The sequence below is a fragment of the Glycine soja genome, chromosome 18, assembly GCF_004193775.1.
Source record: "Glycine soja cultivar W05 chromosome 18, ASM419377v2, whole genome shotgun sequence".
Classification (NCBI taxonomy): domain Eukaryota; kingdom Viridiplantae; phylum Streptophyta; class Magnoliopsida; order Fabales; family Fabaceae; genus Glycine; species Glycine soja.
Window position 1 is genome coordinate 27,070,809 of NC_041019.1, and position 72,089 is coordinate 27,142,897.

Here is a 72,089-nt window from a genome sequence, read left to right on the forward strand (position 1 = left end):
ATGCAAGAATCATACAAGAGATATAAAGCCATACATAACCATTCATAAATGACTAATCACATATCACATCAAAAATCATGTATAATCATTTTTAAAATATATATTATCAAAATAATCAACATAACTTTTAAGCGCAATCAATCATCAAATATTTCAAATTAATTAAATTTAATTAATAATCAACTAACTATGCACAATACCAAAAAAATTTCAAATTTCAATTTCAAATTTCAAATTTCAAATTTTAAATTTTAAATTTCAAATTTCAACTTCCAGTAACTTCCTTTTTCAACTTCCAACTTCCAACTTCCAATAACTTCCACTTTCATTTTCAACTTTCAACTTCCAATAACTTCCAAATTTTAATTTTGAAACTTCCAATAACTTCCAAATTTTTAATTTTCAAACTTCCAACTACTTGGACACAAATTACCAAAGACAAAAACAATCATGTATATTGAAATTATTTAAACTAAATATAGTTAATTAATCATAATAAATTTTAACATAATCAAATAATTTTGAACTTATCTTCAATTTATAGAACTAAGTCTATTCTATTGTAATCGATTACACATAGTGGTAATCAATTACCAGAGAATTAAACACTGAAATTTAAGTATCATATAACAATTATCAGCGCATATCATGGTAATTATTTACTTAATTCAATTATTCTAACATGTCAAACCATTTTTTTTAACAGAATCTAATCATCTTAGAAACAAAACATAAGTAATTCAAGCATTAATCAATTCAAACAAAATTCAATTGATCATACATATTCAAAATTAAAACTAAATATAGTTAATTAAACATTGTAAACCCAATCAAACAATTTCAACAATTATTTTCTATTAGTCACAAAAATAAGTTAACTGAAAATACTAATCATACCTTAATTCATAGAGATGGCTTAGATGTTACCTCTTTTGAGATTTTACCAATATTGTTGTCGCCGTATGTAAAATGTCCATTTTTTCTTGGGAGAAATGATTGTAAATTTGGATACATCTCCTGTCATATGCTTGGAACATCCACTGTCGATGTACCACTTCTTCCTTACAGATTCTTCTTTGTTGTCTTCATGAGATTTTTTCATGAGACACAAGTTGACTCAGTCTTCATCATAATCTTGAAATAACCTGTTCCTGAAAATACTTTTGAAAAACAAAGAATCTAAATAGGCCATTAATCTTGAGGTGGTTGGACTTTCTACAAGAAACCTGCTCTGATACCACTTGTTGGATCGAGTGGCCTCAGAATAATTAAGAAGGGGGGTTGAATTAATTATTCCGAAACCTTTACTAATTAAAAATTACTCTTCTAAGGCTTTTACTAAATTGTTAAGAGAATGAGGAGTAGAATAGAAACTTAACAGAAAGTAAAAGCCGAAATTAAATGCACAACGGAAAGTAAAAGAGTAGGGAAGAACCTGTGCCTAAATCCAGTCCACAAGCGATCTGCAGTCCTTGAGATTTCTTTCAACCTTGTAAAAATCCATTTACAAGCAAAGATCCACAAGGGATGTACCCTCCCTTGTTCTCTTTGAACCTAGTGGATGTACCCTCCACTAGAACTGATCCACAAGAGATGTACCCTCTCTTGTTCTTAGTCAAACCCAAGTAGATGTACCCTCTACTTGTACCATAAAGGATGTACCCTCCAATGTGTTAAGACAAAGATCTCAGGCGGTTAAACCTTTGATACTTTGTGAATGGGGATACAAAAGAATTCTCAGGCGGTTAGTCCTTTGAAAACTTTTGTATAAGGGAAAGGGAAGAATCAAAAGAATTCTCAAACTGTGTCGTTTTGAATTCTTTGACAAGGGAGAAGGGAGACACAAAAGAATTCAGGCGGTTAGTCCTTTGTTCTTTTGGAAAAGGGAGAAGAGAGACACAAAAAGAATTAAGGTGGTTGTACAAAGAAGAAGAAGAAGTTCAAAGAGATTCAAGGCTTGTAAAGAATTGATTGGAAAAGTAAAGTGTGAAAGAATGAATTAATTGAATTTGCAAAACAAAGCCTTGCTTTTATAGACTCTTCATGTCTAGTCAAGAAGACCATTTAGAAGAGTTATAACTTTTAGAACAACTTAAAACCAATTTGAAAAAGTCAAAACCCTTGTGAAGAGTTACATCTTTTGATTTATCAGAAACAGTCACTGGTAATCGATTACCAAATTAGTGTAATCGATTACACAAAGCTTTTGTGTGAAAGAATGTGACTCTTCACATTTGAATTTGAATTTCAAAGTTCAAAGGCACTGGTAATCGATTACCCAAACATTGTAATCGATTACAGCTTTTTGAAAATAATTGGAACGTTGTAAATTCAATTTGAAAACTTTTTCAAAACAATTTTGCTACTGGTAATCGATTACAATAATCTGGTAATCGATTACCAGAGAGTAAAAACTCTTTGGTAAAAGGTTTTGTCAAAACTCATGTGCTATTCAAAGCTTGAAAAACTTTTTAATACTTATCTTGATTGAGTCTTCTCTTCATTCTTGAATCTTGAGTCTTGAGTCTTGATCTTGATTCTTGAGATCTTGAACCTTGAATCTTGATTCTTGTCTCTAGACTTTCTTCTTGAGTCTTGAATTGTTCTTGATTCACTTGAGTTGTTCTTTGATTGATCTTTGAGCTTTTTGTCATCATCTTTTGTTATCATCATTGTTATCATCAAAATACCTTTGAATCACTTTGATTCACCATGAAGCTTTGCTTCTACAGCTTTTACTATGTTGTTAAGAGAATAAGGAGTAGAAGAGAAACTTGACCAAAAGTAAAAGCAGAAATTAAAATGCACAGCGAAAAGTAAAAGAGTAGGGAAGAAGGAGACAAACACACAAGAGTTTTTATACTGATTCGGCAACAACCCGAGCCTACATCTAGTCCCCAAGCAACCTGCGGTCCTTGAGATTTCTTTCAACCTTGTAAAAATCCTTTTACAAGCACAGATCCACAAGGGATGTACCCTCCCTTGTTCTCTTTGAACCTAGTGGATGTACCTTCCACTAGAACTGATCCACAAGAGATGTACCCTCTCTTGTTCTCAGTCAACAACCCAAGTAGATGTACCCTCTACTTGTACCACAAAGGATGTACACTCCAATGTGTTGAGACCAAAATCTCAAGCGGTTAAACCTTTGATGCTTTGTGAATAGGGATACAAAAGTATTCTCAGGCGGTTAATCCTTTGAACACTTTTGTATAAGGGAATGGGAAGAATCAAAAGAATTCTCAGATTGTGTCGTTTTGAATTCTTTGACAAGGGAGAAGGGAGACACAAAAGAATTCGGGCGGTCAGTCCTTCGTTCTTTTGGAAAAGGGAGAAGAGAGACACAAAAAGAATTCAGGCGGTTAGTCCTTGGCGAATTCTTTTTGGCAAAGGGAGAAAAGAATGAAAAGATTAATAGCACAAGTTTTCAAGGTTTAGAAAACCAGAAAACTTTGGAAAGCTTTTGGCACAAAGAAGAAGAAGAAGTTCAAAGAGATTTAGGGCTTGTAAAAGATTGATTGAATAAGTGATCAAGATACTTGAAATGCAAAACAAAGTCTTGCTTTTATAGACTCTTCATGTTTGGTCAAGACAACCATTAGAAGAGTTATGACTTTTAGAAAAACTTAAAAACCAATTTGAAAAAGTCAAAAACCATTTAAAGAGTTACATCTTTTGATTTATTCAGAAACAATCACTGGTAATCGATTACCAAATTATTGTAATCGATTACACAAAGCTTTTATGTGAAAGGATGTGACTCTTCACATTTGAATTTGAATTTCAACGTTCAAAGGCACTGGTAATCGATTACCAAAACATTGTAACCGATTACAACTTTTTGAAATCAATTGGAACATTGTAAATTCAGTTGAAAACTTTTTTAAAAACATTTTGCTACTGGTAATCGATTACAGCAATCTGGTAATCGATTACCAGAGAGTAAAACTCTTTGGTAATCATGTTTTATGAAAAATCCATGTGCTACTCAGTTTTTTGAAAAATCCTTTTCATACTTATCTTGATTAAGTCTTCTCTTGATTCTTGAATCTTGAATCTTGATCTTGATTCTTGAATTCAACTTTCTTCTTGAATCTTGATCTTGATTCTTGAATTCAACTTTCTTCTTGAATCCTGAAGTGTTCTTCAACTTTTTCTTCTTGAATTGTTCTTGATTCCATCTTGAACTCATCCTTTGATTGACCTTCGAGCTTTTTGTCATCACCTTTGTCATCATCTTTTGTTATCATCAAAACACCTTTGAATCACCTTTGATTCACCATGAAACTTTGCTTCTACAATCTCCCCCTTTTTGATGATGACAACTTCTGAAATCAAGAAACACACACACACATTTTTTCCTAGTCGATCACTCACATAAATTCTCCCCCTTTGTTTTTGAATTTATGCTTATCTTAAAAATAAGTTGATTACTCATGTGAATTCTTGATTTAATCCCATTTCTCTCCCCCTTTGGCATCAACAAAAAGCCAAAGTGCTTATCAAACTTAAAGTATACAGATATAACTTAAACATCCATACAATCTTCATGGAAAAATATCAACCAAATCATGAAGCAAGAAGCAAGAACCATGAAGCAACAATCATAAATAGATTAACTATAAAATCCACATAGTCAAATAACATACTTAATATTTGTTCAAACATACCATGCAAATAAGGAAATAGTAAATTGTTCAAAAACCATAATAATATAGCCAAAATACAAGGCTGAAAATCAAAGTACTAATAATGTTAAAATAGAAATCTAAGATGATGGTGGTGGCGGTGGTGGAAGATCGAAGCTTGAACGAATGTAAGACACATCTTCTTCAACCTTTGTCATTCTTGACTCCATTTCATTGAAGCGCATATCCACTTGCAATTCCAAAGTGTCAAACCTCTCACCAACAAAGGTTTGAAAACCATCAAACCTTTCCAAAATCTTCGAAAGAAGAGTTGTAGGTTTCAGAATTTGAAATCTGAATATATAGGTGCAGGGACGCATTGTAATCGATTACACAAATATGGTAATCGATTACCAAAGAGCAACATTGCCAGAAATAACTGCTTGTAATCGATTACACTATTATGGTAATCGATTACCAGTGGTTATTTTAGCCAGAAAACAAAAACCAAAAGGCTTTCTAAGAGAAAAGAAATTTTGAGTGATTATCAAACACACTTTTTAAAGAAAAAATACTAAAAATACTTTATGAATAATTCACATATCATATCATGCAAAAACATTAAAACATGTAGATAATCAATTTTATCAAAAACAATCAAAACACAAGTGTGAAGAATATTGATTTTATTTAAATATATGAATAAATATTTCATGCAAATAAGATGAAATCAATCAAGAACACATACTCATGATTTCAAACAATCAAAAACAAACAAATAAAGAATTGTTAGTCATCATACTCAAATTATTTGAATAAAAATTTCAATTTAAGAGAAATTTTAATAAGAGAATGGTTTTGATATTACCTTTTTCAAGATTAAAGTGTCTAGATCTTCAGAGATGAGGATCATACTTTTTCTCCTTGTTTTTCATTCTTGAGAGATGTTCTCATCACTTTCATAATCTTTGGTTAGAAGATTAATCTCCTTTTCTGAACCATCGGATGAATCATTGTCATCCCATGCAATGTAGGCTTTCTTAGTTCTTCTTTCATCAAATCTTTTCTTTTCACTTTTCTCCGACCATTCTTCATTTGAAGGGCAATTGGCCTTGACGTGACCAATTTGGTTGCATTTGTAACACCTAAGGACTTGTGAATCATCTTGTGATTTTCTTCCATGATTGAAATTCTGACGCTTGTCAATTCTTCTTTTCTTGATGAATTTATGAAATTTCTTAACAAAGAAAGAAAAATCTTCTTCATCATCTAAATCTTCTTCTTCGTTTCCTTCTTGTATTGATGATGAGGCTTTAAGGGCTATACTTCTCTTCTTTTTGTCATTTTCTTCATTCTGATTAAGGCGTTGAAGTTCCATCTCGTGTTCCTGTAATTTACCAAATAAAGTGGCAAGAGACATGGAAGAGAGGTCTTTACTTTCAGAAATAGCAGTTACCTTGGGCTGCCATTCCGCACTTAAACATCCTAAAAATTTATTAATCAAATCTTCATTAGGAAAGATTTTTCCTAGAGAAGCAAGGTGGTTTACTATATGTGTAAATCGTTTTTGCAAACTATGAATATTTTCATTAGGGTTCATCCTAAATAATTCATATTCATGGGTTAGGGTATTGATTCTAGACCTTTTTACATTTGTGGTTCCTTCATGGGTTAATTGGAGAGTATCCTATATCTCCTTGGCATTAGTACAATTTGATACTCTAAAGTACTCATCTATTCTTAGGGCTGAAGTGATGATGTTTTTGGCTTTGAGATCATATTGGATTCTTCTCCTATCTTCTTCTGTCCACTTATCTCTAGGTTTTTGGGTTGTAGTGCTTGTGCTTACATCTACTATAGTGGGTATGTGTGGTCCTAATTCTATTGCTTCCCAAATATTTAGATCTATGGCTTCAATGAATATCTGCATATGGGTTTTCCAATAATGGTAACCCTCACCATTGAAAATGGGTGGTCTGTGAATGGAATTTCCTTCAGGAAACAAGGGATTGAGGAGGCCATGAATCTTGAAGTGGTTAGACTTTCTACAAGAAACCTGCTCTAATACCACTTGTTGGATCGAGTGGCCTCAGAATAATTAAGAAGGGGGGGTTGAATTAATTATTCCTAAACCTTTACTAATTAAAAATTTACTCTTCTAAGGCTTTTACTATGTTGTTCAGAGAATAAGGAGTAGAAGAGAAACTTAACCAAAAGTAAAAGCAGAAATTAAAATGCACAGCGGAAAGTAAAAGAGAAGGGAAGAAGGAGACAAACACACAAGAGTTTTTATACTGGTTCGGCAACAACCCGTGCCTACATCCAGTCCCCAATAGACCTGTGGTTCTCGAGATTTCTTTCAACCTTGTAAAAATCCTTTTACAAGCAAAGATCCACAAGGGATGTACCCTCCCTTGTTCTCTTTGAACCTAGTGGATGTACTCTCCACTAGAACTGATCCACAAGAGATGTATCCTCTCTTGTTCTCAGTCAACAACCCAAGTAGATGTACCCTCTACTTGTACCACAAAGGATGTACCCTCCAATGTGTTGAGACAAAGATCTCAGGCAGTTAAACCTTTGATACATTGTGAATAGGGATACAAAAGTATTCTCAGGCGGTTAGTCCTTTGAACACTTTTGTATAAGGGAATGGGACGAATCAAAAAAATTCTCAGACTGTGTCGTTATGAATTCTTTGACAAGGGAGAAGGGAGACACAAAAGAATTCAGGCGGTTAGTCTTTCGTTCTTTTGGAAAAGGGAGAAGAGAGACACAAAAAGAATTCAGGCGGTTAGTCCTTGGCGAATTCTTTTTGGCAAAGGGAGAAGAAAATGAAAAGATGAATAGCACAAGTTTTCAAGGTTTAGAAAACCAGAAAACTTTGGAAAGCTTTTGGCACAAAGAAGAAGAAGAAGTTCAAAGAGATTTAGGGCTTGTAAAAGATTGATTGAATAAGTGTTCAAGATACTTGAAATGCAAAACAAAGCCTTGCTTTTATAGACTCTTCATGTTTGGTCAAGACAACCATTAGAAGAGTTATGACTTTTAGAAAAACTTAAAAACCAATTTGAAAAAGTCAAAAACCATTTGAAGAGTTACATCTTTTGATTTATTCAGAAACAATCACTGGTAATCGATTACCAAATTAGTGTAATCGATTACACAAAGCTTTTATGTGAAAGGATGTGACTCTTCACATTTGAATTTGAATTTCAACGTTCAAAGGCACTGGTAATCAATTACCAAAACATTGTAATCGATTACAGCTTTTTGAAATCAATTGGAACATTGTAAATTCAGTTGAAAACTTTTTCAAAAACATTTTGCTACTGGTAATCGATTACAGCAATCTGGTAATCGATTACCAGAGAGTAAAACTCTTTGGTAAACATGTTTTGTGAAAAATCCATGTGCTACTCTGTTTTTTGAAAAATCCTTTTCATACTTATCTTGATTAAGTCTTCTCTTGATTCTTGAATCTTGAATCTTGAATCTTGATCTTGATTCTTGAATTCAACTTTCTTCTTGAATCTTGAAGTGTTCTTCAACTTTTTCTTCTTGAGTCTTGAATTGTTCTTGATTCCATCTTGAACATCTTTAACTCATCCTTTGATTGACCTTCGAGCTTTTTGTAATCACCTTTGTCATCATCTTTTGTTATCATCATTGTTATCATCAAAACACCTTTGAATCACCTTTGATTCACCATGAAGCTTTGCTTCTACAACGTCTAATCCTCTGAAAGCGAGGATGTGTAGCTCTCTGAAGGTGAGGACGTGCAGTCCTCTGAAGGCGAGGGCGTGTAGCCCTCTGAAGGTGAGGACGTGTAGTCCTCTGAAGGCGAGGGCGTGCAGCCCTCTGATGGCGAGGATGTGTAGTCCTCTAAGGGCGAGGACGTGTAGTCCTCTGAAGGCGAGGACGTATAGTCCTCTGAATGTGAGGGCGTGTAGCCCTCTGATGGCGAGGACGTGTAGTCCTCTAAGGGTGAGGGTACTAGTACCCAAGGGTCCACCCTTATGAGAAAGCAAGAGATTGACTCATCGAGAGGGCCAGTCATCCCAAATTCAAAAAGATTGGACAGTAGATGTTGGAAATCTATGCAGTTAACATGACTTTTAGGGATGTAGATGCATGCTACCTTTGTCTTGAAATACGGTAAATGCAGACTTCATACGAAACAATGCAATGTAATGGAAAGTTGTACAATGTTCATGACATTCTTTCCCTATTTTGTGATTTTGATTTTGATTTAATTTTTTTTGGAAAACACAGATTGATTGTCCTTTTGAAAGAGGTGATAATTCATGCAACCTTATCATATCTTTTGCAAATCTCTCCGGGAACTCCCTTAGAGTGTATGTTCTGTTTGATTTAGTCACTTGACCATTTTGGAGTGACGGCAATGGAGCCGTTTGACGTTTAATCAATCCATTGAAATTCCAGGGTTTGTCCCCCCTTTTTTTGTTTAAAAACATCGACGGGTGAGAACTTTTGATCTGCCCCTATGTTCACTTGAGGCTCATGCACGATGCCCCTAATTGCCCAAGTGTAGGGCTTTGAGGTACCAATTGTTGTCTTTCGTCACGACCTTATAGCAGAGAACCTATTGGGTGAGAACTTCTAATCTGCCCCTAGGTTTGCTTGAGGTTTATGCATGGTGCCCCTCATTGCCCCAGTGTAAGGCTTTGAGGTACCAATCGTTGTCTTTGGTCATGACCTTGTAGCAGGGAACCTATTGGGTGAGAACTTCTAATCTGCCCCTAGGTTCACTTGAGGTTCATGCACGATGCCCCTCATTGCCCTAGTGTAGGGCTCTGAGGTATCCATCTTTGTTTTGTTTTCACAACCTTGTAGCAAGGAAGAATGAAAGAGGCGGTTGATTCTCGCAAAAAGAATTTTTCAAGGATGAGAAATAGTTGAAGGATTTTTTTTTTTCAGTTGACGGGTTAAGTCAAATGACTCCTATTCTTGATAACTCACTTCTCTCTAAAAAAGGACAAACTTTCTGGAATGATAAAATGAGGTCACATGAATGTCTATATTTTACTTGAAAACACAGTCAATCAAATGTTTTTTTTCTTTTATTTTGAACTTTTTTTGCTTTACTCGTCGTTTTACGACACCCTCACCAAATGTGTAGCACGAGTAATTTCTGATTGAACGGTCTTGGAAGTCCAAACTCAGGAGCGCAGGTCGCTTGAGCAAACAAACCAACGGCTTGCACCCACATCCCAGTGGAAGCAAAGATGTAATTACGAAAGGATGAGGGACAAAGATGTCAAATTTATCCATTTTATTTAGCATTGTAACTGTGGTTTACAATAATGGCATAAACTTGAAAATCCTGATGAGTCATTAGAGACATCTAACAACAACTTTCAAAATTGCCCCATATGTGGTGTCGCTTGTCAATGTTAGGATTCACAAGCGATTCTCCTCTAATTTCAGCCAGCCCGCATCAATTAGACCTTGCACCTTATGCTTTCGGGCCCTACAATGCTCAATGGAATGCCCCGAGGCTTCTCCATGATAACCACACGTTGCATTCGAATCGTATCCTCGGAGAAATGGAGGTTGAGGAACCTTGGTTGGGGTTATGGCTACCATTGAATTATCAAGTAGATATGGGAGCAAGTCAGCATAGGACACCAGAATGGGGGTGAATTCTACAGGCTTTTTTGTTGCAAAACTCATTTCTTGGTTGGTGTTGTGGTTCGTGCTAAAGGTGGTGTTTAGCATTGGTTGGGTGGTAGGTGGATTTTGTGGTTGATTTAGGGATGGCCTTTGTGGGTAACTTGGTGGTGGGTAAGGAGAAGGGTTGTTATTTGCTGAGTAACGACATTGTTGGGCTGGTGGGAAGTTTGGCCATGTAGGAATGGCAGTCGCAGCATGGGTTTCTCCTTCATTCTCACCCTCTTCATTTGCCCTAGTTTTCTCATTCGTCCAAGCAGGATGATTAAATTTGCTTCTTTTCAGACTCGCTTCGATCCTTTTTCGGGCGAAGACCAAATCCGCAAAGCTTTGAAGGTGCGTACCCCACCATTTTTCATAGTAAAACACTGGTAATGTGCCTACTATTATTGTGATCATCTCTTTCTCCGTCATTGGAGGTGCCACTTGAGCTGCCAGGTCTCTCCATCTTTGGGCGTATTCTTTGAAAGATTCGTGCCCCTTTCTGCACATGTTCTATAGTTGCATCCTATCCGGAGCCATATCAGAATTGTACTGATGATGTAAGCTCCATTGGAGCTTGTAGGCCTAGGATCTTCTTCATCAATGGATTCCTTTGCTTCTTGGAAGATGAATGGCAACAGAATGGAGAAGGAAGAGAGAGAGGAGACGCCACTTCAAGGAGAAGATGAGTCTAGAAGAAGCTCACCACCATATAAGGCCATGGATAAGAGCTTGGAGGAAGAAGGAGATGAATGAAGGGAGAGGGAGAGAAGAGCACGAAATTTTGTGCTCTAAAAGAGCTTTGAAATCTGAAGTTTAATTTTCAAATCATCATAGTTGAAAAAAATGCACACACATGACCTCTATTTATAGCCTAAGTGTCACACAAAATTGGAGGGAAATTTGAATTTCAATTCAAATTTCACTTGAATTTGAAATTGAATTTGTGGAGCCAAAATTTCACTAATTATGATTAGTGAATTTTAGTTATGGTTCAGCCCACTAATCCAAGATCAATTCCAAGATTCTCCACTAATTGTGCTTAGGCGTCATGAGGCATGTAAAGCATGAAGGACAAGCACAAAGTGTGACTATATGATGTGGCAATGGGGTGTAGTAAGCAAATGCTCACCTCCCCCTCTAAAATTTAATTGCATTGGGCTTCTACCAATTCAATTAAATTTATTTCCAACCACACACATCAAATATTCACTTAGTGCATGTGAAATTACAAAACTACCCCTAATACAAAAACTAGTCTCGGTGCTCTAAAATACAAGGGCTGAAAAATCCTATATTTCTAGGGTACCCTACCTACAATATGGAGCCCTAAATACAAGGACCAAATATAATGACATCCTAGTTGTCATACCCTAATTTCGTCCGGGGACCTTTGCTTGATGACATGTGACTTTTGTTTGGTCCTTGTAAGGTGCTTGGCACCCATCATTAGGCAATTTGTGAAATTCCGGGACGTGCCGGAAAACAAAAGAAAATATTGATGCACAATCCGTAAGGTTCCGTGACACACCGGAAATCAAATGGGAGCATCGTTGCACAATTAGTGAGGTTTTGTAACATTCCGTAAGTCAAAAGGGGGATGATTATGTAATCCACAAGGTTCCGTAACATTACGGAAAGAAAACAAGTATCGTTACGAAATTCGTAAGTTTCCGTAACATTACGAAAAAAGAATCACCAAAAAAAGGCAGGGGGTGTACTTAGTAAAAATGGGGGTGCAAATAACAACCAGGCCCTTGGGCCCTCCAGAAGGCTGTTGCTTCTGGAGGAAGCAACCCTGCTCGCCTGGGCGAGCTGGGTGGCAAGCTTCTCCCCCAATTTTCTATAAATAGGGGGAGAAGTGAAGTGAAAAAGGGTTCAGCCCCTGAGACACTTCTCTCTCTTTCGAATTTGCTTGAAAAAAATTGTTTCCATGAAGAAAATCTAAGCCGAGGCGCTTCTGAAACGTTTCCGTAACGTTTCTGTAAGGAATTTCGCGAAGGTTTCGACCGTTCTTCGACGTTCGTCATTCGTTCTTCATCGTTCTTCGATCTTCAACGGGTAAGTACCTCGAACCAAGCTTTTCGATTCATTCTATGTACCCGTGGTGGTCCACATTGTGTTTCGTGTATTTTTATTCTCGTTTCATTTACTTTTTATACCCCTTTTGACGTGCTTAAGCCATTATATTTAAGTCATTTCTCGCTTAACCTAAAAATAAAATAAATTTCCACCGATCGTTTGAATTGTATTATCCGTTAACTTTGGTTAAAATGAATTCCGACCGTTCGGTCGTGCCGTAACCACGTTGGAAATCAAAAAGAGGTAAAATAATAATATAATAATAAAAAATACCTTTTAGTAAAATAAAGCGAAAAATCAATTGGACGTTTTCTCTTTGGGATTTCTCATTCTTAATCGAATTGACTAATAACTAAAGTGAAACTAAGGCTAAAATCAACTCGCCTAGTCAAGCTCGTCCATAAAAATAGGTTTTTGAAGTTTATCATTTCAATTTCTTACTAAGTAAAATGGATCATTTTCAAGGTCCAACGCCTTAAAATGATCACCTTTTAAGTAAAAAATAATCACTTGATAAAAAAGAACTACGTAGGTCTGATTTCCTCATCGCAATTGAGGGATACGTAGGAGCAAAGGGAAACACCCTTGTCGACCACAAAAAGAGAAAAAATATAAAAAGGGTAGAAAGGATATAAAGACATTGTCATACCCTAATTTCGTCCAGGGACCTTTGCTTGATGACATGCGACCTTTCTTTGGTCCTTGTGAGGTGCTTGGCACCCATCATTAGGCAATTTGTGAAATTCCAGGACATGCCGGAAAACCAAAAAATATTGATGCACAATCCGTAAGTTTCCGTGACACACCGGAAATCAAATGGAAGCATCGTTGCATAATTAAGTGAGATTCCGTAACATTCCGTAAGTCAAAAAGGGGATGATTATGTAATCCGCAAGGTTCCGTAACATTACGGAAAGAAAACAAGTATCGTTACGAGATTCGTAAGTTTCCGTAACTTTAAGAAAAAAGAATCACCAAAAAAGGTAAGGGGGGTGAACTTATCAAGATAGGGGTGTAAACAGCAATTCAAATCTAGGCCCTTCCAGAACATTTTGGAAGTTGGGTTGCTTAAGGAGGAAGCAACTGGGCGGCAAGCTCCTCCACGTTTTTGAAAAATGGTTTTCGGGGCTTCCGCGGCTTCCGTAATACTTCCGTAAAATTTCCGAAAACCTTGGGTAAGCATATTCCACTTAGCATTGGTGAAAGGGTAGAGAAAAAAGATGAAAATCAAATTCGAAAACAGTTCCGTAAGGCTTCCGTAACTTTTCCGTAAAATACGAAAAGGGGGGTGAACTTAGTAATTCGGGTGCGCTTAGAAATCTTCTTCATTAAGTCTTTGGGCGGCAAGCACCTCCCTTTTTTTCTATAAATAGGGGAGGGGGGAGCTGTTTCAAAATGTTGAAGCCCCCTTTGGCTATGCATTTCGGCTATTTTAGGCAAAAAACACGTTTTCGTGAAGAAAAATCGAGTCGAAGTGCTTCTGTAACGCTTCCGTAAGCGATTCTGTGGAAATTCTTCATCGTTCTTCGTCGTTCTTCACCGTCCTTCGTTCGTTCTTCATTCTTCAACGGGTAAGTTTTCGAATCCGAGACTTTCAATTCATTTCTTGTTTTGTGTACTTTCACTTTAATTTCGTTCATTTTCGATTTCTTTTCTTCTGTCTTTAACGCGCTTTTACCGTTTATTTAAGCCGTTTTCTCACCTAATAAATGATAAAATGAATTTCAACCGATCATTTGTGTTGTAATCTCATTTAATCACTTTTAAAACGAAATCTAACCGATCGTTCACGCTATAACATCGGTTAAACCAAAAAAAGTAAAATAATAATAAAATAATCAAAATATCTTGAAAAATAATAATAAAATAATCAAAATATCTTTGAATAAAATAATAAAAAAAAATCAATCGGACGTTTTTCTTTGGAAGTTTCCTTGAATGAATTGATTAATAATCAAAGTGAAACTAAGACTAAAATCAACTCACAAATCAAGTTTTGTCCGAAAAATCACTAAAAACCGTTTTAAGGTCCAACGCCTTAAACGGTCCTCTTTGCTTTTATCGGTTAACATGGACCGTTCAAAAGCATAAAATCAACATGTGACTTTACCGCTTTTGCAAGAACTACGTAGCTCTGATTTCCTCATCGCAATTGAGGATACGTAGGAGCAAAAGCCCCGCTTTTGTCGACCACCCCGAGAGATCGTTAATGGTCCAACACCTTAACGTTTCTCTCCTTTCAAAATCAAAAGATCATTTAATGGTCCAACACCTCAAATGACCTTTTTGTTCAATCAAAATATATCTTGCAAAAAGATAAAAAACAACTTAACCAAACACTTTGTTCCGAAAGAACTACGTAGGTCTGATTTTCTCATCCCAATTGAGGAATACGTAGGAGCAAAGGGAAACACCCTTGTCGACCACAAAAAGAGAAAAAATATAAAAAGGGTATAAAGGATATAAGGACATAAAAGGGAACGTAAAAATCAAAGTCATGTTTGCACATTCGATTAAAGGCTGCCGTCCCTTGTGACGGACGTGTGGGGTGCTAATACCTTCCCCGCGCGTAAATACAACTCCCGAACCTTTCACTTAAAAGTTCGTAGATCGCGTCTTTTCCGGTTTTTCTGACGTTTTCCTCAAATAAACGTTGGTGGCGACTCCGCGCGTATTCCTTTCGTGGAACATGCATCCCGCGAGTCTCGCGTCGCCCTCCCGCCGAAGGGTAGGTTGCGACAGTTGGCGACTCCACTGGGGACTGTTTTTAGAGAGTTAGGCCATTTAATCTTGCGCAAATTTTGCCATGACTTACTCCTTTGTTGGCTTCCCCTTATTATGTTCTTGTATATATAACTCTTTGATGCTTTTAGTGCATTTTTTTTGTATGCATGAGGTAAATATTTATTCATTTGATGCACACAAACACTAACACTATTTGCACACACGGTGAGTTGAAAAAGGGCCCTATACCCGGATTCGTGGGAACATAAGGAGTGGAGGTGAATCCGTGATCATGCTAGGTCTCCGACTTGCTTGATTACAGTGAACCCTCATCTAGAGTTTTTCTCTTTGAAAACATATTGTTGCTAGTAGTCCCTACTGCTGCAGTATGTTCTTCGAAAGGGATGATACCTCTAGAAACCATCAAGAGAGATATGACTACCTTGGGGGTTATCACTAAAAGCCTAGTTAGCTCTCTCCCTTATAGAGGTCCCTTAAATAGGGGCACGGAGCAAACACGCTGCGTGCCATTTTTCACACTGCCATGCATAAGTATCATATACCCTTTTGCTTATATTTGTTTGTGAATATTGTCGTACTATGTACATCCCCGTGTTGTGCCTTTCGCATATGCATCATGCGTGGGTTTCGTCTTTGATCCCCTCACTTTAGCAAACCGACGGAGGGTCCGTGTTGCCTTCTTAAAAAACATACGTTGGGTGCCATGCTGCCCAAACGTTGTATCCAAGAAGGAAAGAATTTCTCGGGCTCCCGTATTCTTAAATTGCATCTGTGTCATATGCATTTTTTCATGCATTCATCCATTCCACCCATGATAGATGTCGGAGTTTGATTCGGACTAGATTTTATTTCACTTTAGTAAAACATGGGATCAAGTCAAAAGCCTTCGCTTAAAAAGAGGTTCTATCAAGTCAAAATCAAGAGCTTAGAGGTCACTAGTTTACGAGAGTTGGGGCAATTAATGGGTCAACTTCAACAGCAAGCCTTCCGCAAAGCCTATGGTAAGATTTGGGACCTAGCTAGGGTAGAAGTCTCCATGGAACCGATTGCATCTCTTTCCCAGTATTATGACCAGCCCCTAAGGTGCTTCACATTCGAGGACTTCCAGCTAGTGCCGACTGTGAAAGAGTTTAAAGAAATCCTGGGATGCCCACTGGGAGGAAGGAAGCCATATCTTTTCTCTGGGTTCTATCCCTACACGACAAGAGTTGCCAAGGTAGTGAAAATCTCAGCACAAGAGTTGAACCAGGTAAAGCAAAATAGGAATGGGGTAGTCGGAGTATCAAGGAAGTGTTTGGAGGAAAGGGCAAAGGCCTTGGAAAATCAAGGCGAATGGGCTTTCTTTTATTAACATCTTGGCGCTTTTGATCTTTGGAGTTGTCCTCTTTCCGAATATGGAAGGGTTAGTGGACCTAGCAGTGATTGACGCTTTCCTCGCCTTTCATCATGGCAAGGAAAGCCCGGTCGTCGCCATTTTGGCCATGTATGACACGTTCGACCGGGGATGTGAAAAGAGCGACGCAAGAATTTTTTGTTGTGCACTGGCTCTGTATGTGTGGCTGGTTTCACACCCTTTTCTCCAAGAAGGTAGGCCCGTCTATCCGCTACAAGGTCACCGCTCGTGCGTCGAAAAAGGAAAGGCGAATTGGGACCAACTCTTGGCTAGCATGGAGGGGCGTCTGTTAATTGGTTCCCTCGCTAGAAGGAAGGAAGAATCAGGATTCTATCTTCATGCGAAGGATGTCCAAATGTTCTCTTGATGGGAACAAGGGGTTGTATTAATTATAATCCCGTCCTCGCCATAAGACAGCTTGGCTACCCCATGAGAGAAGTGCCATCAGACGAAAGCATCACGCCTTTCATCGCATGGGGTTTCAGTGACCACAAACGCGAGGGTACTCCAAGGAGTTCGCAAGGCATAGGATGCGGCGTGAAGAAAGGACAGAGAGCTTAGGGGAAGCAGTAATGGGATCATCGGCGGCTATCATAAGTGGCTGAGAGTCCGAACACAAGGATTGGATTGGCTCCCAAATCTAAAGACTGTGAGAGACGATGAGGTTAAAGCTTCGGAAGAAAGTGATGAGGTACAAGCCCTAAAGGCAGAGCTTGAAAGAGCCCGGGTAGTCGAAGAGAAGTTCAAGTCCATAGCCATCAAAGTCTGAAAAGAGTATGATGAACTAAGGGACGTCAATATGGCCACAGCTGAAGCTTTGGAATGAGAAACCAAGAAGGCCCGAAAGGAAGAACACGACCAAAGCAAAGTTTTGAGGGGCTTTATAGGGCAGCAATAGTGAGCTCAAGCTCCGAAGAGGTGAAAGGAATCATCACGGGTCAAAGGCATGATCTTGAAGGACGAGCTAAAGTTTTGCCTTAGGTCAAAATGAAATTTGTCCCAACAGTTAAGCGAGACTGAAGGGAATATGTGGGCCATCATCGATAAGTGCAAAGAGAAGCTAAATCTAGCGGCGCCTCACGAGCAAAGGCTAGAGGATGAGTACGCCAAGATATCAGCAGAAAGGGAAGCAAGGGAAAGGGTAATTGATTCATTGCACCAAGAGGCAACAATGTGGACGGACCGATTTGCTCTTACTTTGAACAGGAGTCAAGAACTTCCCCCATTGCTAGCCAAGGCCAAAGCAGTGGCGGACACCTACTCCGCCCCCGAGGAGATCCACGGACTTCTTAGCTATTGTCAGCATATGATAGACTTAATGGACCATATGATTAGAAACCGCTAGGAAGTTTGTATTTTCGCTCAGATCTTGACTAGTTATAACTTTTTGAAAAAAATGAGTTTATCCCACATTTTTACTCCAAAAATCAGTGCGAATCAAGTCACTCCCACATTTTATCTCTAACATGCATTGTATGTTGGTCTCGTCCTTTGTCACGGGAAGCCGGAAGGTCCATATCACCTTCTTAATTGTACACATGGGGCACTGTGCCCCCAAATGCGCAAGTAAGAAGAGATAATTTTCCGGGCTCTCGTGTCCGTAAAATGCATTCATATCATGCATCGCATAAGCATCTCTTCATAACATCATAATGAACATATCGTTCCTGCATTTGTCCGTTATCATATTCCAGCCTCACATTTTGCAAGAGTCATGGCATCATCATGCATATGCGTTCAACAAACTTTTTGATCTGCAAAATTGCATACCATTTGTTTTCATGTTTGCTCATCCTTGCGTTTTCCTCTACAAAACAAAAACAAAAAAGGGGAAGCGTGAAACTTCAAACTACATTCTTAGTTGCATGTGTTAGGCACCATGAGCCAACCATGTTGGGATCATAAACCCATTTCTAAAAAAAAAAACACAACAACAAAACAAAATAATTGAACATGGTACCTAATGCATGGTTAACTAAGAAAGGATGTTTCTTCGGGCATCTCAATTTCATAATTACATTTTCCATGCATAGCTTAAGGTATGCCCGAGTCATTCATCCCTATGAGATGTTGTTGAAGTATTGGCGATCAGAATTGCCATTCCTTGGATTATAGGGTTGAACCAAGCTCATGCTTTTACAAAAAGGTTCATCAAAGTCAAAGTTGAAATATGGAAGTAACCGTCTTGCAAAATTGGGGCAAAAGATGAATCGAGTCACATCACTGCTTCATCTACTGCCAAACATATTTAGGATTGTTGATGTCCTTGTTACTTCCAGTTTCACCTTGACAAAGATGTCATGGACCATGTTGAAAATATAAATTGATTCAACCCCATATCCTGCGTAAAAATTCACAATACTTCAACTGTACATCATTCGCATACATCCATGCTTTTCATTGGTTGCATTGCTCATTGCATTCTTTCCTTGAAAAATAAAATAAAATAAAATAAAATGAACTTAATCATTGTTATCAAAAAGAAAAGGACACGCTTTACGGCGTCCTTACCGAACTCGTGCTAGAGCTAGAGTAATGGGTGAAGCAGAGGAGGTGCAAGAAAAGATGAAGGCCGACATGGAGGCCATGAAAGAGAAAATGGCCACAAATGATGGAGGCCATGATGAGCATGAAGAAGATAATGGAAGCCAATGCGGTTATAGTTGCCGCTACTAGCGCTGTTGCTAAGGTGAACCCGATGCTCCCATCTGGCCTCAAGCAAATGAATCATCCAACCTCAAATATGGTAGGCAAAGATTTGGGAAGTACGGATGACCCCATGATGTGCAAATTCAAAACAAGCACGCCTTCCCGCCATATGGCTTGCCTCCCAAACTATACACCACCCAATGTGGCGTACATTCCCAATGAGGATGTCAATAACTCCACTCCCATACTCATTAAGAGCCAACAACCTCAATCTGATCATGCGCATGTCTCTCGACCCATGGAGGAGACACATGGAATGCCCCACCACAATCTAGCCGACTTCGAGCCTTGCCTCGGATATGCCACTGAAGGGCAAGCAGTTGGTGGTATACCCCTGCAAAACACTTTGGAGGGCCCTCAGTGTCACCCACAACCACAACCCTCACATTCCACAGCGGTTAAAAACCCTCATGCTATGGCAGAAATGGGAAAGAGGAAAGGATCAGGGCCATTGAAGGAGGTAAAGATTATGCCTTTGCTAACCTAGAAGAGTTGTTCCTAGTACCCAATATCATCACCCCTCCCAAGTTCAAGGTGCTGGACTTTGACAAGTACAAGGGGACTACTTGCCCCAAGAACCATCCAAAGATGTATTGTCGGAAGATAAGGGCATACGCAAAGATGAGGAATTGCTAATACATTTCTTCCAAGAAAATCTTACTGGGGTAGCTGTTACCTGGTACACCAACCTGGAACCTTCTCGAGTCCACTCTTGAAAGGACCTAATGTTTGCCTTCATTAGGCAGTATCAGTACAATTTTGATATGGTTCCGGATAGGATGCAACAACAGAACATGTGCAAAAAGGGGCACAGATCTTTCAAAGAATACGCCCAAAGGTGGAGAGACCTGGCAGCTCAAGTGGCACCTCAATGACGAAAAAAAAAATGATGACAATAATAGTAGACACATTACCAGATTGTGGGCTACACACCTTCAAGCTTTGATGATATGGTCTTCACCGACGAAAGGATCGAAGTGGATCTGAAAAGAGGCAAATTTAATCATCCTGCTTGGACGAATGAGAAAACTAGGGCAAATAAAGAGGGTGACGATGAGGGAGAAACCCATGCTGTGACTGCCATTCCTGTATGGCCAAGTTTCCCACCAACCCAAAAATGTCATTACTCAACCCTTCTCCTTACCTACCGCCCATTTATCCACAAAGGCCATCCCTAAATCAACCACAAAGTCTTTCTACCGCACTTCCAATGACGAACACCACCTTTAGCACAAACCAAAAACACCAACCAAGAAATGAATTTTGCAGCGAGAAAGCCTGTAGAATTCACCCCAATTCCAGTGTCCTATGCTGACTTGCTCCCATATCTACTTGATAATTCAATGGTAGCCATAACCCTAGCCAAGGTTCATCAACCTCCATTTCTCCGAGAATACGACTCGAACGCAACGTGTGCTTGTCATGGAAAAGCCCCGGGGCGTTCCATGGAGCATTGTAGGGCTCTTAAGCGTAAGGTGCAAGGTCTAATTGATGCGGGCTGGCTGAAATTTGAGGAGAATTGCATATAAATCCTGACATTGACAAGAGATGCCACACATGGGGCAATTTTGAAAGCTGTTGTTAGATGTCTCTAATGACTCATCAGGATTTTCAAGTTTGTACCATTATTGTAAACCACAGTTACAATGTTAAATGAAATGGATGAAGTTGATATCTTTGTTCCTCATCCTCTCACAAACGCATCTTTGCTTATTCAACTTTCACCGGAATGTGGGTGCAAGCCATTGGTCTGTTTGCTCAAGCGACCTGTGCTCCTGAGTTTGGACTTCCAGGACCTTTCAATCAGAGATTACTCATCTTGCACGTTGTTGGGAGCGCCGTAAAACAACGAGTAAAGTTCAAAACAAATAATTTCAAAATAAAAGTAAAAAAAAGTGTTCAAAAAGAAAAAACACATTTGATTGACTGTGCTTTCAAGACGTTTATGTGACCTCATTTTATCATCCTGGAAAGTTTGTCTTTTTAGAGAGAAGTGAGTTATCAAGAATAGGATGTTGGACAAATGGCCTCAGTTATCTTAAGAAAGGGGGGGTTGAATTAAGATGCAAAGACTATTCCCCAATTGAACTATCACTCTTTCTTTTTGGATTAACAATGCACCCTTAAACATGAATTACTCAAAAGACAATTCAAAATAAACTTCTTTAAAGCAAAAGATAAATAGCAATAAATAAAAGAAGTTTAAAGGAAGAGAGGAATGCAAACTTGATTTATACTGGTTCGGCCACTTCCCGCGCCTACGTCCAGTCCTCAAGCAACCCACTTGAGATTTTCCACTCTCTTTGTAAAACTCCTTTTACAAAGTCTAAACCACACAGGGACAACCCTTCCCTTGTGTTCAGGAATCCTCTACAACAAGAGACCCACGGTCTCTTAATCCCTTTTCAGAAATAAGAAGAAATCTCTCTTAAAAGAGATAGATTGTACAATGAAGATCAATCAAAATTCCTTATTGAATATGCAAGTGGTTGACCAAGGAATCTTTTTGAGAGGATAAGACATTTCAGTTCAGAAAAACTCTTAATCTTTTGAGAGGATAAAACTTTTTGGGCAATGAAAACTCTCTTTAAATTCGTGTTTCCAAGTCACCTTTGATGGCCATTCATAAACCATTTGAATAGATGTGACTCTTGGAAATTATTTTCTGAAAATCTCCTCTGGTAATCGATTACAAGACTTGTGTAATCGATCACAGGCTTTAAAATTTGAATAAACTGCTGGTAATCAATTACCATCCATGTGTAATCAATTACACATTATAAATTTTGAATTCAAATTTCTAGTGACTGTTATAAACATTTTCAGCTGCTGGTAATCGATTACAAGAGAGCAAATCTCAATTTAAAATGATAGAATTCTTTGGTCAAACCTCTCGTTTTTCAATTTGGAAACTTCTTCCTAAAGATTCTAGAGATCAACTTGATCATATATCTTGATTTTCTTGGATTCTTGTCTCGAATAAAACTTAGAAGCACTTGATCCTTCGGCATCATCAAAACATCAAAACATCTTGCTTCTACATAGGAGTCATTTGACTTAATCCATCAATTGAAAAAAAATTCTTCAACTATTTCTCGTCCTTGGAAAATTCTTTTTGCAAGAATCAACTGCTTCTTTCATTCTTCCTCACTACGAGGTTGTGAAAACAAGACAACAATTGGTACTTCTAAGCCCTACACTGGGGCAATGAAAGGCACCATGCAAAAACCTCAAGCGAACCTAGGGGCAGATTAGAAGTTTTCACCCAATAGGTTCCCAGCTACAAGGTCATGACGAAAGATAACGATTGGTACCTCAAAGCCTTACACTGGGGCAATGAGGGGCACCGTGCATGAGCCTCAAGTGAACATAGGGGCCGATCAAAAGTTCTCACCCATCGATGTTTTTAACAAAAACAAGGGGGACAAACCCTAGGATTTCAATGGATTGATTAAACATCAAACGACTCCATTGCCGTCACTCCAAAATGGTCAAATGACTAAATCAAACAGAACACACACTCTGAAGGAGTTCTCGGAGAGATTTGCAAAAGATAGGATAAGGTTGCATGGACTATCACCTCTTTCAAAAGGACAGTCAATTTGTGTTTTCCAAAAAAAAAAAAAAAATCAAATCAAAATCGAAATCACAAAATAGGGAAAGAATGTCATGAACATTGTACAACTTTCCATTACATTGCATTGTTTCATATGAAGTCCGCATTTACCAAATTTCACGACAAAGGTTGCATGCATCTGCATCCCTAAAAATCATGTTAACTGCATAGATTTCCTACATCTAATGTCTAAATCTTATGAATTTGGGATGACCGGCCCTCTCGATGAGTCGATCTCTTGCTTTCTCATAAGGGTGGACCCTTGGGTACTTGTACCTATCGCCTTTAGAGGACAACACGTCCTCGCCAACAGAGGGCTGCACGCCCTCACCTTGAGAGGACTACACGTCCTCGCCTTGAGAGGACTACACGTCCTCACCATCAGAGGGCTGCACACCCTCACCTCCAGAGGACTACACGTCCTCGCCTTGAGCGGGCTACCCGCCCTCGCCTTGGGTACTATTTACCCTCACCTTCAGAGGACTACACGTCCTCACCTTCAGAGGGCTACACGCCCTCGCCATCAGAGGACTGCATGTCCTCACCTTCGTAGGGCTACACGCCCTCACCTTTAGAGGACTACACGTCCCCGCCAACAGAGGGCTGCACGCCCTCACCTTGAGAAGACTACACGTCCTCGCCTTGAGAGGACTACACGTCCTCACCATCAGAGGGCTGCACGCCCTCACCTCCAGAGGACTACACGTCCTCGCCTTGAGAGAGCTACCCGCCCTCGCCTTGGGTACTAGTTACCCTCACCTTCAGAGGACTACACGTCCTCACCTTCAGAGGGCTACACGGCCTCGCCATCAGAGGACTGCATGTCCTCACCTTCGTAGGGCTACACGCCCTCACCTTTAGAGGACCACACATCCTCACCTTCAGAGGGCTACACGCCCTCGCCATCAGAGGACTGCATGTCCTCACCTTCTTAGGGCTACACGCCCTCACCTATAGAGGACTACACGTCCTCGCCAACAGAGGGCTGCACGCCCTCACATTGAGAGGACTACACGTCCTCGCCTTGAGAGGACTACACGTCCTCACCATCAGAGGGCTGCACGCCCTCACCTCCAGAGGACTACACGTCCTCGCCTTGAGAGGGCTACCCGCCCTCGCCTTTGGTACTAGTTACCCTCACCTTTAGAGGACCACACATCCTCACCTTCAGAGGGCTACACACCCTCGCCATCAAAGGACTGCATGTCCTCACCTTCTTAGGGCTACACGCCCTCACCTTTAGAGGACTACACGTCCTCGCCAACAGAGGGCTGCACGCCCTCACATCGAGAGGACTACACGTCCTCGCCATGAGAGGACTACACGTCCTCACCATCAGAGGGCTGCACGCCCTCACCTCCAGAGGACTACACGTCCTCGCCTTGAGAGGGCTACACGTCCTCACCATCAGAGGGCTGCACGCCCTCACCTCCAGAGGACTACACGTCCTCGCCTTGAGAGGGCTACCCGCCATCGCCTTGGGTACTAGTTACCCTCACCTTTAGAGGACCACACGTCCTCACCTTCAGAGGGCTACACACCCTCGCCATCAAAGGACTGCATGTCCTCACCTTCTTAGGGCTACACGCCCTCACCTTTAGAGGACTACACGTCCTCGCCAACAGAGGGCTGCACGCCATCACCTTGAGAGGACTACACGTCCTCGCCTTGAGAGGACTACACGTCCTAACCATCAGAGGGCTGCACGCCCTCACCTCCAGTGGACTACACGTCCTTGCCTTGAGAGGGCTACCCGCCCTCGCCTTGGGTACTAGTTACCCTCACCTTCAGAGGACTACACGTCCTCACCTTCAGAGGGCTACACGCCCTCGCCATCAGAGGACTGCATGTCCTCACCTTCGTAGGGCTACACGCCCTCACCTTTAGAGGACCACACGTCCTCACCTTCAGAGGGCTACACGCCCTCGCCATCAGAGGACTGCATGTCCTCACCTTCGTAGGGCTACACACCCTTGCCATCAGAGGACTGCACGTCCTCACCCTCAGAGGGCTGCACGCCCTCACCTTGAGAGGACTACACGTCCTCGCCATCAGAGGGCTGCACGCCCTCACCTCCAGAGGACTACACATCCTCGTCTTGAGAGGGCTGCACGCCCTCACCTTTAGAGGGCTACCCGCCCTCGCCTTGGGTACTAGTTACCGTCACCTTCAGAGGACTACACGTCCTCACCATCAGAGGGCTACACGCCCTCGCCATCAGAGGACTGCATGTCCTCACCTTCGTAGGGCTACACGCCCTCACCTTTAGAGGACCACCCATCCTCACCTTCAGAGGGCTACACGCCCTCGCCATCAGAGAACTGCATGTCCTCACCTTCGTAGGGCTACACGCCCTCGCCATCAGAGGACTGCACGTCCTCACCTTCAGAGGGCTGCACGCCCTCTCCTTGAGAGGACTACATGTCCTCGCCATCAGAGGGCTGCACGACCTCACCTCCAGAGGACTACACATCCTCGTCTTGAAAGTGCTGCATGCCCTCACCTTTAGAGGGCTACCCGCCCTCGCCTTGGGTACTAGTTACCCTCACCTTCAGAGGACTACACGTCCTCACCTTCAGAGGGCTACACGCCCTCGCCATCAGAGGACTGCATGTCCTCAACTTCGTAGGGCTACACGCCCTCACCTTTAGAGGACCACATGTCCTCACCTTCAGAGGGCTACACGCCCTCGCCATCAGAGGACTGCATGTCCTCACCTTCGTAGGGCTACACGCCCTCGCCATCAGAGGACTGCACGTCCTCACCTTCAGAGGGCTGCACGCCCTCACCTTGAGAGGACTACACGTCCTCGCCATCAGAGGGCTGCACGCCCTCACCTCCAGAGGACTACACATCCTCGTCTTGAGAGGGCTGCACGCCCTCACCTTTAGAGGGCTACCCGCCCTCGCCTTGGGTACTAGTTACCCTCACCTTCAGAGGACTACACGTCCTCACCTTCAGAGGGCTACACGCCCTCGCCATCAGAGGACTGCATGTCCTCACCTTCGTAGGGCTACACGCCCTCGCCATCAGAGGACTGCACGTCCTCACCTTCAGAGGGCTGCACGCCCTCACCTTGAGAGGACTACATGTCCTCGCCATCAGAGGGCTGCACGCCCTCACCTCCAGAGGACTACACATCCTCGTCTTGAAAGGGCTGCATGCCCTCACCTTTAGAGGGCTACCCGCCCTCGCCTTGGGTACTAGTTACCCTCACCTTCAGAGGGCTACACGCCCTCGCCATCAGAGGACTGCATGTCCTCACCTTCGTAGGGCTACACGCCCTCACCTTTAGAGGACCACACGTCCTCACCTTCAGAAGGCTACACGCCCTCGCCATCAGAGGACCACATGTCCTCACCTTCGTAGGGCTACACGCCCTCGCCATCAGAGGACTGCATGTCCTGACCTTCAGAGGGTTGCACGCCCTCACCTTGAGAGGACTACACGTCCTCGCCATCAGAGGGCTGCACGCCCTCACCTCCAGAGGACAACACATCCTCGTCTTGAGAGGGCTGGACGCCCTCACCTTTAGAGGGCTACGTGTCCTAATTTTCAGTGTGCTCCACATCTACACCTTAAGAGAATTTAAGGTCCTCTGTCCTTAAATGCTTAACCGAGACTTGCACTCCCGGTTAAGGGGCCAGTAGTTTCCTTTTAACGGTTCCTAGGCCACCCCCTGATATTGGAGGAGGGCCAACTGTGCGAGCACAACCAGAGAGGGAGGTTGTCACACAGCTACTATGCATACCGGGGCAAGATTTCACCCGTGCCGCTGCAAAGAGACGAGTACGGATCATGGGCACCAACATGACCACTCTTACACAGATATAGATGACATTTCTACTTAGCAACATTCTGCCCAGCGACCGCAATGCCAATCTCCCCCTGCAAAAGTATCAGTTGGTCTGTGTCGTCCCGACATGGGTAAGTATGCATATGGTTCAACTGATTTCTGATACCATCTATTGTTTGCAGGGATCACACCCACAAAGACACCTAGTGGACCTGAAGAAGTCCAACAGGGCCCTGGGGTTTCCAACTCTGGTTACGGGCCTCTGTCGGCCCTACAGGGCGCCCGTTTCCCCCAGCAAGTTCGTGTCGTCGTGGCATAGGTAAGTGTGCACCTCCCCCAACTGATTTCTGATGTCATCTATTGTTTGCGGGGATTGTGCCCGCAAGACACCTAGTGGACCCGAAGAAGGCCAACAGGGTCTTGGAGTTGCCAGCTCTAAATACGGGTCTCTGTCAGTTCTAGGGAGTGCCTGTCGCCCCCAGCAAGGTCATCAGGCCCCCCCTACTAATCGAGCTTTCATCAAGAAGTACTGCGCCCCCAGGCAGGCCCAGGGCAAAACACCACAGCAACATTGGGATGGCCGGTAGCAGGCAATAGACACACCGCCACCACCTCTAGAGTTCACCTCAGCTCATCCACAAAAAGGTTAGAGCGTTCCCTATGACACATGGCCGACCAATAGGCGACCAAGTCCAAAGCCAAAGGTAAGCAAAGTACTAGGTCCATGACCGACAAATCATTAGGCGTCCAGCTCAAGACGTTAAAGAAGCGCTACTAAGAGGCAACCTAGTAACTTTTAAATTTCTGCTTGCTATTTGATCACCTTTTGTTTCTCAAGTCTTATTGGGACACACCTAGTTTCTCATGATCCTAAGAATTTAAATAAAACGAGCACAAGCTCGAAAGGTAGTCATACCTCACAAAATATATGTATGCGTGTTTAGGTAGTGAAAAATACCTTAGATATGCATGTATGTAATTTAGGTAGCAAACAACTACCTCACAAAATATATATGTATGTTTAGGTAGCAAGATACCTTAGATATGCATGTATGTAGCAAAAAGATACCTCACAAAATATATATGTGTATGTTTAGGTAGCAAGATACCTTGGATATGCATGTATATAGCAAAAATACCTCACAAAAATATACACATGTTTAGGTAGCAAAATACCTCATGAAAAAAAAAAGGAAAAAAAAAACAAAAACAAAAGAGAAAAAGAAATGAACAAATGAAAAAAAAAGAGAAAAAAGAAAAATAAGTTATCTAGCTTAAAAACCAACATGCTTTTGAAAGAGATGACTTCCAACTTTTCTTTGAAAAAAAATTCACTGATCATAACCAATTTTTGAAAAAAATGTATATACACCTGAAGGGTGAATGCTGTGAAAATTTTCCCGGACGCCAGAAATGGACTCGAATGAATGCACAAATTGATAAAAGAACATATTTTGGAAACATTGGGTTGACTAAAATAGAGGAAATGAATCCTGAGCCCTAGCATCACATGACCATAAAAATTTGACACTTGAGTGTCCACATAGGTGCATGCATGACCAGTTTTGCATAAAATTTCCAAATCATCATTTTTGCATTTGTGTCATGGAAATAATGTGGGGCATCCCTTTTTATCCTTGAACCAAACCAAACCCTGACATGTATCATGTCTAGCCATTCTACAAGCCTTGAGCCAAAATCCTAACTTACCGTAAACCTTGACCCAGGGTGAGAATGTCAATCCTTACCCTCGGAAGCAAAAAAAGAAAAGAAGGAAAATTTCCAATCAAAGAGAAAAGCAAAAAGAAAAGAAAGGAAAATTTCCAATCAAAGAGAAAGCAAAAAGAAAAGAAAGGAAATTCCCAATCAAAGAATGGGAGAAAGGAAAAAAAAAAAAGAAGAAGAAGAAGAAGGAAAGAAAGCTCCTGATCAAGGATCGAAAGAAAACAGAAGAAATGTGCAGAAAGGTCTTTGGACCGGACAATATCTGAACAATACATAATTGTCACCAAATGAACGAAAAGAAGGAAAGGAAACCATGACCTAAAGTGGTCTTCTCCCTTTAATTGCCAACCAAAATCTTGTGTGCTAGCGACTTTTTCGCCCCGCACTAAACCAAAACAGAAAAGGAAAAAGGCCAAAATAATCAAAAGCCGAAAAACCCACCAAAAGAACCCATTCCCAAGGGAAGTCCTATTGATCCATGATCACGCGTGTAATTTTTGATTTGATAGGAAATAATTTGCAAAGTCAAGTCATGACATATCTATGGTTCGGAATTAGAATGAAACACTTACCTGTGCGAGATTGATACACTTTGAGTGATTTTCTTCTATTTTTGTCAAACCCAGTGTTTCCTCTAAATGGTCATTTAGAAACGAAATGCTAAACATCCAGAATCTCATTTGTGGTTATGAGAAAATTTCATCAGCAGATTCTCCTTCCCCGATAGACACATTGTTTTTTGTCTGAAAAGCATATGTTGATCTGATTAGTTGGACGTTTTTATCTCTTTACTAAAGCACGTTTGCATTTTAGTGGAGAAAACACCGAGACTTTTTCAAGTCTCACAAATTATCAAGAACTACGTAGGTTTGAGTTCCTCATTTGAGGATACGTAGGAGCAAAAGCCTCGCTTTTGTCGACCACACCGCTTTTTGTTACCATGACCCAAGAGCTGGTAGCCCGCGGAGACACCTTACGGTTATCCGCACCTCGTCATTCAGTGACCCCAAGTGTGATTGATGAGCAGAGGCCAATGTGGTCATCTGCGCCCTTTCCGGAGATGTCAGCATCTTCCAGTGGAGACTTTTTCCAGTCTCACAAGTTATCAAGAACTACGTAGGTCTGAGTTCCTCATTGGAGGATACGTAGGAGCAAGAGCCTTGCTTTTGTCGGCCGCCCCACAAGATCTGTCGTACTGACCCTGAGGTCATGAGACACGCAGAGACAAATTATGGTCATTCTGCACCCTTTTGTCATCCAGAGGCGGCGGGCCCGATGACATGCGGAGACAAATTATGGTCATTCCGCACCCCTTTGCCATTCAGACACAGTCGTGTCCGATGGCACGCAGACACAAATTATGGTCATTCTGCACCCTTTTGTCATCCAGAGGCGGCGAGCCTGATGACATGCGGAGACAAATTATGGTTATTCCGCACCCCTTTGCCATTCAGACACAGTCGTGTCCGATGGCACGCAGAGACAAATTATGGTCATTCTGCACCCTTTTGTCATCCAGAGGCGGCGGGCTCGATGACATGCGGAGACAAATTATGGTCATTCCGCACCCCTTTGCCATTCAGACACAGTCGTGCCCGATGGCACGCAGAGACAAATTATGGTCATTCTGCACCCTTTTGTCATCCAGAGGCGGCGGGCCCGATGACATGCGGAGACAAATTATGGTCATTCCGCACCCCTTTGCCATTCAGACACAGTCGTGTCCGATGGCACGCAAAGACAAATTATGGTCATTCTGCACCCTTCGTCAATCGCGGCCGACAAGCCCATTGACACGCGGAGATTTACATCATCTTCCGCACTTACAAGATCTGTCATACTGACTTTTGAGTCACGCTGACGGGCGGAAATACCGGAGTGGTTATCCGTATAAACATTCTTTTGCTATCTGTAAGACAGAACGCTTGATAGCAGGCAGAGACTGACATCGTCTTCTGCACCTTTTGTTCCCCCGGGAACAACGAGTCATTTGCATGCAGAAATTTTATGGTCACCCGTGACTCTCGTCAACCGAGAGGAACGAAATTAGTGTGTTATCTTTACTTTCCTTTTATCTCCAATAAAAGACAAGTAAAGAGGGGCAACTGTCATACCCTAATTTCGTCCGGGGACCTTTGCTTAATGACATGCGACTTTTGTTTGGTCCTTGTAAGGTGCTTGGCACCCATCATTAGGCAATTTGTGAAATTTCGGGACGTGCCGGAAAACAAAAGAAAATATTGATGCACAATCCGTAAGGTTCCGTGACACACCGGAAATCAAATGGGAGCATCATTGCACAATTAGTGAGGTTCCGTAACATTCCGTAAGTCAAAAAGGGGATGATTATGTAATCCACAAGGTTCCGTAACATTACGGAAAGAAAACAAGTATCGTTACGAAATTCGTAAGTTTCCGTAACTTTACGAAAAAAGAATCACCAAAAAAAAGGCAGGGGGTGTACTTAGTAAAAATGGGGGTGCAAATAGCAACCAGGCCCACTTGGGCCCTCCAGAAGATTCCTCCAGAAGGATGTTGCTTTTGGAGGAAGCAACCCTGCTCGCCTGGGCGAGCTGGGTGGCAAGCTTCTCCCCCAATTTTCTATAAATAGGGGGAGAAGTGAAGTGAAAAAGGGTTCAGCCCCGGAGGCACTTCTCTCGCTTTCGAATTTGCTTGAAAAAAATTGTTTCCGTGAAGAAAATCTAAGCCGAGGCGCTTCCGAAACGTTTCCGTAAGGAATTTCGCGAAGGTTTTGACCGTTCTTCGGCGTTCTTCATTCGTTCTTCATCATTCTTCGATCTTCAACGGGTAAGTACCTCGAACCAAGCTTTTCGATTCATTCTATGTACCCGTGGTGGTCCACATTGTGTTTCGTGTATTTTTATTCTCGTTTCATTTACTTTTTATACCCCCTATTGACGTGCTTAAGCCATTATATTTAAGTCATTTCTCGCTTAACCTAAAAATAAAATAAATTTCCACCGATCGTTTGAATTGTATTATCCGTTAACTTCGGTTAAAATGAATTCCAACCGTTCGGTCGTGCCGTAACCACGTTGGAAATCAAAAAGAGGTAAAATAATAATATAATAATAAAAAATACCTTTTAGTAAAATAAAGCGAAAAATCAATTGGACGTTTTCTCTTTGGGATTTCTCATTCTTAATCGAATTGACTAATAACTAAAGTGAAACTAAGGCTAAAATCAACTCGCCTAGTCAAGCTCGTCCATAAAAATAGGTTTTTGAAGTTTATCATTTCAATTTCTTACTAAGTAAAATGGATCATTTTCAAGGTCCAATGCCTTAAAATGATCACCTTTTAAGTAAAAAAGAATCACTTGATAAAAAAGAACTACGTAGGTCTGATTTCCTCATCGCAATTGAGGGATATGTAGGAGCAAAGGGAAACACCCTTGTCGACCACAAAAAGAGAAAAAATATAAAAAGGGTATAAAGGATATAAAGACATAAAAAGGGAACATAAAAAATCAAAGTCATGTTTACACATTCGATTAAAGGCTGCCGTCCCTTGGGACGGACGTGTGGGGTGCTAATACCTTCCCCGTGCGTAAATACAACTCCCGAGCCTTTCACTTAAAAGTTCGTAGATCGCGTCTTTTCCGGTTTTTCCGACGTTTTCCTCAAATAAACGTTGGTGGCGACTCCGCGCGTATTCCTTTTGTGGAACACGCATCCCGCGAGTCACGCGTCGCCCTCCCGCCGAAGGGTAGGTTGCGACACTAGTCTAATATGTACAAAGATAAGTGGGCTCATACTTAGCCCATGGGCCCAAAATCTACCCTAAGGCTCATGAGAACCCTAGGGCCTTCTCTTGCATCTTTGGCCCAATCTTCTTGGAGTCTTCTATCCAATGCCCTTGGAGGGTAGGATTGCATCAACTGACACTGCCTAACGAAGGCAACCATTAGGTCCTTCCAAGAATGGACTCAAGAAGGTTCCTAAGTTAGTATACCAGGTGACAATTGTCCCCGTAAGACTTTCTTGGGAAAAATGTATCAGCAGTTTCTCATCTTTTGCGTATGCCCCCACCTTCCGACAATACATCTGTAGATGGTTCTTGGGGCAAGTAATCCCCTTGTACTTGTCAAAGTCCGACACCTTGAACTTGGGAGGGGTGATGATATTGGGTACTAGGAACAACTCTTCTAGGTTAGCAAAGGCATAATCTTCGCCTCCTTCAATGTCCCTGAGCCTTTCCTCTAGCTGATGCAACTCTCCCATTTCTGCCATAGCATGAGGGTTTTTACCCGGTGTGGAATGCAAGGGGTGTGGTTACGGGTGATACTGAGGGCCCTCCAAAGTGTTTTGCAAGGGTATACCACCAATTGCTTGCCCTTCAGTGGCATATCCGAGGCAAGGCTCGAAGTCAGCTAGATTGTGGTGGGAAATTTCATGTGTCTCCCCCACGGTTTAAGAGACATGTACATGATCAGTTTGGGGTTGTTAGCTCTCAATGAGTATGGAAGTGGAGTTATTGACATTCTCATTGGGAGTGTACGCCACATTGGGTGGCGTATAGTTGGGAGGCCAGCCATATGGCGGGAAGGCGTGCTTGTTTTGAATTTGCACATAATAGGGACCGCCCATACTTCCCAAATCTTTGCCTACCATAGCTAAGGTTGGATGATTCATTTGGTTGAGGCCAGATGGGGGCATCGGGTTCACTTTAGCAACAACGCTGGTAGCGGCAACTATAACCGCATTGGCTTCCATTATCTTCTTCATGCTCATCATGGCCTCCATCATTGTGGCCATTTTCTCTTTCATGGCCTCCATGTCGACCTTCATCTGCTCTTGCACCTCTTCTACATCACCCATTACTCTAGCTCTAGCACAGGTTCGGTAAGGGCGCCGTAAAACGTGTTTTTTTTCTTTTTATAACAATGATTAAGTTCGTTTTTTTTCAAGGAAAGAATGCAACGAGTAATGCAACCAATGAAAAGCATGGATGTATGTGAATGATGCACAGTTGAAGTATTGCGAATTTTTACGCAGGACATGGGGTTGAATCAATTTAGATTTTTAACATGGTCCATTACATCTTTGTCATGGTGAAACTGGAAGTAACAAGGACATCAACAGTCCTAAATGTGTTTGGCAGTAGACAAAAGCAGTGATGTAACCCGATCCATCTTTTGCCCCAATTTTTTGCAAGATGGTTACTTCCATACTTCAACTTGACTTGATGAACCTTTTCGTAAAAGCATGAGCTTGGTTCAACCCTATTATAATCCAAGGAATAGCAATTCTGATCGCCAATACTTCAACAATATTTCATAGAGATGAAAGACTCGGGAATACTTTAAGCTATGCATGGAAAATGTAATTATGAGATTGAGATGCCCAAAGAAACATCATTTCCTAGTTAACCACGCATTAGGTACCATGCTCAATCATTTTGTTCTGTTGTTTTTTTTTTTTTGGAAATGGGTTTATGATCCCAACATGGTTGGCTCATGGTACCTAACACATGCAACTAAGAATGTAGTGTGAATTTTCACGCTTCTTTGTTTTTGTTTTGGAGAGGAAAATGTAAGGATCATGCATGAGAAAACATGAAAACAAAAAGGTATGCAGTTTGTAGAACAAAAAGTATGTTGAACGCATATGCATGATGATGCAATGACTCATGCAAAATGCGATGCTTGAATATGATAACGGACAAATGTAGGAACGATATGTTCATTATGAAGCCTTGAAGAGATGCTTATGCGGTGCATGATATGAATGCATTTATGGACACGAGAAACCGAAAAAACATATCTTCTTACTTGCGCATTTGGGGGCGCAATGCCCCATGTGTACAATTAAGAAGGTGATATGAACCTTCCAGCTTCCCGTGACAAAAGACGAGACCAACATACAACGCATGCATGATGACATGATGCAGATGCGCAAAAGCGCATCAGGGGGATGTACACAACATGGCAATATCCTCAAATAATCATACAACAAAGGCATACATGATATTTATATGCATGGCAGTGTTTAAAAATGGTACGCAGCGTGTTTGCTCTGTGCCCCTATTTTAGGGACCTAAATGGGAGGAACTAAAAGGCTTTTAGTGATAATTCGCAAGGTGGTCATATCTCTCTTGATGGTCTCTAGAGGTATCATCCCCTTCGAAGAACACATTGTGGCAGTAGGGACTACTAGCAACAATATGTTATCAAAGAGAAAAACTCTAGATGAGGGTTCACTGTTATCAAGCAAGTCGGAGACCTAGTATGACCACAGATTCACCTCCACTCCTTATGTTCCCATGGACCCGGGTATAGGGCCCCTTTTCAACTCACCGTGTGTGCAAATAGTGTTGTTGTTTGTGTGCATCAAATGAATACATATCTATCTCATGCATACATTTCAAAAAACACACTAAAAGCATCAAAGAGTTATATACAAGAACGTAAGAGAAATAAAAGGAAACCGACAAAAGAGGAAGTCATGATATTGCACGAGATTAGAAGGCCTAACTCTCTAAAAACAGTCCCCAGTGGAGTCGCCAACTGTCGCAACCTACCCTTCAGCGGGAGGGCGACGTGAGACTCACGGGTGCATCTTCCAAGGAAGGAAAACGCGCGGAGTCACCACCAACGTTTATTCGAGGAAAACGTCCGAAAAAACCGGAAAAGGCATGGTCTACGAACTTTAAGTGTGAAAGGTTCATGAGTTGTATTTACGCACGGGGAAGGTATTAGCACCCCACGCGTCCGTCACAAGGGACGGCAGCCTTTAATCAAGTGTGCAAATATGACTTCAATTTGTTTTATTTCCCCTTTTGTCGCAACCTACCCTTCGGCGGGAGGGCGACGCGTGACTCGCGGGATGCGTGTTCCACGAAAGGAATACGCGCGGAGTCGCCACCAACATTTATTTGAGGAAAACGTCGGAAAAACCAGAAAAGACGCGATCTACGAACTTTTAAGTGAAAGGTTCGGGAGTTGTATTTACGCACGGGGAAGGTATTAGCACCCCACACGTCCGTCACAAGGGACGACAGCCTTTAATCGAATGTGCAAACATGACTTTGATTTTTTATGTTCCCTTTTTATGTCTTTATATCCTTTATACCCTTTTTATATTTTTCTCTTTTTGTGGTCGACAAGGGTGTTTCCCTTTGCTCCTACGTATTCCTCAATTAGCGATGAGGAAATCAGACCTACGTAGTTCTTTCGGAACAAAGTGTTTGGTTAAGTTGTTTTTGTCTTTTTTGCAAAATATGTTTTTATTGAACAAAAGGTCATTTAAGGTGTTGGACCATTAAACGGTCTTTTGATTTTGAAAGGAGAGAAACGTTAAGGCGTTGGACCATTAACGATCTCTTTTTTTTAAAGGAGAGAAACGTTAAGGCATTGGACCATTAACGATCTCTTGTTTTTGAAAGGAGAGAAACGTTAAGGCATTGGACCATTAACGATCTCTTGGGGTGGTCGACAAAAGCGGGGCTTTTGCTCCTACGTATCCTCAATTGCGATGAGGAAATCAGACCTACGTAGTTCTTTCTTATCAAGTGATTCTTTTTTTACTTAAGTGGTGATCATTTTAAGGCGTTGGACCTTAAAAATGATCCATTTTACTTAGTGAGAAATTGAAATGACAAACTTCAAAAGCCTATTTTTATGGACGAGCTTGACTAGGCGAGTTGATTTTAGCCTTAGTTTCACTTTAGTTATTAATCAATTCGATTAAGAATGAGAAATCCCAAAGAGAAAACGTCCGATTGATTTTCCGCTTTATTTTGCTAAAAGATGTTTTTTTGATTATTATATTATTTTTTACCTCTTTTTGATTTCCAACGTGGTTACGGCACGACCGAACGGTCAGAATTTATTTTAACCGAAGTTAACGGATAATACAATTCAAACGTTCGGTGGAAATTGATTTTATTTTTAAGTTAAGCGAGAAATGACTTAAGTAAAATGGCTTAAGCACGTCAAGAGGGGGTATAAAAAGTAAACAAAACGAGAATAAAAATGCACGAAACACAATGTGGACCACTACAGGTACATAGAATGAATCGAAAAGCTTGGTTCGAGGTACTTACCCGTTGAAGATCGAAGAACGATGAAGAACGAATGAAGAACGTCGAAGAACGGTTGAAACCTTTGCGAAATTCTTCACGGAAAACGTTACGGAAACGTTTCGGAAGCGCCTCGGCTTAGATTTTCTTCACGGAAACAATTTTTCCAAGCAAATTCGAAAGAGAGAGAAGTGCCTAAGGGGCTGAACCCTTTTCTTCTTCACTTCCTCCCCTATTTATAGCAAAATAGGGGAGGTGGTTGCCGCCCAGCTCGCCCAGGCGAGCCAGGTTGCTTCCTCCAGAAGCAACAGCCTTCTGGAGGAATATTCTGGAGGGCCCAAGTGGGCCTGGCTATTTGCACCCCCATTTTTACTAAGTACACCCCCTCTGTTTTTTTTTTGGTAATTCTTTTTTCGTAAAGTTACGGAAACTTACGAATTTCGTAACGATACTTGTTTTCTTTCCGTAATGTTACGGAACCTTGCGGATTACATAATCATCCCCTTTTTGACTCACGGAATGTTACGGAACCTCACTTAATTATGCAACGATGCTTCCATTTGATTTCCGGTGTGTCACGGAAACTTAAGGATTGTGCATCAATATTTTTTTGGTTTTCCGGCATGTCCTGGAATTTCACAAATTGCCTAATGATGGGTGCCAAGCACCTCACAAGGACCAAAGAAAGGTCGCATGTCATCAAGCAAAGGTCCCCGGACGAAATTAGGGTATGACACCTTTTTAGGTTTTTATGTCTTTTTATGCTTTTTGTATTTTTGATCTTTTTGTGGTCGACAAGGGTGTTTCCCTTGCTCCTATGTATTCCTCAATTGTGATAAGGAAATCAGACCTACTAGTTTTTTGAGAACTGAACGTTGGTTAAGTTGTTTTTATCTTTTTTGCAAGATATATTTTGACTGAACAAATGTCGTTTAAGGCATTGGACCATTAAACGATCTTTCGATTTTGAAAGGAGAGAAACGTTAAGGCGTTGGACCATTAACGATCTCTTGTTTTTTTTTTTTTGAAAGGAGAGAAACGTTAAGGCGTTGGACCATTAACGATCTCTTGGAGTGGTTGACAAAAGCGGGGCTTCTGCTCCTACGTATCCTCAATTGCGATGAGGAAATCAGACCTACGTAGTTCTTTGCAAAAGCGGTAAAGTTACATGTTGATTTTATGCTTTTGAATGGTCCATGTTAACCGATAAAAGCAAAAAGGACCGTTTAAGGCGGGACCTTAAAACGGTTTTTAGTGATTTTTGCGGACAAAGCTTGATTTGTGAGTTGATTTTAGCCTTAGTTTCACTTTGGTTATTAGTCAATTGATCGAAGAAAACTTCCAAAGAAAAACGTCTGATTGATTTTTTTTTTTATTTTATTCAAAGATATTTTGATTATTTTATTATTATTTTTCAAGATATTTTGATTATTTTATTATTATTTTGCTTTTTTCGGTTTAACCGGGGTTACAGTGTGAACGATCGGTTAGATTTTATTTTAACGGTGATTAAACAAGATTACAACGCAAATGATCGGTTGAAATTCATTTTGTCATTTATTAGGCGAGATAACGGCTTAAACGATCGGTTAAAGCTCGTTAAAAACAGAAGAAAAGAAAACCGAAAATGAACGAAATAAAGATGAAAGCCAAAAAAAACAAGAAATGAATTGAAAGTCTCGAATTCGAAAACATACCCGTTGAAGAATGAAGAACGAACGAAGAACGGATGAAGAACGGTGAAGAACAACGGAAAACCTTGACGGATTCGCTCACGGAAACATCTTGGAAATGTTACGGAAGCACCTCGGCTTGGATTTGCTTCATGGAAAAAAAAATTTTCACCCAAAACAGCTGAAATGCATAGCCAGAGGGATGAGGGATCCATAGAACAACCCCCTTTTGCCTATTTATAGGAAAAAGGGGGAGGAGGTTGCCGCCCAGCTCGCCCAGGCGAGCTGAGTTGCTTCCTCCAGAAGCAATCCTGCTTTGAAAATACTCTGGAAGGCCCAAATTCAAAATTTCAAAAATTGCTATTTGCACCCCCCATTTTGATAAGTTCACCCCCTTGTTTCGTAATTTAAAAGTTACGAAAGCCTTATGGAAGCATATAGGACTTGATTTTCTTCTTTTTTTATCATCCCTCTCACCCATATTAAGTGAAATATGCTTATTTAGGGTTATGGGAATTTTACGGAAGCATTACGGGACTCCCAAAAGCCATTTTTTAATAAAACAGGGGAGGTGGTTGCCGCTCAGCTCGCCTAGGCGAGCTAGGTTTCTTCCACCTTAAGCATGGAAATGCCCAGAATCCTCTAGAAGGGCACAGATTTTGAAAATTGCTATTTGCACCCCCCCATTTGACTAAATACACCCCTTTTACTTTTTTTTGCTGATTCTTTTTCTGTAACGTTACGGAACTTTACAGATTACATAAAGATACTCGTTTTCCTTCCGTAATGTCACGAAACTTTACGGATTATGCAACAATGCCTCTTTTCGATTCCCGACATGTCGCGAAACTTGACGGATTGCCTAACGATGGGCTTCAAGTTCCTCGAAGCGATCATGCGAAGGTCGCATCCCACCAAACAGATGGTCCTCGAATGAAATTAGGGTATGACACTCGACATAAGCGTTGCTTACCACTTCCAAAGCTTGGAAGGATGTCTCTAAGGATTCTTTTGTGGCTTCCACATATGGTGTAGAAGAAGGACAACTTACAAGAATGTCTTCCTCCCTTAAGACTATGATTAACTGCCCTTCCACCATAAATTTCATCCTTTGGTGGAGCGTTGAAGGGATTACCCGGACTGAGTGAATCCAAGGTCGGCCTAAAAGGCAGCTATAGGACGGGTGGATATCCATCACTTGGAAAGTGATCTAACAAATGTGAGGTCCAATTTGAATTGGGAGATCATTCTCCCCCTTTACCTCTCGGTGGCTGCCGTCAAAAGCCTGCACCACCAAGGAGCTCGGTCTGAGGTGTGACGTGTTGAAAGGCAGTTTGTCCAACGTGCTTTTGGGCATGACATTCAACGATGAGCCATTGTCAATAAGAACCTTGGCCACGATGTGGTCGAAACACTTGACGGACACATGTAAGGCCCTATTATGTCCCTGACCCTCGATAGGTATTTCCTCATCGACGAAGGTGAGGTAATTGTTGGCGGCGATATTGTTGATGATGCCCCCAAAGCCCTCCACGGATATGTCTTGGGCGACGTGGGCTTCATTCAAGATCTTGACTAGAAGCGTCCGATGAGGCTTTGAGTTCATGAGTAGTTCCAACAGGGACACCCTAGCTGGGGTCTTATTGAGTTGCTCAATCACTTTGAACTCACTTTACTGGATGATCCAAAGGAACTCAGTTGCTTCTTTGGTGGATATCTTCTTTCTGCCAAAGTCTTCCTCTCCCTTAGCAAATCTCCCAGCCAGGATCTCCTCATCAAGAACCGAGCTTGCCTTATCGCTTTCTTTCGGGCTCACCTTTGCCTTTCCTTGTGTCCTTGGACTACACCAACGGGCCGGGTGCCACGAAGATTTGCCCACAACGGGTTATACCGCTCGTGCCAGAGATGTTGGTAACCTTGGCAGAGGACAGGTAATCTCCGACAGACTCGTCCTTCCTTCCGTCGGGCTTTTGAGGGGCGTACCTCCATGGGGCCACCTTGTCACTCTTGTAAGGGAAAGGGACAGGCTTCTTACTCGGGATAGGTTGGAAGCCTCGGGGCTTTTGTGTGGCAGCATCTCTGGTGAAGTGGATCACAAATTGTTTGGGCTTGCTCGGGCTTTTGTCAGCTCACTCTTGCTTGCGTCACCAATTTCAAACTGGCCTTGGTCCATTATCCCTTGTAGCAAGTCCTCTGCCACAGGGCATGCCTCTACATCATGTGTTGCCCCTGGGTGTATTAAGCAGGTATCCTCCTCGCCCCCGTCGAGGCAAATGATGCCCGCCTCGCGCAGTGCCTTCAATATAAACCTCCTAGAGGTTATCATATCTTTCAATTGCTTCGGGCTCTGGAGTCCGCACTCCTCTATCGCATTAACTGCTGCCCCCCCATGACTGGCAAAAGGGTTTGTCTTTACGTTTGGACCGTCCTCTTGGAATGTCAGCCAACTTGCATCGATCAAACTTTAGACCTTATGTTTGAAGGCCATACATTGTTCTATCGAGTGTCCCGGGACACCCCCATGATAAGCGCAGGTTGCATTGAGGTTGTACCATCGAGGGAAAGAAGACTAGAAAATCTTCCTGGGGATACCATTGCCATTTGGTTGGTGATCAAAGAGGGTAGCAAGTCTGCGTACGACATCAGGATGGGAGCGAATTCCACAAGTTTCTTTATCAGAAATTCCTTCCCGGATTGACGCTTGCGCTCGGATTAGAGCTGCCGGCGGGGCGAGGTTGTGTAGGAACCGAGTTTTGAGTGGGGGCCCTTTGTGGTTGAGCGGATGCCCTTTGCTGGAGGGGCGCTGGACTGGAGGGGTTTCCAACGCGGGCCGGAAAGCTTGGTTGATGTTGGGCATATTGGTAAGTGTTGTGAGGGGTTTGCTAGGGCTTTGGCCAAGTAGGAGCCGATGTCACGGCATGGGCATCCCATTCCTTCTTCTTTGCCCCACTTATTCTGAATCTTCTATTACTAGTACCAGCAGGGCGACATAATTGAACTTCCCTCTTTTCAGGCCTACTTTAATCTTCTCACCCGCGAATACTAAATCTACGAAGCTAGAGGGCATGTAGCCCACCAACTTTTCATAGTAGAACACCAGCAGCGTGTCCACTATCATTGTGATCATCTTTCTTTCTACCATGGGGGGTGCCACTTGTGCTGCCAAGTCCCTCCACCGTTGGGCGTACTCCTTAAATGACTCATGCTCTCGCTTGCTCATATTTTGCAACTGGGTTCTATCGGGAGCCATGTTAGTATTGTATTGGTACTGCCTAATGAAGGCAATAATCAAATCCTTCCATGAGCAGATACAAAAGGCCTCCAAATTGGTATATCAGATGACTGCTGCCCCAGCCAAACTTTCTTGGAAGAAATGCATCAACAGTTTCTTGTACTTAGAGTATGCCCCCATTTTTCGGCAATACATCTTCAGGTGATTTTTGGGGCAAGTGGTCCCTTTGTATTTATCAAAATTTGGTACCTTGAACTTTGGAGGGATGACAACATCAGGTACCAAACACAATTCTGTCATGTCAGCGAAAGGGTAATCACCGAACCCTTCGACAACCCTTAGTCTCTCTTCGATGAGATCAAGTTTCTCTCTCCCTTCCACTGCTAGAGGCGGCCCCCTTACTGAGAAATGAAGCAGTTGCAGAGGGCGGGGTTGAGGAGCTCCCGCCGTATTAGGTTAAGGAACAACATTACATGCCAGTCCCTCAGCGGTGAAAGTGGGATATGAGTCAAAGTCCCCTTGAGCATGCTCTCGAGGTTCTTCACAAGCGCCTCCTATAAGCTGGGGTTACTGACCTTCAAAGGTAACGGGAACGACATGATTAATGTTCTCGTTAGGCATGTGCATGGTGGGCGGCGTATAATTTGGGGGTAAGCCATAGGCGTAAGCATTCCTATTATACCCCATGTGTGGACCACTGGTACTACCCAACACTTCCCCTCCTTGTCCCACCATGTCCGGGGCGGGTTGGTTCGCTTGGTTTATGGCAGAGGGATGGGTAGGATTCGCCTCAGTGGCGGTGCTGGAGGCGACAATTGCGGCCGTGTTTCTTTCCTTCATTCTCTTCATGCTTAACATGGCTTCCATCATGGAAGCCACTTGATCCTTCATGGCCTCCATATCGGCCTTCATTTGTTCTTGCACCTCTTCTATGTCACCCATGACTCTAGTTTTGGAACGGGTTCGATAGGGGTGCCTTAAAGCGTGTTCAGTTATGGTGTTTATTGCCTAAAGAACAAGAAATACAGTGAGTAATGCGACAAAGAACTAAACATGAATGCATGCTAAGGATAAGTTGTCGAAGTATTGGACTCGCGCAAAATTTTGAGCAAAGACATAAGGTTGAACCAAACTTATTTTTATTAAGGAACAAATAGTTCATCTCGTCAAAATTAAAGCGAAAATACAACTGCCTTAGCAGTTCCTAATTATGTAGGCCATCAAATCGATCATGTGCTGACAATAATCGAGTTGCCCATGAACTTCCTCGAGGGCCGAGTACACATCCACCATCACCTTAGCTTTGGCTAGTAGTCTTGGAAGCTCTTGACTCCCATTCAAGGTGAAAGCGAACCATCCATCCACGTCATTGCTTCTCTGTGTAATGAATCAATCACTCTTTCTGTCACTTCCCTTTCTGCTTGCAGGATTGACACCTTTGCATACTCGTCCTGTAGCCTTTGTTCATGGGTTGCGGCTAGACTTAGCTTCTCTTTATATTGGTCGATGATGGCCTACATGTTCTTTTCCATCTTGCTCAATTGTTCGGAAAACTCCTCTTTGACCTTTGGCAAGCCTTCAACTTGTCCTCCAATATCATGCCTTCGACTCTTGACTGGTCTCTCTCGGCCCTTCGAAGCTTAAGCTTGCTGTTATTGCCCCACAATGCCCCTCAGAACTTGTTTCGGCCCCACTCTTCCTTTCGTGCCCTCTTTGTTTCCCGCTCCAATGCTTCAGCGGTGGCCACATTGATGTCTCTCAGTTCATCATATTCTTTCCAGACCTTGATAGCTATCATCTTGAACTTTTCCTTGATTGCTTGCGCCCTTTCAAGTTCTACCTTCAAGGCTTGCACCTCCTCACTCTCCTCAGGGGTTTCAGCCTCTTCCTCACTTGATGCCTTTAGCTTCGGGAGCCAAACTAACTCTTGCGTCCGAGCTTTCAGCCACTTGTGATAGCTTCCGATGATCCCATTGCTGCTTCCCCTAAGTTCCTTATCCTTTCTTTTCACCACGCTCCATGCCTTTCGGACCCCTTGAAATATCCTTGCTTTGGGGTCACTGAAACCCCGTGCGATGAAGGGCATGATACTTTCTTCCGACAGCGCTCCTCTCATGGGGTAGCCAAGTTGTCTTATGGCAAGGACGAGATTATAATTGATACAGCCCCTCGTTCCCATCAAGGGGATGTTTGAGAACCCCTCACATGAGGACAGAACTCCAACTCTTCCTTCCTTCCATCGGGGGAACCAATTAACAGATGCCTCCACCATACTAGCCAAGAGTTGTTCCCAAACTACCTTCCCTTTCTTGGAGCACATGTAGTAACCTTGCAGGGGATAGACAGGTCTACTTTCATGGTGAAAGATGTGCGAGACCAGCCACACATAAACGACAGGTGTGCAACAGACAATCCTTGCGTTGCTCTTCTCGCATCTTCAGTCAAATGTGTCGTAGGCATCGGCCAACACACCAACGACTGGGCTTTCTTTGCTATGGCGGTAAGCAAGGAAGGCGTTGGTCACTGCTAGATCTACTAATCCATCCACATTTGGAAAAAGGACGACTCCAAATACCAACAGCGCCAAGACGTCAATGAACAAAGCCCATTCACCTTGATCTGCCAAAGCCTTTGCTTTCTCCTCCAAGTGCTTCCTCGGTATTCCGACCACCCCATTTCTATTTTGTTTTACTCGATCCAATTCTTGCCCCAAGATTTTGACTACCTTGGCTATTCTCGCCATGGAGGGATAGAACCCAGAAAAAAGATATGGCTTTCTTCCTCCTAGCGGACATCCCAAGATTTCTTCAAACTCTTCCACGGTTGGTACTAACTGAAAGTCCCCAAACGTGAAGCATCTTAGTGACTGATCGTAATACTGAGTGAGGGACACAATGGCTTCAACAGAGACTTCTATCATCATAGCCAGGTCCCAGATCTTTCCATATGTGTTGCGGAAAGCTTTACGTTGGAGTTGATCCATCAATTGCCCTAATTCTTGCAAACTAGCAACCTCTAGGCTTTTGATTTTGACGTGATAGAACCTTTTCTTAAGCGAGGGTGCTTGATTCGATCACATGTTTTGCTAGAATGAAAAATTCTATTTGATCAATACTTCGACAACCTATCACGGAGGAAATATGATGAATGCATGAAGGAATGCTTATGCTATGCATGACACAAATGCATTTTACAGACACAAGAGCCCAGAAGATCATCTCTTCTTACTCACAAACATTCGAGCATCATGGTTCATTTGCAGTCATTACCACAGTGCTCCATGTATGCATTTAAGAAGGTGATGCAGACCTTCCAACTTCCCATGACAAAATGATGAGACAAATGCAACGCATGAGTGACAACGCAATACAGATATACATGCACGAGAGCACGCGGTTGATAGCACAAAACAGAAATATACTAAACGAACAAGCATGGTAACGCCATCAAATAATAACACAGCAGAGACGCACACAAACATGACATTGTGGCGGTAGGGGCTACCAGCGACAATGTATCATCAAAGAGAAAAACTCTAGATGAGGTTTCACTGTCATCAAGCAAGTCGGAGACTTAGCATGACCACAGATTCACCTCCACTTCCTATGTTCCCGTGGACCCAGGTATAGGACCCTTAACAACTCACAATGTGTGCAAAAAGTGTAGGTGTCGTGGGTGCATCAAATGAATAAATATTTATCAATGCATATATTAAATAAAAAATTACTCTAAAAATCATCAAAGAGTTATATGCTTACAAGAACTTAAGAGAAATAAAGGGAAACAAACAAAAGAGTGAGTCATGATAAAGAACGCACACGGATTAAAATGGCCTAACTCTCTAAAAACAGTCCCCAACGGAGTCGCCAACTGTTGTAACCTACCCTTCGACGAGAGGGTGACGCAAAGCGCACGACTGCATCTTCCAAGGAAGGAAAATGCGTGGAGTCGCCACCAACGTTTATTTGAGGAAAACGTTAGAAAAACCAAAAGAGGCCTATGAATTTTGAGAATAAAAGGTTCAGGAGTCATTTACGTGCAGGGAAGGTATTAGCACCCCACGCGTCCGTCACAAGGGACAACAACCTTTAATTAAATATGTTAAATCATGACTTCAATCTTTATTTTATTTCCCCTTTTTTATGTTTTTATATTTTTAGGGTCAACAAGAGCGGGGCCCTTGCTCCTACATATCCTCAATTGCGATGAGGAACTCAGACCTACGTAGTTCTTTCAAAAGCAAGAAAGTTATGCGGAGTATTGATTTTAGACTTCTAAATGGTTTGTTTTAACCGATAAAAGTAAAAAAAAAAAAAGACCATTAAGGCGTTGGACCTTTGAACGGATTCAAGCGATTTTCTTTTGGACAAAAGCTTGATTATGTGTTGATTTTAGCTTTGGTTTCACTTGGTTATTTTCCAACTCATTAAAAGAGAACTTTCAAAGTAAATGAACGGTTGAAACTTATCTTTTTGATGATTAATTGAGGTTACAACACAAACGATCGGTTGAAGTTTATGTTAACGGTGATTAAACGAGATTACAACACAAGCGATCGGTTGAAATTCATTTTAACATTGATTAAGTGAGATTATGGCTTAAACGATCAGTTGAAACTTGCTTAAAACAAAGAAAAAGATCACCGATGGTAGAAGAATGAAGATGAAGACATGCAAAGCAAGGATGGACCCCTAAGGGTGCATAGAATGAATTCAAAGCTTCAAAATAGAAAACTAATCGGTCGAAGAATGACAAATGATGAAGAACGGACGAAGAACAGTCACAGAATTGATCATGGAAACGTTATGGAAGCACCTCGGCCTTGATTATTCTTTTTATTTCTCCTTCTTCTCACTAATTTCAGTGAAAACCTCTTACAAATGATGCTGAACCCCTTCCCCTCAGTCCTTCACTCCTATTTATAGGAAAATGAGGGGAGAAGGTTGCACAGCAGCTCGCCTTCCTCTAGAAGTAACTTGCTTGCCCAGGCGAGCTGGTTATCCCTAAGTTTCTAATGGGCCCAGGCGGGCCCAAGGGATGGAAAATGTCCCTAAAGAGACCATTTTTCCCCCATTTTGAGTATTTTGCACATTTCCTTCCGAAAAGTCACAAAACCCTATGGATTACGCGGCAATTAACGTTAAGCAACTCAATTCGGTCAGCAAGAATCCAAATGTTGGCCAATGATCATCCCCGGACAAAATTAGGGTATGACAATGGGCAAGTAACTTGTTAAGTTTAAATCACCACCATTTTCTTGTTAAAATTGGAGCAAATAGGCAGATTAAATTTGTGCTTGATGTTGTTTTGGACTCATGTTTTAAGGCTATTCTGGAGTGAACTTGTGCACAAATTTGCTTCTTGGTTACTAAAAATAAATGTGCGAGGAATATATATATACATATATATATATATATATATATATATATATATATATATATATATATATACATACATACATACATATCAATAAAAAATAAAAGTAAAAACAAAATTCAAAAAAGAATTAAAGTTAAATTAAAAAAAAATCAATGACTAGCTATTGTTTGAAATATAAAATTTTTCTAAGATACTAGTTTCGTTTTGCCTTTTTTTTCTTTTTGTCGTAGATGGCCCTGAAGAAACTTTCTGCTAAATGAGCTAGGAAGGCCGCTACAGGTGAAGGATCCAGTGCAGCTCCACCAGCGAAAATTGAGTTTAATGGATATCGCTTTCGAAGCGAGGAGCATCAACATCATTTTGAGGTGATTAAGTATTGGTTTTTTCTCAAAGAAAGACGGGTCCAACTAGTGGAGGGAGAGTATGCGGAATTCCAAGCTGAAGTTGCCAAGAGGCGTTGGACACAGCTGACAGAGCCTATGGCGAAGTATGATCCTAAAGTAGTCATGGAGTTTTACGCAAACGCCTAGCCCACTGAAGAAGGAGTCGTGTACAAGCGCTCTTGGGTGTGGGGCCAATGGATCCTATATGACACAGATGCTATCAACCAATTCTTGGGGCACCCATTGATCTTAGAAGAGGGAAAACGATGCAAATACATTGAGAGAAGAAGTCAATTTTCAGGTTTTGATGAAGAAGCCATAGGTCAGCTACTTTTCTCCCCGGGAGATGATTTTGCATGGAGCATAGCAGGGAGGAGGGTGCGGATCGTGTGCACTAGCATGACCACTCTAACTCAAATCTAGATGACATTCCTGCTCGGTAACATCCTTCCCAGTGACCATAACTTTGATCTCACGCTACCCAAATTGTCAGTTGGTCTACAACATCATGACCCAGATCAGTGTTCATGTGGCGCAGCTTATCTCAGATGCCATCCACCAGTTTGTAGGTATTGCACCTCTGAGACACCCAGTGGACCTAGAGAAGTCCAATAGGGCACTAGGGTTTTCGGCATTGATTAAAGGTCTCTTCCAATTCTATGAGTACCGGTTGCACTGACAAAGCTCATCCGGCCTCCCATTAACAAGACATTCATTGAGAAATATTGCATGCCGAGGCAGGTACAGCAGCCGGGGCAAGACCAGCAACAGCAACCGGCCGCAGACGCACCACCACCGCCTCCACATTAGTCACCATCTCTAGAGTCCATCTCAGCTCACATGCAAAGGATGGAGCTCCAGATGCATGCATACATACAACATTTGGTTGATCAACAGGAAGCAAACCATAGGGGCCAGATGCAGTTGAATGACAGCTTCTATTAGTATACACTGCACTAGCATTGCCATGACCCCAACCCTTACCCGTGGCCTACTCCCAAGTAGTTTAGAGCCATTGTCGCATGGCCTGGGGATAGGCCCAATTTTCAGGAGGAGGCAGGTCCTACAGATGCCCAAGTAACTACCCAAGGGGACGAAGGTGGAGCTGAGGATGATGGAGACATGGCAGATTTGCTTGATTTCTTCATTGGAGGAGGCTGAGTTCCCTGACCACAATCTTCTAAATTTGTGAACTTGTCTTTGTCTTATTTATTGCTTTGTTATGTTATTTGTTGTGATGATTGTTTGAAAAAGAAAAAAAACTAACGCGTGGTTTATTTTTTGATTTATTTTCATGCGCACTTAGATGTTTGATGGTGTAGTCTTGGATTATAACTTTGCCTAGGATTCCAACCTTTTTCTTAAAACTATCGAGCTTTTGAAATGAACGCCCACCAGTCCTTTTTGGAAATCTTGTAGATCGAAACACAACAAAAAGTTTTTTTTTGAAAAAAACTGTGTATCTTGTGGATGAAAATAATGAAGGACTTTCCCAAATACCAAAATGGACTCAAACGTTTTTGCATGGACTTGATAAAAGAACAATTGTTGAAACACTGATTTGACCTGAATGTAGAAACATGCCCTAAGCTTTAGAGATTGCGTGTGCCCACAAATTTTATGTTGAGTGTCCGCATGGGTATGTTCTACAATTGGTTTTGCATGAATTTCTAATTGTCATAACATATGATTCATGGAAGTGATCTGGGCATTCTTTCTGCTTTACATTTCAAGCCATTGGCCAAATAGATGTCCCAACGCACCTTGTTTTTGCCATTTCATAAGCCCTTTGAGCCAGACACTTGAATCTTGTCAAAACACTAAACCTAGGATGAAAGCTTCCTACCTTACCTTAGGATGGGAGAGCAGGAGTGTTTTCAAGGGAGATTTCTATCATTTTTGTGGCTAGTTGTGGGTTTTGAAGGAAGTTAGGTATTTATAAAAAATAATTATTATATATATATATATATATAATCAAGAAGTGGAAAAGAGCGAAAAGAAAAAGGAAAAATAAGTTCTTTGGAATAAACAAACATCTGAACCATTTACGAAGTTGTTGTAAAGAGTAAAAAGGGATATGAACCTTCGTTGCACAAGGGCTGACTTAGGATCGTCTAGGATTAAACCTTGTTGGAAAATTCAGAAAATTGATTAAGAAAAGGATGAGAAATTGGAAAGATTCAAGGGTTGGGCAGTGGCTAATTTCCTGAGCCTTAATAAGGTGAATCTTGGCATAAAATGGATGAATGAGATGGTAAAAACGTAGGTTAAGTGGTGGTTGGACAGAAATATAGAAATGACTATAACTCAAGCTACAAGGCTCCAAATGAGGTGATCCCAAAACGAGGTGAAAGATCTCGTTTTGAATTTCAATTTAGGCTCAAGAATCACTTAATTTGAGCGAGTAAAACAAGAGTTGTGGTCACGAGATAATTCTAGGTAGAATTGGAATTTTTGGAATTGTGGTTTGAAAGAACAAGGTTGAAGATGAAATGGTGAAATGAAAGAATCACTCTTTCCTGCGAGGGCAACACACAAAGGATGTGAAAGTCCTTTGATATAGCCATGGTATTCTTGAATCACTCAAGAACTTAGGAGAATCACTCTCACTAAGATAAAAGAGATAGACTCTAATTTTTCTGAATAAAACTCAACTTGTGTTTATTGATAAAATGCTTCAGCTTATAAAGAAGCTTTACCATCAGATTTTATACATGCTTCATTAAAGGCAATTACAATCCACTTAAATTTAGTAATGATCCACTAACCTAGGAAATTAGAAGAACTTAATGGCTGAGTGTAACTGAAATTGTGGCAACCAAAAGTCACCCCAAAAGCCATCGAGCCAATCACCAATTGGTCTCCCAAAGGCTGATGCCTAAGCTGCCAATTGGGCCCTTATTACAACTTGAACTAAACCAAACTAAAGCCCCTTTAGTTGATTAACCCAAAACATATTTTTGGTCAGCCAACTTTACATGGATTGGGCCATTATTTAGACAAACAAAACACTCTAAAATTGAGACGAAGTGGCACCATTTAGTCCTCCTCCATTTGGGTCATGATACAACTCACAACCTTGGACTTTTCTCCTTGAAACTTGGGCTTGTATTCAAATAGTATGGACAACACTTGTTGAAGAGCTTCCTTTGCTTTCCTTGATCTAGCCCTTGTCATAGGTCCTCCAAGTCCTTCAATTGGATCCTTGCCCTTGCTCTTGGTCATGTCCTCATCATTAAGGAAGAAAAAAAATAATGGTAACTTCGTCAAGACATGAAAGGATATGAAGTGATCGCTCATTTAAAGTTGTAGAAGCAAGCTTCATGATGATGAATCAAGTTGATTCAAGTAGTTTTGATGATGACAAAGATGATGACAAAAAGCCCAAGATAATGATTTCAAGATTGAGTCAACAAGTTCAAGATCAAGATTAATTTCAAGTTTCATGAGAAGAAATCAAGAAGATTCAAGAATCAAGAGAAGTTTGATTTCAAGATTCAAGAGAAGATGAATTCAAGATTCAAGAGAAGAAATCAAGAAGACTTCACAAGGGAAGTATTGAAAAGATTTTTCAAAAAACAAACATAGCACAGTTTTGTTTTTCAAAAGAGTTTTTCTCAAAATTTTCTAAGTTACCAGAGTTTTTACTCTCTGGTAATCGATTACCAGTTTCCTGTAATCGATTACCAGTGGCGAAGTTTGATTTCAAAAGCTTTTAATTGAATTTGCAACGTTCCAATTGTTTTTTTAAATGGTGTAATCAATTACAATATATTGGTAATCGATTACCAGTGTATCTGAACGTTGAAATTCAAAATCAATTGTGAAGAGTCACATCTTTTCATAAAATGCTTTGTGTAATCGATTACATGGTTTTGGTAATCGATTACCAGTGACAAGTTTTGAATAAAAATCAAGAGATGTAACTCTTCTAATGGTTTTCTCAAGATTTTTTCAAGGTTATAACTCTTCCAATGTTTTTCTTGACCAGACATGAAGAGTCTATAAAAGCAACACATTGACTTGCATTTCAATAACTTTTTCACATACTTTTGAACATCTTTTTGAACTTCTTCTTCTTCTTCCTTTGCCAAAAGCTTTCATGGTTTTTTGGTTTCCAAACCTTATTCTTTCACAGAAAACAAAAGTGTGCTATATCTTTTTATTCTCTTCTCCCTTTGCCAAAAAGAATTCAACAAGGACTAATCGCCTGAATTCTTTTTGTGTCTCTCTTCTCCCTTTTCCAAAAGAACAAAGGACTAACCGCCTGAATTCTTTTGTGTCTCCCTTTTCAAAGAATTCAAAAGGACACAGTCTGAGAATTCTTTTGATTCTTCTCTTTCCCTTAAACAAAAGATTTCAAAGGACTCACCGCCTGAGATATCTTTTGTTTCCCCTTCACAAAGTTTCAAAGGACTAACCGCCTGAGAACTTTGTCTTAACACATTGGAGGGTACATCCTTTGTGGTACAAGTAGAGGGTACATCTACTTGGGTTGTTGTAACTGAGAACAAGAGAGGGTACATCTCTTGTGGATCAGTTCAAGTGGAGGGTACATCCACTTGGTTGTTCAAAGAGAACAAGGGAGGGTACATCCCTTGTGGATCTTTACTTGTAAAGGTTTTTACAAGGTTGAAAGAAATCTCAAGGACCGCAGGTCGCTTGGGGACTGGATGTAGGCACAGGTTGTTGCCAAACCAGTATAAAACTCTTGTGTTTGTCTTCTTCTTCCCTACACTCTTTAATTATCGCTTTTACTTTTGGTTAAGTTTCTATTTCTGTTCTTTACTTTCTTAACATTATAATAAAAGCCTAATTGAATCAAGTAACATTAAGAAGGATAGATTTTTAATTAGTAAAGGTTCTTTAATAATTAATTCAATCCCCCCCCCTTCTTAATTATTCCGAGGCCACTTGATCCAACAAAAGTTACTGGCCAAATCTTCATGTCCGCTCTCCTATTCACACCGAAAACAAAAAAAGAAACCAAAGTAACCAAAGCCGAAATCTCCTACGGGTACAACCAAAAAAATGACCTAGTGATCCATGATGATTATGCGCATTTATCCTTGATTTGATGGGAAATGACCTGCAAAATTAATTTATGACATGTCTGTGTGTGGAATTGAGAGGAAACACTTTCCTGTGTGAGGTTTTATACACCTTTGAGTGGTTTTCCTCTATTTAATTGAATCCAGTGTTTCTTCTAATGTTTCTTTAGAAACGAAATGCAAAATGTCTTAATCTCATTCTTGGTTATGAGAAATTCTATCTTTGTACTTTCATTCCTCTTTTATTGCATTTTTTTTGGAAAAAATGTGTGTTGTTCTGATTGGTTTGGGGGTTTGATTTCTTTACCAAGCGTGTTTGCATTTAGTGAAAGTTTTCAGAGACTTCAATGTCTTCAGTCTTTTACATTTCCAAAGACTTCAATGTCTTCAGTCTTTTACATTTACGAGACTTCAATGTCTTCAGTCTTTCACATTTCCAAAGAATTCAATGTCTTATGTCTTTTACTTTTTTTACAAGACTTTGATGTCTTCAATCTTTTACATTTCCAAAGACTTCAATATCTTCAGTCTTTTACATTTCCAAAGAATTCAATGTCTCTAGTCTTTTACTTTTATAAGACTTCAACATCTTTAGTCTTGCACATTTCCAAAGACTTCAATGTCTTCAATCTTTCACATTTCGAAAGATTTCAATGTCTTCTATCTTTTACTTTTTTTTAACAAGACTTCAATCTCTTCAGTCTTTTACATTTACAAGACTTCAACGTCTTCAGTCTTTTACATTTCCAAAGACTTCAATGTCTTATGTCTTTTACATTTACAAAACTTCAATGTCTTCAGTCTTTTATGTAACACCCTGATATATATATATTATTAGTAATTATGTTTGATGTTTGATTATTTTTGCCGTGTTATTTTATTCGTGTTTTAATTGCAAGGAGATGAGTTTAGTTAATAGAGGGGTGTGGGTAGATGAGAATCTAGCTTCTCAAAGAAGCCTCTCGAGAAAGCTTCTCAAAGAAGCCATGAGGAAGCTTCTCGAGGAAGCCTCTTAATGAAGCTTCTCAAGGAAGCTACATGTATCTGTCTTGTTAAAAACGCTGTCCAGCCTTCGTTAACCGTTGGATCTTCTCGAAATTTGGTCTGGAGCTTCACAGAACATGTTTCCACGATCTGACCGTCGGGATCTTTGAAAAGATGGCTGGAGTCTGCGCGACTCTTCCGTTTCTGAGAGCATTAGTCACTTGTGCGTTTTGAGCTTTGTAGTCCAATTGGAAAAACGTCATTTCTTCTCCTTCTTTCTTCCAAAACCATTTCCAACGTTCCAAGCTCTTTCTCCATCACCCATAACCACCATTAGCCACCACGAACCATCGTTGTCTTCCGTTGAAACTCCACAACGAGAGGAACCTTTCAATCAGAGCGGAATCTTCCAACTTGTCTCGCGGTTTCGGTTGAGAACGAAGCCCGATCTGACCTTCATGGTTTTCCTTGAGGTAACCATGGTTCTATGCTTGTTTCTTGTTAGTTTCATCTTACCTTTGCATCATTTCTGAGTTTGGAAACCGCCATTGCATGTTTTGCGCTTCCTTTGAAAAACCCTAGAGAAAGAGACTTTGTAAAACCTTATTTCTTCATGAAATGAGTTTTATTTTCGTGACCTACACCGAACCCCGGTCACATTGGCATGATCGAAATTTCAAAAATGATATTCCTTTTCTAAAACCCGAAACGCCCTTTAGCCCTTACGTTTTGACAAGGGTTTTGACTCAGAATATTGTCACTAGCTTTGTCTCTGAAATCCATATTAAGTCTCCTTCGTTATGGTATGGTAGAGGCTTGTGTGGAACCGACGAGCGGGGACGAAAATGAAATCTCCAAGTGACATGACGAGGAACCCGCGGGTAGCTCACAATAGGTGAGGGGAGTTTATTATAAAACTTACCGTTTTAACACCATAGTTAAGGTCAGAGAACTTAGCTATGAGGAGAGGAGAACTGCCTGTCCCTGTTGCATGCTGATTTTTCCTTTATAGAAAATAATGTTTTTAACTAATGAGATGCGATATAATTGTCATTGATATGCATGTTGATTTTTAGGAAAAACTATGTTTTGACGAATGGGATGCGATATATATATATTGTGATAAATGAAATTGATGTCTTTATTTGATTTGTGTTGTTTGAAGACCTAGGAAGTGTGAATCTCAGGCATGAAAGAAAATATGTATGTGCGGAATGCGATTTATTGCTAATGTCGCTATTGAGGATTTTAATTGATATGTGGTGATATTGATAATTATGATGATATTAATTTGAGATGACGTTGTTAATAAAGACCATGTCAAGATGAATTGATGTTATTGTTGATGATTATGTGAATATGAAATGAGGTTGTTGTTGTTGTTGATAACGTCATTGAGACGAGATGATATTTATGTTGAGAATGATATGAAAATGAAATGTTGATTGATGTTGGAAATGCATTGGCATGTGCATGTTGTGTATGTTCATGGGGGGGTGCATTGACCTTGTCGGACGGCCCATTCATGGGGGACTAGAGTGGTTAAAGAATCTAAGCATTCGCTGCGGGGATGCTTAGGCGCTTTAATTTGTCCATGGTCATTGCACTTGATGGTGCCCATGTTCGATACGTTGGATGCTGTGTATATTCGTGGGGGGCGAAGTGCACTGACCTTGTCAGATGGCCCATTCGTGGGGGACAAGCTTGGTTAAAGAATCTAAGCATTTCTGAGGGTATGCTTAGGTGCTTTAATTGGTCCATGGTCTTTGTCACTTGCTTTGGGCCACGTTCATACGTCGTATGTAGTGTATGTTCATGGGGGTGGAGTGCACTGACCTTGTCGGATGGCCCATTCGTGGGGGACAAGCGTGGTTAGAGAATCTAAGCATTTCTGAGGGGATGCTTAGGCACTTTACGTGGTTAGAGAATCTAAGCATTTCTGATACAGGAAATAGAATAATTGTGGTAGAGTGTACTTTGTATTGAGGGGGCTTGTCACCTGGTAGGCAACTCCTTTGGGCCTCAGGCAGATCACCTATGGGGGGGGGGGCAGTTACGTGCACAACTGGGTAGTCTTGACGAACTCTGCATGGTTTCCTAAGTGAGAGTGTCGTGTAGACACACTTAGGTTATTTCCTGGGTTTTGGTTGTTGGTACGTACCACATTGCATCTGAGTGTTGAGTCAGGTGCATGCATCATTCTGTGCAGTCTTGATGGGATCCATGGATGGATGATGAGTAATTGTGGAATGTGGATGATAAATAATTGTTGGATGTGAGTGTTGAATAATGAATGTTGTGTAAGCTCATAATGTTTGCCTATGTTCCTTGCTAATTGTGGTTATTTGGATTTGGTATTGGTTCTTTTTATAATGAACTCACCCTTGCAATTTTGTATTGTGTGGTTGATACCTGTGATGATCGTGAACATTGTTCGTGGGAGCAGAATGACAGCGGCAGGGTGCAGGGAGTAAGATTTTGGTGAGGAGCCGCTGAGCCGACATGATGACGTTGGCATTATTTTGGGAGAGAGTTGTGTTCTGTAATCAACTCCTCCGTAGTTGGCTTTCAAGTTCTACTTTGTTGAGTTAAAGATGTAAAACATGGATTTTAATTATATTTATGAACATATTTAATTTCCGTTATCTGTATGATGTGTACCTAGTTACTGTTCCTATATAATTATGTATATTCACTTAAGTACTGGCATGTTGTTGGGTGAATGTATGTTGTGACAAAATTACTTATATTTTCATAAGCAAATTAAGGGAGTCTTTTTTTTATAAAAATTGAAATTATCGCATATTAGAGTGTTGATATCGTAGCGACGAGGCGGGTCGTTACATTTTACATTTCCAAAGACTTTAATGTCTTCTGTGTTTTACATTTTTACAAGACTGCAATGTCTTCAGTCTTTCACACTTCCAAAGACTTCAATGTCTTCTATCTTTTACATTTACAAGACTTCAATCTCTTCAGTCTTTTACAAAGACTTCGATATCTCCAGTCTTATGTTTTACAAGACTACAACGTCTTTTGCTTGATGCTTTTGATATTTCAATGTCAATGTCCTTTTGCTTTTTTCGGTTTCACTTCCTTTGTTTCCTCTGGCATCCAGTTTCAAATAGCAAGATCGCTCAAATGAAATTAGTGTCCTTATCTTTACTTGTCTTTTCATTTTCAATAAAAGGAAAGTAAAGAAGAACAATTGTCAGACCCTAATTTCGTCTGGGGAATATCGTTCGATATGATATTTTGATTCTTGCTAGTCGAATTATGGTATTCGATGCCAGTTACAGTGCGAAGCAAGGAATCACTCAGTGTTTTGATCAAGAAAACAAAAGGATACCAAGGAAGGGGGCAAAAGGGTCTTTTGTTTGGATTTTTCTAGACCCTAGCTCGCCTAGGCTAGCATCTGGCTCGCTTGGGCCATGAAATGGCTTCGTGCCTAAGCAACTAGCTCACCTGGACGAGCTCATTCCTTCAAAGCTAAGCATTAGCTCATCTAGGGGATGGGTTTAAGGGTTCAGAAGTTGGAAAAAGAAAGAGAAAGAGAGAAAGAAGAGGAAAAAGGAAGAAAAGCGAAGCCGAGGCGCTACCGAATCGCGACCATGATCATCCCCTACATCATTCTCATGTTTTGTGTCCCTCGTGCAACAGTCGGTTAGTTTTTTTTTTTCAAGAGTTGAATGTAATCTATGTACCCTTAGGGGTCCCCTCTGTTATTATGTGCATATTCATCTTCTCCATTTATCATTGGTGATCCCGTTTTTATTTGTAAAGTTTAACCCTGACCGATCACTAGTGCTGTAAAATTGTCTTTAAAAAAAGATTGAAAGTTAATAAACAAAACCAAAATAAAAATCAACTCATAACTAAACTTCTCTTCATCAAATATCACTTGAGATCATTTCAAGGTCCAACTCCTTAACGACCTTCTTGTTTGTAATAAAAATGAATCTTTCAAAAGCATAAAACCAACTCAACACACAAACTTTCTCACTTTAAAGAACTACGGAGGTCTGATTTCCTCATCACACTTGGGGACACGTAGGAGCAAGGGCAACACCCTTGCCGACTCAAAAAGAGAAAAAAAGAATAAAATAATGTAATAAAAGCAATTCACCACTCTTGGGAAAATAAATAATTTTGAAGTCACGTTGAGCACACTTGATTAAAGGTTGTCCTCCCTTGTAACCAGCGCGTGGGGTGCTAATACCTTTCCTATTCGTAAACAACTCCTGAACCCCTATGTTCAAAATTCACAGACCTCTATTTGGCTTTTTCTAACATTTTCCTTAAATAAACGTTGGTGGCGACTTCCATGCGTTTTCTTTTTGGAAGACGCACTTTTGCTTTTCGCCCGCACGCCCGTCATAGGGTAGGTTGCGACACAATGTGGTGCCATCCATTAGGAAATATCCTAAGCATGTCCACAGGACACTGTCACTTAGGAAAACTAGGCGGCCAGTGTCAAGGTCACCCTGTCATGCACAAACAACTCTCCCCCCCCCATGGTGATCAGCCTGAGTCTCAAGCGAGTTCCAAACCGGGTGACATGCCCCCAAGCACAAGTATTCCCCCTCATGAGAAACTACAAGTATTTACTGACAAAATTTATACTATTTCCATGCAATATGAAGTATGAAACATGGGAACCATCAATGCGCTGACTGTGGATAATTAAAGATTCTAAGTCATCCCCCTCCAGAGATGCTTAAAACTCTTTAACCACTCTATTTCCCTCACCAGGGATATCCGTCATGGTCACTACATCCCCCATGTACATACACAACATATATCATCATAATGACATTTTCAACATCAACAACATCTCATCTCAATGTCATCAACATCAACCTCATCTCATCTCAATGTGATTCTCAACATTAACATCATCTCATTTCAATAACATTATCAACATCAACATCATCCCATCTCAATGACATTATAACCAACAACAATATCATCTCATATCAACACAATCATCAAAAACAACATCATATCATATCAATTATTATCAATATCATCTTTAATAACAACGTCATGCTCTCTCAGCATTATCATAAACATCAACGTCACCTCATATCAATTAATATCATTAATAACAATATCATCAGTAAATCATATTTCGCACATACATACATATATATTTCATGCTTGAGATTCACACTCTCCAGGTCTTTAAACAACACAAGTCTTATAACAATGATAATGTCATTTATCAATAACAAATGTATAGCATCCCATTAGTCAAAAAAATTGTTTTTCTTGAAAATTATTATACACAGGGACAGACATACGTTCCCATAATTGGGTTTCCTGACCCCAATTATGGTACCAAAGTCATAAAATTATAATAAACTCCCCTCACCTATTGTGAGCTCTCCGTCAGTTCCTCCCTGCGTTTCTCATAGACCTCTTTCATTCATGTTTGTCAGTCCAATGCAAGGTTCTATATACCAAATCAAAAAGAATTTAGTATAGATTTCAGAAATAAGGTTAATAATAACATTTGGAATTAATTACCCTTATCAAAACAAAAAGGGCTAAGGGGTGTTTCGGGTTCTACCACAAAGAGATGTCATTTTGAAATTCTGACCACACCAATGTGACCAGGGTTCAGCGAAGGTCACAAAAATAACATCAATTTTATAAAAAGAACTTTTACAACGTCTCATTTTCAAGGGTTTTTCAAAGGAAGAGTTAAAACACCTTATTACAGTACCCAAAACAGAAGAGACACTAAGAGAAACTCAAACTAACTAGGAGAAAGGCTTAGAAGTCAAGATTACCTAAGAATCTACAAAAGAAAGGATTGAGAGCTTGTTCACCACCAAATCTTTGAGGTGGATTCTGAGGATTCGACTCTGATTAAAACGTTCATCTCCGTGTGGTGGTTCGACGGTAAGCAATTGTTGCTCATGGTGACCACCGGTGGTCGTGGGTGGAGGAGGAGGAGTTTCTAGGATGATTTGGACAAACTTTTTAGAGGGAGAAGTATGAAATCGTGTTTTTCATGCTGAAGAACATATTGATAATCTGTAGATCTTGCTTAATGAGCTCATCTTGCTAAGCGAGAATGCACTTTCGGCATTATGCGTGAATTTTCGTGCTAAGTGCAAGCCCTTCTCAGATTGAGATTTTTTCTGAGTGTGACAATTTGCGCTGAGTGCAATTCCTCTTGTGCTAAGTGCAGCAATTCGAGCTCAACACAATTCTCTCTCGAGTTGCAATTACTCTTAGCGTGCTTCCTGCGCTATGTGAGATGTCAAAAATTGTTATTTTGGAAATTGCAACGGTTAAAACTTGGAAACTTGGGCTATAAACCTATAGTCCAAATTTGAAGGTGATCCAACGGTTAATGAGTTCAAGATTGTGGTTTTACTGGAACAAGTTTAGGTAAAATTTGAAATCTCATAATTTCTACTTAGGTCAATACAACTCCACATAACTCGACATCCACATCAAGCAAGTCACACATGGCTAATTCACAGCATCCCTCAATCCATCCAAATCAATCATATAATCAAATAACACGATAAATACATTTAAACATCAATTTATAGTTAGTGAAATTTCAGGGCGTTACAGAGAAGGAGGGTTGAGGTTTTGGGTGAAGGTTTGGAGAGAGTAAGAAGTCAAAAATTGTGTTGTCACGCTGAAGAACATATTTATAATCTACAGATAGCAGAGCTCCACTCTTGGCACTGAGTGCGACATTTCACGCTAAGTGAATTTACCTCCTTGAGTTGAAATTGCGCTTATCGCGCTTATCTCGCTAAACAAATTATCTCCTCGGGTTGGAATTGCGCTTAGCGCAGTTGTCTTGCTAAGCAAATTACCTTCCCGGGTTGGAATTGTGCTTAGCGCAATTGTCTCATTAAGCGACCTATCCAAAGATGTTATTTGGCAAAATCATAGCAATCAAAATGTGTAGGCTTGAGTCACAAACCTACAATTCAAGTTTGAAGGTGATCCAATGGTTAACGAGTCCTGGATCATGGTTTTACTGAAACAGATTTTTGGGTCAAACTTGAAATCTCACATTTCCAACATTGGTCAATCAAACTCCACATAAATTCACACCAAGCAATCGCACACAAATAATTTCACACAACACCTCAACTAATAAAATAATGCAAGCAATACATGAAACATCTATTTTCAGTTATCAAAATTTCAGGGCGTTACAACTCTCCCACCCTTTTTGAAATTTCATCCCCGAAATTTACTTGACTCAATCAAGGTTGGATAGGCTTCTCGCATTTGACTCTCTAGTTCCCACATGGCATCCTCTCTTGATGTGCCTCCCCAGGTCACCTTGACCAATGGAATCTCCTTCCCTCTTAAGCACCTTGTTTGTCTATCCTCGATCCTCAAAGGAAATGTTTCATATGTCAAGTTATCCTTCACTTGAACGTCATCCAATTTGACTACATGAGATGGATCATGGATATATTTACGGAGTTGAGACACATGAAAGACATTGAGAAGGTTAGAAAGAGACGATGATAATTCAATTTGGTATGCCACAGGATCGACTCTTTTGAGGATTTGGAAGGGAACAATAAGACAAGGTGTGAGTTTTCAGGATTTCAAAGCTCGACCAACCGCAGTCCACGGAGTGACTCTCAAGAATACATTATCACCAACCTTGAATTCTAGGTCTTTCCTCCTCTTTTCTTGATAACTCTTTTGCCTACTTTAAGCAGTCCTTATCCTCTCTTGGATCAACTTGACCTTCTCAGTGGTTTGTTGCACCACTTCAGGTCCTAAGGTGCGGTTTTCTTTGGGTTCTAGCCAACACAAGGGTGTCCTACACCTCCTACTATGCAGAGCTTTGCAGTGAGCCATGCCAATGGTAGAATGAAAACTAATCTTATAGGAAAACTCTATCAACGGCAAACCCCCCCCCCCCAACTCCCATTTTGTTCTAAGACACGTGCCCTTAAAAGTTCCTCCAGTGACTAAATGGTTCGTTCAGTCTAGCGATCAATTTGAGGGTGATAGGCTGAACTTAGCCTAAGCTTGGTTCCCAACGCTTTGTTCAGACTCTCCCAAAATCTAGAGGTGAATCTAGGATCTCTATCAGACACTATGCTAGATGGCACACTATGTAATCTGACAATCTCACTAATATACAGGGAGGTCAACTTCTCCAAGGAAAATCTGATCTTAATGGGAATATCCTTAGGGAACACTTCAGGAAACTCTCTGACAATAGGGAGGTCACCCATGGAAACCTTTGTCTCTACTTCTAGGTTAGACATGATCATGTAGACTTGCATCTTCTTTTAAAGATGTCACAACTTGGTTGGCAAAGATAAACATCCTATCCTTACTCACTCCAGAATCATCAAACACTGCATTTTTATTAAAACAATTTAACAAGACATGGTTGGAAGATAACTAGTCCATTCCCAGAATAACATCAATTTGGTTCAAAGGCAAACAAATCAGATCAATCAAGAATGTTCTACTAAAAATTTCCACAAGACAATTTAAATACACATTACAAGTTAACACAAAACCACTAGTTGGGGTCTTTACCACCAGATCTTTATTTAAAGATGACATAGAAAGCTTAAGGTTCAATACACACAAATAAGATATAAATGAATGGGTCGCACTAGAATCAAATAGCACAAGTAAGGGAATCCCACTTATGAGACATTTACCTTGGATTAGATCTTTGGATTTTGAAGCTTTGACACCATTAAGAGTAAAGACCCTTCCCATGGCCTTTGGACTTTCAGTTTGGTCATCCAGACCCCCACCATTCTGCTCCTTCTTGGGATATGGGCAATCTCTCTGAAGATGCCCTTTCTACCTGCAGTTGAAGCAAATTTTGTCCTTATCAGTACAATTTGTGAAGATGTGGCCACCATACCCGAAACAAATGACCTGGGTTGAGAAAGTAGTGGGTTTGTTACCACTACCACCAGCAAACCCCATAACAATAGTCCTCTAATTGTTAGGGCGATTACCATGTTTCTTAGGAAAGGTTGGGTATGGTTTTCCCCGATTTTGAGATCCATTCTTTTTATTCTTCATTAGGCATGTACTCCTATAATAGGTCACCATCTCATGGGAGTCCTCATCCCAAATCCGACACATGTTCACCAAAAGTGGAAACTGACGAACACCTTGATAGTTCACAACTTGCTTCACCTTAGGCCGCAAGTCGTTCAGAAACTTCACACATTTTGAACTTTCACCATCTCTTCCTTGATAGTGAGGAAAGTACCTCACCAGTTCCTCAAACTTGGCTGCATATTCAGCCACAGTCATGTTCCCCTTGTTGAGCTCTAGGAACTCCATCTCCTTCTTGTTCCTAACATCCTCAGGAAAGTATTTCTCCAGACATACCCTCTTAAAGATTTCCCAGGTCACAACTTGACCTTCAACCTCTAAGCAACGGCGAGTGTTCTCCCACCAATACTCAACTTCTTCCACTAGAGTATATGTACCAAAAGCAACCTTCTGCCCCTCCGGACACGCCATCACTCGAAAGATTTTCTCAATCTCCCTTATCCAATTCTGAGCACCATCAGGGTTGTAACCTTCATTGAAAGCAGGTGGATTGTTTTGTTGGAAGCGGTCCAATTGATGCTCAGTAGCTCTAGCAACTTCTCCCCTATTCTAATTCCCCATAGCTTGAGCTAAGGCTTGCAGAGCATCAGCTATTGCACAACCATTCCGTCCAACCATCATTCCCTATGCACACCAGGAAGTGAGAACATGGAAAGAATACACTCAAGAAAAAGAACAAAACAAAATCACACCTATCTCAAGTCCCTACTTAGTTACACTTGAGAGTTGATGCCTCGAGAAATTACTCCTCTAAAATAGTCCTATCTAGAGACATTAACACTCACTTTTTCATCCTTCGCATTCTTGACCGCTTGCCATATTGTCCTGTTGCACTTCACAAATTATACAGATGGCCATTTTGATAACTCATGACAAGGCATTGAAACTCATGGTATAGCAGACATCAGGGATATAAACATGTTATGACTACACCAATCAAATCTCTATAACTTTTGGAAACACAACACAAGGCGAGTAAGTTCCAAATACAAACAACCATAGTAACTATCAAACAATTAGGTTCTCAAATATCAGGCATTCAACAAGGCAACCACAGAATGCACAGAGAAATTGATCGAGGCCGTACCCGAATCAAATAAACTTTAAAAATGCAGTATCTAGGAAGTGATCCTAGGTCGTCTCCCAACGAGCAATGGTCAACCAAACGTTCATAACAGATAATAAGAAAACAGTAACGAATTGGGGGGGTTGTTTGTTTTTGTAATTTAAACAGTGAGCAAATTTTAACAAGAATATAACAGAATTAAAACATGTCGTTTCCCCTTGATTCACAAGCAAGTCTCTTATCCTAGGTTACGAGAATTTATCCTTTATTAGTTCAACCACTTAATCCAACCCTAAATTAAATTACTAAGCAAAAATTAACATAAGGCTGTCATTATGTGATTAAGCAACATACACACACACCAATTAATCATGAACGAAACTGATCATTAAGCATGAACGTAAATTAAGCGCAAAGACAATTAATCAAGCACTAAGCATGCATGGATTAATAGCAACAACTATAGAGTAATTGGTGAAGAGGAAAAACTGATCAGAATTCAATAGTAAGAATAAAACCTCAAAGAGAGTTGTGCTTGATCCTCAAGAGAAAACAACGCTGAAGACTTAGCCTTCCATTAATCAGTTGAAACGAAATTGCATATTGAAGCACAAAACGAATTTTATTGCTACGTGAATAGTGCGCATGAAAAGTAAAAACTGGAATTCTAAAATCCTAAAATTATTCTCCTATTCAAAAAACTCCCCAAAACTAAAACCTTGGTGCTGTTATATATGTTCTCAGCCCCAAAGCTTACAAATCTGTTTTAAGTCCAAGCCCATAAATAAAATAAAATCTGGACAAGATAAGATAAGATTGGATGAAATAAAATGTAGATGAAATAAAATCTGGATAAGATAAGATAAGATTGGATGAAATAAAATCTAGATAAGATAAGATTTGATAAACTAAAATTGTATGCTCTCTTCAAGTCCAAGCCCAATTCCGGATTCAAGCCCAATTGCTTATAATTCTCCTGAAATTAAATTAAAAAACACAAAATTAGTCAAGTAGGCCCAAATGATAAAACTGCATAATTAATTTGACAATTAAGGCTAATTAGTAATTAAAATGGTGACGAAAAGGGTTAAGAAATGGGAGAAAATAATGACACATCAAATCCCCCCACACTTAGCCTTTTGCACTCCTGGGGAAAAAATAGCAAGGAATAAATCCAGGGACATTAAAGAGAAACAAACAAACACAAAAACAATTACATATTTCTCAACGAATTTGAAGAAATGAAAGGAATGGGCAACATCCAACATGTAGAGAGTTAAAGAATCAAGACAGTCATGAAAATCATCCAAGCATCTCAAACATGGCAAGATAGTCAATCAGCTCAAGAATGAAAAGTGATAATGCGTCACAAGATATGCACCCTATCTCTCAAGTGTCTAGGCTACTGTTTACTCTCAAAGCATCAATGAAAACAAACACCACATAGACTTGGCAAGACTCTAAAATTGACAACCACATCACAAACACATGCACATGAGGATCAAAAGGTCTTTTAAGGTTGTAATAGGGCCAAGGACAAGGTAGAGGAAAGTATGCGATAATAGCTAAAACCCAAAGGAATAGGGGAGCAATGGGGGATAAGTGGGAAGTAAGAAAAAGTAGTAAACCCCAAAACCAAAATTAAAAATTAAGCATAAAAAGTAAACCCAAAACAAAATCAACCAAGTCTTCAAACCAATCCAAGTCTTCAAACCAAGACCTCATTTATTCAACTTCATTCTTTTTTTTTTCTTTTTTTTGTATTTTTTTCGTTTTTTGTTTTGTTTTTTTTTTGTTTTTTTTTACATGAACAGTAGCAATTGAAAGCATTTGAAAAATAAAGCATCAATTAGGCAATATATGTATATACATCAAGCACAGCCAAAATACATCATCAAGCATGGCCAACAAAAACATATCATCCCATGAAACATACCCCCCCACACTTATTCCCAAAAAAATTCCAAAGCTCCAAAATTCCTTAAGGGTAGGGTGAAATCATGGTTTTTCACTTAAGGCTTGTAATGAGCTTCAAAACAAAGAAAGGGGAACATAGGCTCAAAGGGGCTATCAAAGGAATTAATTCAAGGTAGGCTCATTTGGCTAGAGGCTTATAAGAACAAAATGCCTAAATCATCTCCCAACATGCATGTGAAGCAAGAAGTATCAACAAGAGTCAAGCCAAGGCTATTGTGCAAGCAATCAATGGGGCAAAACACACCGAATAAAATAGATGATGATGGCTCAAATTCTCACCAAGGGTAAATCTATCACTTCCAATTCGAACTTTCAAAACTACTTGACATGCAGAGAAAAACAAGGATTTCAATTCACAAAATGCCAAGAAACTCCTATTTCAAAAAAAATTACCCATTACTTGTACATAACCTATAATTCAAAGAGAAACATGCAATGTTGTACACAAAACATAAAACCAAAATAACAAAATTAGCCTAGAAAACCTAAAAAAATTAAACTAGAAAACACAACAAAATTAATCTAGAATACCCAACAAAATCACAAAATTAAAGAACAATCTCCCCCCCCCCCCCACACTTAAACAACACATTGTCCTCAATGTAGCACAATCACAAGATCAAGAGCAATCAAAACAATCAATAAAATTGGACAAGTGCAATAAAAGTAAAGAAGGAGACAGAAAAAAAGAAAACTCCCTAAGTCAAGGCGGAAGAGAAGTAGGGTGAAGTAAGGAGGTCTCCTCCACCACTACATCCACTAAGGAGGGATTTGTGAGGAATGGTTTCAGCCGGTGTCCATTGACCCTGAAGCTCTTATCTGTGGATTCACTTTCGATCTCAACTGTACCATAAGGAAAAACATTAGCCACCACAAAAGGACCAATCCACTTTCAGCTCAACTTACCACTCATGAGTCCGAGCCTAGAGTTATACAATAAAACTTTCTGTCCAACCACAAAGTCCTTCTTAGCTATCAAGCTGTCATGGAACTTCTTGGTCTTCTCCTTGTAGAATTTGGAATTCTCATAGGCTTCTAAACAAATCTCATCTAGCTCACTTAGTTGCAACTTCCTTTCCTCTCCAGCCTGATCAATAGAGAAGTTGTAGGTCTTTACAGCCCAGTAGGCTTTGTGCTCTATCTCTATAGGAAGATGGTATGCCTTGCCAAAGACAACCCGATAAGGCAACATTCCTATTTGTGCTTTGTAGGTAGTCCTATGCGCCCAAAGAGCATCATCCAGCCTGGTGCTCCAATCCTTTCTGTTCGGCTGCACAATCTTCTCTAAGATCCTTTTTATCTCCCTGTTTGAAATCTCAGCCTGCCCATTAGTTTGGGGGTGGTATGGTGTGGAAATTCTGTGCATGACCCCATACTTTTTAAGCAAGCCATACATGGATCTGTTACAAAAATGGGTGCCTTAACCACTAACGATGGCTCTAGGGACTCCAAACCTGCAAAACAGATTAGATCTAACAAAATTCACAACAACCTTAGCATCGTTAGTTCTGGTGGGTTTGGCTTCCACCCATTTTGAAACATAATCAACAGCAAGGAGAATATAAACAAAACCAAAAGAGACAGGGAAAGGTCCCATAAAATCTATACCCCAGGCATCAAACACCTCACAGAACAACATGGGTTGTTGAGGCATTTGCTGTCTCCATGAAAGTGAGTCGCCTGCTCTCTGACAAGGCTCACAAGTGCTACAGATTCTCCACGCATCCTTGAAGATGGTGGGCCAATAGAAACCACAGTCAAGCACCTTGCGAGCTGTCCTCTGTATGCCAAGAGGGCCATCTGGTGCGGAAGAATGACAAAATTGCAAGACCGAGTTGATCTCATGGTCAGAAATGCATCTCCTAATAATCTGGATACTGCACAACTTCCACAAATAGGGGTCATCCCAAATATAATGCTTAGCATCACTCTTAATTTTATCATTTTGAGCTTTAGATGCTAAGGGAGGAAAAACATAAGCAACCATATAATTCACAATATTAGCAAACCAGGGAGTGGGGAAGGAATCATAAATACTATACAGAATGTACAAATGGTCAACCGGAAAATCATCCCGAATGGGTGAGTCCTCAGACACACGCTCAATCCTACTCAGGTGGTCAGCCACGAGGTTCTGTGCACCGCTCCGATCACGGATCTTCAAATCAAACTCTTGGAGCCAAAGCATCCACATGATCAATCTAGGCTTTGATTCAGCCTTCTTCAACAAGTACTTCAGAGTTGCATGGTCAGTATAAACAATAACACGAGTACCAAGTAAATATGAACGAAATTTTTAAGAGCAAAAACTATCGCTAATAGCTCCTTCTCTGTGGTAGTGTAATTTGCTTGGGCAGCATCCAAAGTTCTAGAAGCATAGTAGATTACCCGAGGCAGCTTATCAATCATTTGAGCAAGGACAACCACCAATGCGTAATTGGATGTGTCGCCATGTGCCCTTCGCGGGCGAGCGAGGGCGAGGCTCACGGGTGCGCTTCCCAAAGGAGGAAAGATGCGTGGAGTCGCCACCTACGTTTATTTGTGGAAAACGTCGGGAAAACCGAAGGAAACCGGTCAAAATGAAAATTCTAAGTTCGGGAGTTGTATTAATGTTTGAGGAAGGTATTAGCACCTCTCACGTTCGTCTCAAAGGACAACAACCTATTTTTCAAAATTGTGGAAATTGTGTTATCTTAACTTTTATTTCTTTTTATTTTTTGAGGTCGACAAAAGTGGGGCTCTTGCTCCTACGTACCCTCCATCAAAGAGGAAATCAGACCTACGTAGTTCTTTCACGTGCGTGAATCAAGTTATTTTATTTTTGGATTAGGCGAGAAATGACTTAAATAAATGACTTAAGCACGTCAAAAGGAGGTATAGAAAGCGAATGAAAACGAGAATAAAAATACATGAAACAAAATGTGGACCACCACAGGTACATAGAATGAATTAAAAGGCTCGGTTTAAAGTACTTACCCGTTGAAGACTGAAGAAAACGAAGAACGAACGATGAATGTTGAAGAACGGTCGAGAATCTTCGCGTAATTACTCACGGAAACGTTACGGAAACGTTATGGAAGCACCTCGGCTTGGATTTTCTTCACGGAAATAATTTTCCTCAGCAATTTCGAGAGAATAAGAAGTGCCAAGAAGGCTGAACCCCTTCTCCCTTCACTCCTCCCCCTATTTATAGCAAAATAGGGGAGAAGCTTGCCACCCAGCTCGCCCAGGCGAGCAAGGTTGCTTCCTCCAGAAGCAATAACCTTCTGGAGGAAGAATCTGGAAGGCCCAAGTGGGCCTGATTGCTATTTGTACCCCCCTTTTTACTAAATGCACCCCTCTACCTTTTTTGGTGATTCTTTTTCCGTAACGTTACGAAAATTTACGAATTTCGTAACGATACTTATTTTCCTTCCGCAAGGTTACGAGTCCTTACGGATTATGTATTTACTCCTTTTTTAGCTTTCGAAGAAGTTACGAAAACTCACGGATTGCGAAAAATACGTCCTTTCGATTTCCGTCACATCACGGAATTTTCACGGATCGCGTAAGCCTGCTTCCTTTTGATTTTCGGCACGTCTCGGGACTTCACATATTGTGCAACAAAGGGTGCCAAATATCTCGAAGAGGCCAATCAATGGTTGTATATCATCAAATTATAATCCCCGGACGAAATTAGGGTATGACAGTTGCCCCTCTTTACTTACCTCTCATCGGAGATAAGAGGAAAGCAAAGATAAGACACTGATTTCGTCCATCCTGCCCTTTCCGTGATGACGATTCTCGTCTCTACTCCTTCTTTTTTGTTGTACAACACAAAAAAAAATACAAACAACAAGAAGAACAACGAATATAATATACATTTACATATATACACATGTTTGGCGAAGGAACCGATCCAGAAAACAACAGAAGAACATACTTCCCAGTCACCAGAGGCTCCACGCTTGATAATGGAGGGCACATGAACAGCGCTAGGCAATGACATTCATGGGGCTCCGAAAAAGGTGGAGAATAGAGGATTGCCTTGAGGGTCCGCACTTAGGCAATCATGAAACATAGCTCCAAACTCGAAGGTGGAGGACACATGAACAGCGCTAGGCAATAACATTCATGGGGCTCCGAAAAAAGGGGGGGAGAATGGAGGATTGCCTTGAGGGTCCGCACTTAGGCAATCATGAAACATAGCTCCAAACTCGAAGGTGGAGGACACATGAACAGCGCTAGGCAATAACATTCATGGGGCTCCGAAAAAAGGGGGAGAATGGAGGATTGCCTTGAGGGTCCGCAATTAGGCAATCATGAAACATAGCTCCAAACTTGAAGGTGGAGGACACATGAACAGCGCTAGGCAATAACATTCATGGGGCTCCGAAAAAAGGGGGAGAATGGAGGATTGCCTTGAGGGTCCGCACTTAGGCAATCATGAAACATAGCTCCAAACTCGAAGGTGGACGACACATGAACAGCACTAGGCAATAGCATTCATGGGGCTCCGAAAAAAGGGGGAGAATGGAGGATTACCTTGAGGGTCCGCACTTAGGCAATCATGAAACATAGCTCCAAACTCGAAGGTGGACGACACATGAACAACGCTAGGCAATGACATTCATGGGGCTCCGAAAAAAGGGGGAGAATGGAGGATTGCCTTGAGGGTCCGCACTTAGGCAATCATGAAACATAGCTCCAAACTCGAAGGTGGACGACACATGAACTGCGCTAGGCAATAGCATTCATGGGGCTTCGAAAAAAGGGGGAGAATGGAGGATTTCCTTGAGGGTCCACACTTAGGCAATCATGAAACATAGTTCCAAACTCGAAGGTGGATGACACATGAACAGCGCTAGGCAATGACATTCATGGGGCTCCGAATAAAGGGGGAGAATGGAGGATTGCCTTGAGGGTCCGCACTTAGGCAATCATGAAACATAGCTCCAAACTCGAAGGTGGACGACACATGAACAACGCTAGGCAATAGCATTCATGGGGCTTCGAAAAAAGGGGGAGAATGGAGGATTTCCTTGAGGGTCCACACTTAGGCAATCATGAAACATAGCTCCAAACTCGAAGGTGGATGACACATGAACAGCGCTAGGCAATGACATTCATGGGGCTCCGAAAAAAAGTGGTTGGCAGGACCGAACGGTCCACCGGGTTTTTCCACCTGAAAGGCAAACATGCCTTTTGTAAAGAAAAATAAATCATTCATGAGAGCACCACATCTTAGAGAAACAATATACTTGTGCTAAGGGTAATCTTCCTTGTAACCAAGAATGAAGGGCAGGATGTCAACTTTTAGCTTTCAAATGAACATGCAGGGGAAACATCGGGCTAAGCTGAAAATAAATCACTCATAGTGTATAAAACTCACACAGGCAAGTGTTTTATCCTATTCTCAAACCATAACTGCACTATGACTTTATTTTGCACACGACTTCCTATCGAATCAAAGATCAAACGTACGATCACGGACCAATAGGATTTTCTTGAGGGTAGTGTTTCCTTGAGAGGAAGCTGGGTGTTTCGGTCTTTTCCTCTTTGTTCAGGTGGGGTGGGATATCGCCAGTCGAGAACGACCTTGAATGGCAATCTGAAGGGAAGGGCCACCAAAAATGAGTTTTCCTTTGCCGGCAGTCCCTTACCTTGCTGAAAATTTATCTGGTCTGAAGATCTTCCGTTCTCTTTCTTTCATTGATCGAGAATTACCTCTTTTCCCTTCTTACTTCTTTTCGACCTTTGACCGGGAATCCTTCTTTCCTTTCTCTTGTTCTTTTCTTTATTTTCATCTTTTTCTTTTTCTTTCTTTCCATTTCTTCCTTTTCTTTCTTTTCACTTCTCCTTCCCCATCCCTTTCTTTGGGAAATCGGGTTTTAGCATTCTATTCGCTCTCCCTTGAGGAGATTCCGCTGTCCTTTGCTTCGGGGGAAAGAATGAGGATTCCTTTTCTATAGGCCAATGTTCAAAAAGGTCTAAGGTTGTGTTTCAATGGGGTCTTTTATCGTGGGAACCCAATCTTGATATCTGGGGCGAATCAAATTTGGGTGTCAAGGTGTCGATTTCGGGCTGAACTTCCATAAGGCACGCGTGACAATGATGATTTGAAAACAACGTGCAAAATTAGTCATGGCTACAACCAGGTGGGCACTCAAGCATCCTGTTTATGGCATTGTGATACTACGGTTGGGGAATTTACACAAACAGACCCAATGTTTCCAAATTATGTTCTTTCATCAGTTCAATGAATTCATCCATTCTTATCTCGGTTTATTCCGGAAAATAAACTCTTAGCATCAGTCCCTTGTTTCCAGAAGATACGTTTGCTCTTTACGAATGATTTATACTTCTTAACTATAACATGTCGAACTTCAAGGTCCTTCTCTCTTTTTCCTTTTTGTTTCATCTTTATATATTCACAAAATTATATACCTGTGGTCCTTTATGAGGAAAACTTTTCTTTGTACATCTACATTCTTATACATGACAAACCTTTTTTGTACGCGCATTGGAACTCTTTCTCTTTACGTCACACGGTCTATATACAAACCCTATTTACGTTCAAAGATTTTTCCATTTTTCCCAACACCCTTATAGTTCATACAAAAGTTTCTTCATGTACACTCGTTGCTCACACACACAAGAATTCCTTTCCACGCATCATTTACACACAAGAATCCTTTTATACACACTCTCCTTTTACACATATATAAATAAAAACCTCTTTCTTTTCTTTACGAACATGACTTTTATTCACAACACTTCTTTTTTTTTATTAGGATTTTTGGTTCATTTTATTTTTTAGGACGACGTTCCTAAATGAAAAACTCTACACGGTTCC

General features: G+C 40.9%; 1 protein-coding gene across 1 annotated transcript; it reads right to left on the reverse strand.

Moving 5' to 3' along the window:
* Nucleotides 1–41,420: 41,420 nt before the first annotated feature.
* On the reverse strand, nucleotides 41,421–42,260 carry LOC114397136. The gene is made up of 2 exons (XM_028359251.1): nucleotides 41,894–42,260; nucleotides 41,421–41,719 (listed from the first exon to the last, which is right to left on the reverse strand). Exons 1-2 carry the CDS (start codon nucleotides 42,258–42,260, stop codon nucleotides 41,421–41,423), a joined length of 666 nt encoding a protein of 221 aa, XP_028215052.1.
* Nucleotides 42,261–72,089: the final 29,829 nt, after the last annotated feature.

Coding starts and splice junctions, on each gene's coding strand:
- LOC114397136 (XM_028359251.1), bottom strand. CDS start 42,260: ATGGGTGACATAGAAGAGGTGCAAGAACAAATGAAGGCCGATATGGAG. Junction 41,720..41,893: donor CGTTCCCGTTACCTTTGAAG/GTCAGTAACCCC, acceptor TTCATTTCTCAG/TAAGGGGGCCGCCTCTAGCA.